Here is a 72,089-nt window from a genome sequence, read left to right on the forward strand (position 1 = left end):
ACACTATTACATTATAGTTAGTAAAACTGTGAAAATTTCAAGACCTCTCTCTCTCTCTCTCTCTATATATATATATATATATATACTTAAAATGCTAAAAAATAGTAAGAATTTATATTCCTAACTCTGTGCATTAAGCAGGAAAAAAATAGTAAATGCCATGCTATTGTTTTAACCTGAATGTCACCCAGAAAGTACATCCTCATTTTATATTATCATCACATTATTAATATTCCAATGTATTTAAAAAGTGAGGGGAGAGAATGAATTAAAAAACACATTTTCACTTGGACTCATTTTGATAAGCTGCTCCACTTAATATAGCACCTGAAATATATTTATTTAATTTCACTTCTGGATACAGATAGTAATTGTTTATGTACTAGGTAATGGCTCTTCATTAAAGAATGAGGGAGAATGGATATTTCTGAAAATGTACAGAGTGACTTTTTCCTTTCTAAGTGTTTTATATCTATTATTTCATTTATAGATCTATGGTTGTTTGTGGAAAACAACCCCCTGAAAAAGTTTGAGATAATTGATTTTTATGTTCCTGTTTTAAACAACAACCTAAAATATTGGTAGGATATAGGGTAAGTGGAATCTACATTAAAACTATAGTATCAAATAGCTAATCTGAAGATTAATATAGGCATAGTTTATGGTAATAAAGTAATACACTTGATGAATTATTTTTTATATGTGTCAAATCTGAATGGTAAATCTTATGTATGTGCAAGATTTTGAAGAGGTAAGCATACTTAGTTCATATGGGATATATTCTTGGATATTAGCTATTTACACATAAATGTCTTCTATGGACAGAAATATTTGAGATAAACCAGTATTTTAAAACCTTATGACAGCACTGCAGAATACAATCCTGTTTCTGGTTAATGGATTACATTGGAATAATAATGGAATAAATTAAATTTAACCAAAGAAAATGGTGGCAAATAGAACTATACCACAGTTCCTTTAGTATAATTGCTGTTGAGCTGGGCTTAATATGTGAAAAGAGAAAGGGAGAAATAATATGTTATTTTCTTTTTGTTCTAAAAGTAATATTTACATAAGGGGCATTTTAATGCACATAACCACTTTAAGCTAAGTTAAATGAGCTTAAGTAAAACATAAATGTGTAAATTTCAAAATTTCATTAAAAAGCCCATACTACTAAACTGATTTACAGATTTAATGCAATCCCTATCAAAACTCCAATGGCATTTATCACAGAAATTAAAAAAAGTCTATATTTGTATGGAATAACAAAAGTCCATCAATAGTCAAAGCATATTTGTGGAAAATGAATGAACCTAGAAACAAAACAGTATGCTATTACCATAAAAACAGACACATAGACCAATGGAGCAGAATAGGGAACCCAGAAATGAGTCCTTGAATTTACAATCAAATAATATTTGACAAAATAGTTTAGAATACTAAGTGGAGAAAAGAAAGAAGATGGCAGAGGAATGGTAGGACCCTGGACTCGTCCAATGAATTAGAGGACTATCAAATCATTCTAAATATCCCAGAAATCAACTTGAAGACTTATGGAAAAAACTCCACAACTAAAGGGAGAGAAGAAGCCACACTGAAGAAGATAGGAGGTGCAGAGATGTGGTTTAGGAAAGAAATGGATTGCAGGTGCTGTGTAGAGGATGGAGCCATGGTTGTAGAGAAAGGCGAGAGAGAGAGAGAGAGAGAGAGAGAGAGAGAGAGAGAGAGAGAGAGAGGAGCACACAGGGGAACGCACAAGAAGAATATTTCTCCAAAGCCATTGACTGGAAAAAGGAGAGGTGCTAATTTTCAAAAATTCTTTCAATCACCATGGCTTAAAGACTGGAGTTTTAAAGGTCAGAGGGCTTATCTGGGAAAGAGCTTTAAGAGCACTATTGTACTCCTGGACAAAAAGAAAAAGCAGGCAAATGAAACTGGGGCATGGAAACAGGGATTGGAAGAATACCTGGGGAACACAGGGGATAGATTATTCACTGTTTTCTGAGTGCTTCCATAAGAGGCAACATTCACAGAGACACCTTTCTGGGGACAAAGGAGGTGACTGGCAGAGTTTCCCTGGCCTGACCCTCAGCATAAACACAGAGTCACCTGTGGGGAAAAAACCCAGTCCATACCTGGATGCCTAAACTGCTTAAACCAAATCTCACACCCTTGTGCTCTGGCACAATTGCTGTTCTCAGTCAAGATTGCTTCAGTCCCACCACAGAGGGTCCTTTCCACAGAAGGTCAGCAGAAATCCATGCCCGCAACCACATTTCCCAACCAAAGAGTTCAGCAGAATTTCAGTTATAGTGGAAGTAGTATCAGACTAATTTAACAAGCAGACCAGAGGACACCTAGAAGACCCCATTCTGGTGAAGGACCTAACACTGCCCACAGTAGGCAAGGAGAGTCTCCGAAGCCAACTGGCTTGAGGATAGAGCAGCCAAAACAACAGCAGAGCAAACGCAACACACAACTGAGACACTTCCCGAAGTGCCAGGCCCTGGACATTATATGACCTCTTCTTCATAAAGCCATTACTCGCAGGAGCAGGAAACATAACAGGCTTTTCTAAAATGAAGAAGAAGGCATAGACTGAGACAAAATGCCAAGATGGAAGAATTAATCCCAAATAAAACAATAAGATAAGATCACTCCCAGATGTCTAGGTAAAACACATATAAGTAATATGCCTGATGGAGAATTTAAAGCAACAATTACAAGGATATTAGCTGGGCCTGAGGAAAGAATGGAAGACTTCAGAAAGACTCTTACCAATGAGACTAAAAGGGTTAAAACATCAATCAGAGATGATGAGTACAATAACTGAGATTGGATAAGGCTTAATGCAAGGAGCACACTGCTGGAAGAAGAAGAGGAATGAATTAACAATATATAAGACAAAATAATGGAAAATACTGATGCTGAAGAAAAAAGAGTAGGAAGAATTTTGGAACAAAAGAATAGACTTATGGAAGTCTGTAACTCCATCAAACGTAATACCATTCACATAACAGGAGTCTCAGAAGAAGAAAAAGAGAGAAAAGGGGGCAGACAAATAATTTCAAGAACTAATACCTGAAAATGTCCCTAATCTGGGGTAGGAAACTGACATCCAGATCCAAGAAGCACAGAGAACTCCTATAAAAATCACAAAAGCAGGCCGAAACCAAGTCATATTCTAATCAAACTTGGAAAATACCATGATAAAGAAAATCCTAAAAGCAGCAAGACATAAGAAGTTCTAAACTTACAAGGAAAGACCAATAATATTGGCAGCAGATCTTTCTACAGAAACTTGGCAAGCAAAAAGGGAGTGGCATGATATGTTCAACCTGCTGAATGGGACAAATCTGCAGCCAAGAACACTCTACCCAAGGGATATCATAGTAAGAGAGAGAGTTTCCCACACAAACAAAAACTAAGAAGTTCATGTCTGCTAAACCAGCCCTGCAAGAAATATTAAAGGGGACTCTTGAGTGGAAATGAAAGCATAAAAGTGACAAAAACAAGAAAGTAACAGAGAAAAACTCCAGAAATAATGACAAAACAAGTAATAAAATGGCACTAAATATATATGTATCAATAATTACTCTGAATTTCAATGCATTAAACACTTCATTCAAAAGACACAGGGTGTCAGAATGGATATAACAAACAAGACCATCAATATACTGCCTACAAGAGACTCATTTTATTTTTATTTTTTAAAAGTTTATTTATTTTGAGGGGTGCCTGGGTGGCTCAGTCAGTTAAGCGTACAACTTCGGCTCAGGTCATGATCTCATGGTCTGTGAGTTTGAGCCCCGCCATCGGGCTCTGTGCTGACAGCTCAGACCCTGGAGCCTGTTTCAGATTCTGTGTCTCCCTCTCTCTGTGACGCTCCCCCGTTCATGCTCTGTCTCTCTCTGTCTCAAAAATAAATAAACGTTAAAAAAATTATTAAAAAAAGTTTATTTATTTTGAGAGAAAGAGTATGGGTGAGGGAGGGGCAGAGCTAGAGGGAGAGAGAGAATCCCAAGCAGGCTCCACTCTGTCAGTGCAGAGTCCAATGTGGGGCTTGATCTCACCAACCTTGCTCAGGTGCCCCAAGATTCATTTTAGACCTAAAGACACCTGCATATTGAAAATGAGGGGATGGTGGGGCACCTGGATGGCTCAGTCAGTTAAGCATCCAACTTCGACTCAGGTCATAGTCTCATTGTTGGTGAGTTTGAGACCCACATCAGGCTCTGTGCAGACATCTTGGAGCCTGGAGTCTGCTTTGGATTCTCTCTCTCTCTCTCTCTCTCTCTCTCTCTCTCTTTCTCTCTCTCTCTCTTCCCCTCCCCCACTCATGTTCTGTCTCTCTGTCTCTCTCTCTCTGTCTCTCTTTCTCTGTCAAAAATAAATAGACATTTAAAAAAATAAAATAAAAGATCTAGCTTGGTTTGCATGTCCAGTTTTTAGCTGGGGAGAGCAGGTAACTGATTTACATATTTATCAAGACTATCCATGTTAGAGGAAAGTTAATTCTGCCATAGGATTTCTGAAAGGGAATGTTTGCTGGGCATCCCTACCCAATATATGTCCACTACAAATCTTCTTTCCTTACACAGTCTTGATATGCTTTCTAGACTTCTGTCTCCCTACTTTCATACATGCTCAATGCTTCAGTCAAACTTCTCTAGTTACATTTTCATGAACTGGTCATTTTTAGTATTTTTAATCTTTGTTCATACTATTCCTTCCCTTAGGAAAGTCTCAGTTTTTCCCCTTCTGTTGAAATCCTGTTTGTCCTTTAAGACTTAGATTAACCATCTGTAAAGCCTATCTGACTGAATTCAGAAAAAAATCATCTCTCACTTTGTGACCTTTGTTAGTACCATTTTAGGACAGTTATCTCATGCTGCTTGCATTATAATTATGTTTGTATAATAATTATGTTTATCTCCCTTACGAGAACATAATCTCAGTAAGGATAGAGAATCACAATGTTCGCCACAGTGCATTGCATATAGTAGGTGTTCAATAAATACTTTTGTAAAGAACAAATAAATGAATGAAAAAAACAAAGGTAAGTCTACAGTTTTGGGTTCCTGGAATCATATCAAAAAATCGTATTGTATTTAGAAATACAAAATTGTGCATATATCATAAGCATATTATAGATATTTTAAATTTGGCCAAATGATCAGTATGTTTTGTTAATAAGAACTAATGTATCTATTTGAAAGATTAGATTTTTTCTTTCTTTTTTTAAATTTTTTAAACACTTATTTGTTATTGAGAGACAGAGAGACACAGAGTGTGAGCAGGGGAGGGGTAGAGACAGGTGGAGACACAGAATCTGAAGCAGGCTCCAGGCTCTGAGCTGTCAGCACAGAGCTCAATGCGGGGCTTGAACTCAAACTGCAAGATCATGACCTGAACCGAAGTCTGTCGCCTAACCAACTGAGCCACCCAGGTGACCCGATTAGATTTTTTTCTTAATGAATCACCTTTCCTCCCCACTTCACCAGTTATTTCACTGTTATTTTTTAAAAACCTAAGAGCAAGTCTAAAGAATTTCACTGTATTTGATTCTGTTTATTGTTGTTATCTCTTTTTTATTTATTTGTTTTCTTATTTTAATTCCACATATGAGTGAAATCATATGATATTGTACTTCTCTGTCTGACTTATTTCACTTAGCCTTAAACCTTCTAGGTCCATCCATGTTGCAGCAAATGGCAAGATCTCATTCTCTTTTATGGACACAAACAAGCAAACAAACAAAACAGACTCTTAAATACAGATAACAAACTGTCAGTTGCCAAAGGGGAGGTAGGTGGAGGGATGGGTGAAGTAGATAAAGGGGATTAAGAGTTACAAACTTCCAATTATAAAGTAAATAAGTCGTGGAGATGAAAAGTACACGATAGGGATTATAGTCAATAAGATTGTAATAATATTGTTTGGTGACAGATGGTGACTACATTTATCATGGTAAGTACTGAGTGATGTATAGAATTGTTGAATCATTATGTTGTACACCTGAAACTAATATAACCTGTATGTTAATTATACTTCAATTAAACAAAAATAAGTTAAAAATATAAAAAAAAATTTTTAACGTTTATTTATTTTTGAGACAGAGAGAGAGACAGAGCATGAATGGGGGAGGGTCAGAGAGAGGGAGACACAGAATCTGAAACAGGCTCCAGGCTCTGAGCTGTCAGCACAGAGCCCGACGTGGGGCTCAAACTCACAGACCACGAGATCATGACCTGAGCCGAAGTCGGCTGCTTCACTGACTGAGCCACCCAGGCACCCCCCAAAAAATTTTTAAAAATTAATTTAAAGTATTTCAAAGCCATCCTTTGATTCAGTAAGAACCTGGAATCTCAAAGTTGTAGTGTCCCAAATAGTAAACACAGAAAACATAAAGATAACATCTCACTAAAACAGTTACAAACTTTTTTTGTAGTGGCAGGTGGGAATGGTGATATGAGTAGTCAGCAATACATATCAATGAAAGAAATTGTGACTTCTAAATATAAATATTTATTTCTGCCTACATAGCTCAGTCCAGAGCTGTGAATTTTAAACACCTAAACTGAGCAAGGCTAAATCAAGTCTTCAAATAAGACTTTACAAAAGTGTGTCCTGCCAGCCTCTATAAATGTTTTTTTTTTTTTTTTCTATACTCCCTGGTATATTTTTAGGGCTCTGTCATACTACAGACTGTTGGAAGTTTTGCAACAACTATGTTTCTGGATACATGTCCTGGTGTGAGTTACTGTGCTTATGAATGGATGTAAAGGTTTCATTTTTTTCTGAGATTTGGGTAGAACAAATATCCTACTGTATAAACATATTTTACAATGTTTGAATTCGATGTTTTGAAATTTTTCAGCCTTTATTTTTTCTTTTAATTGGTAATAATCTTTCCATCCCTTTATTCTAATGCCTAAAATGTTTCTCATTTTCCAGGATTAACAAACACAAGGGAGTGTGTAGATGAACTGCAATTGTCTATTACCAGTGTAAAATTTGAGAGAAACAGGGAGCTTGCCCTAATCATAGAAGGAATTATGTAGCAGCAGAAATAACACTGAAATAAACATTTTGTTACAAAGATCATTCTCTTAGAACCTCCCCAACCGGTTAGGGTTAGTTTCAGCTGAGGTGGAGCTGGCTCTGCAATTACATTGTTGTTATTACCAATAATTATTTTTATTGTGCCATGGAATATCTACATTGTATTTCATAGCTTCACACATAAAGACAAAGTTTCTTTCTTCCAGATCTTGAAGGACTAGTTGAGGAAAATATTAGGTGTGTGGACTTTTAAAAATTAATATTTTGTGTTAATTTTATACACATTGCCTTCCTGAACTCCACAGGTATTCACTGAACACTTTTAATGCTTAAAATAAAATATGTGACAAGACCTTCGAACATAAATCTCATAGCTGCACCTGACATACATCCTACTTGAGGAAACCAGTCTTTCTTCCTCTGCTCAGTTCATTCATTTATCCATTTATTTATTCATTTATTCACAAAGTTTAATTTGACTTCCCAGAAGAAAACATAAGGACTTATTTTGGAAGTTTCTAGATTGCAAATTTTTCATCCAATGGCAATCAGATTTTGAGCAATATTCACTTATACTAATAAGAGCTTTGGTCAGTTGCTTTTAGGTGGTACTTCATATGAGCGGACATTTGAGAGAAATATAGAATATTATAGTCATTTCTATGAAGCCATATATGATCTACAATGTTTTTTTGATATTTATGTAGACAAAAAAATTACTTAAGACCAAAGTATTCTCTCTTACTCAAGTTGAAAATAGAAATATCCCAAATAGAGAAAGTGAATCAGTGACAAAACACCTCCTTAAACTGACTCTAGAAATGTTACCAAAATTAAAAGGAAACCCCACACATGAAAACCATTGAAAATGGTTCACTCAAGATTGACGTTTTTGTGGATCAAAACAGCCTTTCATAATATTGAAGAATAAAGAAAGACTATAGCAATACATTTTCCATGTTAGGCTTATTAGAAGTGTCAAGATACTACTGTGTGTATATACATATCTATTATGTTAGGATACTACTGTGTGTATATAAGTATCTATTATGTTAGGAACAATCAAATTTAAAAGAATTATATTGCTTCAAGACTCACACAGTTTTCTCTATCCATAAACAGATGATGATGATTATGATGATGATGATGATAGATAGATAGGTAGATACATAGATAGATGATAGAGACATATATAATATCTATAATGCTATATAATGTATATAACATATAATTTGTTAGTAAGTTCATTTATTATTTCCTGAGTTTTCTCCACATATTTATCTCTAGGCATATAGATCATAAAAACAAATACAAATGACAAGGTTTTAGGAATCATTCTTTTAATCTCATTGATGAAGACATATAAATACTCTGAAAAGATTTCCATTTTTTAGTTGCTTTTTTTAATTTGGAGATTTTATTTAAATATTAGTTAGTAAAAATTACTTTGAGGAGTAGAATTTAGTGATTCATCACTCACATACAGCACTCAGCGCTCATGACAAGTGGTCTCATTAATACCCATCACCCATTTAACCCATTCACCACTCCACATCTTCTCCAGAAAACCTCAGATTTTTTTCTATATAGTTAAGTATCTGTTTCTCATTTAGTGATCATTTATTACTCAATTTATTATTCATTTATTAATGAGTTATTTTGATTACAATAATAAAATCTAGCTCCTTCCACATCATTGCAAATGACAAGGTTACATTATTTTTTATAATTGAGTAATATTCCATTATATATATGCATATATATATAGGTACATACATACCAAGTTTTCTTTATCCATTCATCAGTCAATGGACACTTGGGCTCTTTCCATACTATTGTTGTTAATGCTGCTATGAACACTGGGGGGCATGTGTCCCTTCAAATCTGTATTTTTGTATACGATGTGTAAATACCCACTAGCAAAATTGCTGGGTCATAGGATAGTTTTATTTTTAACTTTTTGAGGAACCTCCATACTTTTTTCCAGAGTGGCTGCTCCAGTTTGTATTCCCACTAACAGTGTAAGAGTGTTTCCCATTTTCTGCATCCTTGCCAACGTCTGTTGTTTTCTGTTATTTTTACACGTTCTGACAAGTATGAGATGATATCTCATTTTAGTTTTGATTTTTATTTCACTGATGATGAGTGATGTTGAGCGTCTTTTCATGTGTCTGTTAGCCATCTGTATGTCTTGTTTGGAAAAGTGTCTATTCATATCTTCTGCCCATTTCTTAACTGCATTATTTACTTTGGGGTGTTGAGTTTGATAGCTTCTTTATATATTTTGGGAGCTAACCCTTTATCAGGTATGTCATTTGCAAATATCTTCTCCCATTCCAAAGGTTGCCTTTTACTTTTGATAATTGCTCCCTTTTCTGTGCATAAGATTTTATCTTGATGAAGTCCCAATAGTTCATTGTTGCTTTAGTTTCCCTAGCCTCAAGAGATGTATCTAGCAAGAATCTGCTATTGCCAATGTCAAGAGGTTGCTGCCTGTGTTCTCCTATAATATTTTGATGGTTTACTGTGTCAGATTTAGGCTTTTCATCCATTTTGAATTTATTTGTGTGTATGGTGTAAGAAAGTGGTTCAGTTTCATTCTTCTGCATGTTGCTTTCCACTTATCCTGACACCATTGGTTTAAGAGACTGCCTTTTCTCCACTGGATATTTTTTCCTGCTTTGTTGAAGATTCGTTGACCATAGATTGTGGGTACATTAAGAGGTTTTATATTCTGTTCCATTGATCTATGCGCCTGTTTTTGTTTTTGTTTTTGTTTTTGTTTTTTGCCTGGTACCACACTGTCTTGATCACTATTATATTGTAATATTACTTAAAATATGGAATTGTCATACCTCCAGCTTGCTATTCTTTTTCAGGGTTCCTTAGCTATTTCTTTTGTTCTTCCATACATTTTTAGGACCATTTATTGTAGCTCTAAAAAATGTTGATGGTATTTTGACAGAGAATGCATTAAATGTATAGATTGCTGGGGCGCCTGGGTGGCTCAGTCAGTTGAGCATCTGACTTCACCTCAGGTCATGATCTCACAGCTCATGGGTTTGAGCTCTGCATAAGGCTCTATGCTGACAGCTCAAAGCCTGGATCCTGCTTCGGATTCTGTGTCTCCCTCTCCCTCTGCTCTCCCCTGCTCATGATCTACCTCTCTCTGTCTCTCAAAAATAAATAAACCTTAAAAAAATTAAAAATGTGTAGATTGCTTTGGGAGGTATAGACATAATAACAATATTTGTTCTTCCAAGAGCATTGAACGTTTTTTTTTTTTCCATTTCTTTGTGTCTTCAGTTTCTTTCATCAGTGTTCTATAGTATTTGGAGTACAGATCTTTGATCTCTTTGGTTAGGCATTCCTAGGGATCTTATGGTTTTTGGTGTGATTGTAAATGGGATTGATTCCTTGATTTCTCTTTCTGATGCTTCATTATTGATGTATAGAAATGCAACAGATTTCTGTACATTGATTTTGTAGTCTGTGACTTTATTTAATTCCTGTATCAGTTCTAGCAATTTTTTGGTGGGGTCTTTGGGTTTTCTACACAGAATATCATGCCATCTACAAATAATTAAAGTTTGACTTCATCCTTGCTGATTTGGATGTCCATTATTTCTTTTTCTTCTCTGATTACTGAGGCTAAGACTTCCAGTAGTATGTAAAACAACAATAGTGAGAGTGGACATCCGTGTCTTGATCCTGACCATAGAGGAAAAGCTCTCACTTTTTCACCATTGAGGATATCAGCTGTGGGTCTTTTGTGTAGGGCCTTTACGATGTTGAGATATGTTCACTGTATCCCTACTTTGTTGAGGGTTTTTATTAAGAATGGATGCTATACTTTGTCAAAAGCTTTCTATGCACCTATTGAAAGGATAATATGGTTCTTATCCTTACTTTTATTAATGTGGGGTATCACATTGATTGATTTTTGAATATTAAATCAGCCTTGCAGCTCAGGAATAAATCTCACTTGATTATGGTGAATATTCCTTTCAATGTACCCTTGAATTCGATTTGCTAGTGTCTTGTTGAGAATATTTGCATCCATGTTCATCAGAGATATTGGCCTGTAATTCCCCTTTTTAGTGGGGTCTTTGTCTCATTTTAAAATCAAGATAATGCTGGTTTTATAGAATGAGTTTGGAAGGTTTCCTTCCATTTCTATTTTTTTTTTTTTTTTGAACAGTTTAAGAAGAATAGATATTAACTCTTCTTTAAATGTCTGGTAGAATTCCCCTGGGAAGACTTCTGGCCCAGAACTCTTTGTTGGGAGATTTTTGATTACTGATTCAATTTCTTTGCCGGTTATGGGTCTGTTAAAATTTTCTATTTCTTATTTTAGTTTTGGTATTTTGTGTGTTTCTGGGAATTTGGCCAATTGTTACAGATTCCCAGTTTGTTGGAATATAATTTTTCATAATATTTTCTCATAATTGTATATCTGTGGTGTTGGTTGTGATCTCTTCTCTTTAATTTTGAGTCTATTTGGGTACTTTCTTTTTGATAAGTCTCACAAGGAGTTTATAAATTTTGTTTATTCTTTCAAAGAACCATATCTTAGTTGATTGATGCATTCTGCTTTTTTTGTTTCTATATGGTTTATTTCTGCTCTAATATTTACTATTTCCATTCATTTCATTAGCTTCCATGTATGTTTTTATTTTTCTTTAATTTCCTGGTTAACCTATTCATTCATTGGTAGGATGGTTTCCAATTTTTTCTTGGGGTTGACATCAAATTTCGTAGCATTGTGACCCAAAACTATGCATGGTATGATCTCAATCTTTTTGTACTTGTTGAGAGCTAATCTGTGACCCAATATGTGATCTATTTTGGAGAATGTTCCACTTGACCTCATAAAGAATGTGTATTCTGCTGCTTCAGGATGAAATGTTCTGAATATATCTCTTAAGTCCATTCACTCCAGGGGTCCATTCAAAGGTATTGTTTCCTTGTTGATTTTCTGCTTCATTGATCTGTCCATTGTGGTAAGTGTGGTATTAAAGGACCCTACCTTTATTGTATTATTATCAATGAGTTTCTTTATGTTTGTTATATATTGGTTTATTTATTTGGGTGTTTCAATGTTGGGGGCATAAATACTTACAATTGTCAGATCTTCTTGATGATAGACCCCTCAGTTATAATATAATGCCCCTCTTCATCTCTTGATACAGTCTTTGTTTTAAAATCTAGTGTCTGATGTAAGTATAAGCTACTCTGGCATTATTTTGACATGAATTAGTATGATATTAGTATGATAGATGGTTCTCCATCCCCTCATTTTTAAACTGTAGATGTCCCTAGGTCTGAAATAAGTCTCGTGTAGGCAACATATAAAAGGATTTTGGGTTTTTTGTCCATTCTGAAACCCTATGTCTTTTGTTTGGAGAGTTTAGTCCACTTACATTCAGAGTGATCATTAAAGATATGAATTTAGTTGTTCTCTGGTCCTTTCTAGTCTTTGTTGCTTTGGACTTTTTTTTCTGCACTCAAAGAGTTCCCCTTTAAATTTCTTGCAGGGATGGTTTAGTGGTCACAAACCCCTTTACTTTTGTCTGGGAAGCTCCTGATGTCTTCTTCTATTCTTTATGACAGCCTTGCTTGATAAGGAATTCTTGGCTGCATATTTTTCCCCATTCAGCACATTGAATATTTCCTACTACCCCCTTCTGGCCTGCCACGTTTCAGTGGACAGGTATTCTGCTAAACTTATGTGTCTAAACTTGTAAGTTAAGGACCTTTTGTCCTTATCTGCTTTCAGAATTCTCTCTTTATATTTGTATTTTGCCAATTACATTATGATATATCATGGTGTTGACGTCTTTGTTGATTTTGAAGGGAGTTATCTGTGCCTCTAGGACTTGAATGCCTGTTTCCTTACCCAGATTAGGGAAGTTCTCAGCTATAATTGGTTCGAATAAACCTTTTGCTCCTTTTCCCCACTCTTCTTCTGGGACTACTATGATACAGGTATTTTTTCACTTGATAGAATCACTGAGTTCCCTAAGACTCCCTTTGTGATACAATAATTTTCTTTCTCCCCTCTTTTCAGCTTTATTATTTTCCATAATTTTATCTTTTTTGGAAGTAAATATATTTTTATTTTATTATTATTTTTTAATTTATTCTCAAGTTACTTACTATACAGTGTAGTCTTGCCTTCAGGAGTAGATTTTAGTGTTTCATCAGTTATATATAACATCCAGTGCTCATTCAAACAAGTGCCCTCCTTAATTCCCATCACCTATTTTCCCCACTCCCATCAACCTTCAGTTTGTTCTCTGTATTTATGAGTCTCTTATAGTTTGCCTCTGTTTTTATCTTAAAATTTTTTTAAGTTTATTTATTTTTGAGAGAGAGAGAGACAGGGAGAGAGAGAGTGTATGAGTGGGTGAGAGGCAGAGAGAGAGAGAGAAACACAGATATGAAGCAGGCTACAGGTTCTGAGCTGTCAGCATAGAGCCCAATGTGGGGATCAAACTCAGGAATGGTGATATCAGACCTGAACCAAAGTATGACGCTTAACTGACTGTGCCACTGGCTCCCCATGCCCCTATGTTTTTATTTTATATAGTTTTGTACCCTTCCCCTATGATCATCTGTTAGGTTTCTTAAATTCCACACGTGAGTGAAATCATGTGATATCTTTCTCTGACTGACTTGTTTTGCTTAGCATTCTTTCTCATTGCCACGTAGCATTCCATTGTGTATATAAACCACAATTTCTTTCTCCACTAATCAGTGGATGGACATTTTTTCTCTTTCCATGATTTGGCTATTGTTGAAAGTGCTGCTATAACCATTGGGGTACAAGGGCCTCTATGTATCAGCACTCTTGTATCCCTTGGGTAAATTCCTAGCAGTGCTATTGCTGGGTCATAGGGTAGATCTATTTTAAATTTTTTGAGGAACATCCACACTGTTTTCCAGAGCAGCTGCACCAGTTTACATTCCCATCAACAGTGCAAGAGGGTTCCCGTTTCTACACATCCTCTCCAGCATCTAATGAACACCTGTTTTGTTCATTTTAGCCACTCTGACTGGCGTGAGGTGATATCTGAGTGTGGTTTTGATTTGTATTTCCCTGATGAGGAGCGACGTTGAGCATCTTTTCATGTGCCTGTTGGCCATCTGGATGTCTTCTTTAGAGAAGTGTCTCTTCATGTTTTCTGCTCATTTCTTCACTGGATTATCTGTTTTCTGGGTGTGAAGTTTGGTGAGCTCTTTATAGATTTTGGATACTAGCCCTTTGTCTGATATGTCATTTGCAAATATCTTTTCCCATTCCACTAGTTGCCTTTTAGTTTTGTTGATTGTTTCCTTGGCAGTTCAGAAGCTTTTTATCTTCAGGAGTTCGCAATAGTTCATTTTGCTTTGAATTCCCTTGCCTTTGGGGATGTGTCAAGTAAGGAATTGCTGCAAATGAGGTCAGAGAGGTTTTTTCCTGCTTTCTCCTTTAGGGTTTAGATGGTTTCCTGTCTCACATTCAGGTCCTTTATCCATTTTGAGTTTATTTTTGTGAATGGTGTAAGAAAGTGGTCTAGTTTCATCCTTCTGCATGTTTCTGTCCAGTTCTCCCAGCACCGTTTGTTAAAAAGACTGTCTTTTTTCCATTGGCTATTCTTTCATGCTTTGTCACAGATTAGTTGGCCATACTTTTGTGTGTCTAATTCTGGGGTTTCTATTCTATTCATTGGTCTATGTGTCTGTTTTTGTGCCAATACCATGCTGTCTTGATGATTACAGCTTTGTAGTAGAGGCTAAAGTCTGGGATTTTGATGCCTCCTACTTTCGTCTTCTTCTTCAAAATTACTTTGGCTAGTCAGGGCCTTTTGTGGTTCCATACAAATTTTAGGATTGCTTGTTCTAGCTTCGAGAAGAATGCTGGTGCAATTTTGATTGGGATTGCATTGAAAGTGTAGATAGCTTTGGGTAGTATTGACATTTTGACAATATTTATTCTTCCAATCCATGAGCACAGAGTGTTTTGCCATTTCTTTGTGTCTTTTTCAATTTCCTTCGTAAGCTTTCTATAGTTTTCAGCATACAGATTTTTTTACCTCTTTGGTTGGTTTATTCCTAGTTATTTTATGATTCTTGGTGCAATTGTGAATGAGATCAGTTTATTTATGTGTCTTTCTGTTGCTTCATTATGAGTGTATGAAAATGCAACTGATTTCTGTACATTGATTTTGTATCCTGCAACTTTGCTGAATTCATGTATCAGTTCTAGCAGACTTTTGGTGGAGTCTATCGGATTTTCCATGTATATTATCCTGTCATCTGCAAAAAGTGAAAGGTTGACTTCATCTTTGCCAATTTTGATGCCTTTGATTTCCTTTTGTTGTCTGATTCCTGATGCTAGAACTTCTAACACTATGTTAAACAACAGCGGTGAGAGTGGACATCCCTGTCGTGTTCCGGATCTCAGGGGGAAAGCTCTTAGTTTTCCCTATTGAGGATGATATTAGCTGTGTGCTTTTCATAAATGGCTTTGATGATGTTTAAGTATGTTCCTTCGATCCCGACTTTCTCGAGGGTTTTCATCAAGAAAGTATGCTGTATTTTATCAAATGCTCTTTCTGCATGTATTTACAGTACCATATGGTTATCTTTTCTTTTATTAATGTGATGTACCACATTGATTGATTTGTGAATGTTGAACCATCCCTGCAGCTCAGGAATGAACCCCACTTGATCATGGGGAATAATACTTTTTATATGCTGTTGAATTCAGCTTGCTAGTATCTTGTTGAGAATTTTTGCATTCATAATCATCAGGGATATTGCCTGTAGTTCTCTTTTTTTGCTGGGTCTCTGTCTGGTTTTGGAATCAAAGTAATGCTGGCCTCATAGAATGAGTCTGGAAGTTTTCCTTCCATTTCTCTTTTTTGGAACTGCTTGAGAAGGATACTTATAACTCTGCTTCACATGTCTGGTAGAATTCCCCGGGGAAGCCATCTGGCCCAGTACTCTTATTTTGTGGGAGATTTTTGATGACTGATTCAATTTCTTCCCTGGTTATGGGTCTGTTCAAGTTTTCTATTTCTTCCAGTTTGAGTTTTGGAAGTGTGTGGGGGTTTAGGAATTTGTCCATTTCTTCCAGGTTGTCCAGTTTGTTGGCATATAATTTTTCCTAGTATTCCCTGATAATTGCTTGTATTTCTGAGGGATTGCTTGTAATAATTCCATTTTCATTCATGATTTTATCTATTTGGGTCATCTCCCTTTTCTTTTTGAGAAGCCTGGCTAGAGGTTTATCGATTTTTTTTATTTTTTCAAAAAACAACTCTTGGTTTCATTGATCTGCTCTACAGTTTTTTTAGATTCTATATTGTTTATTTCTGCTCTGATCTTTATTATTTCTCTTCTTCTGCTGCATTTGGGGTGTCTTTGCTGTTCTGCTTCTCTTTCCTTTAGGTGTGCTGTTAGATTTTGTATTCAGGATTTTTCTTGTTTCTTGAGATAGGCCTGGATTGCAATGTATTTTCCTCTCAGGACTGCCTTCGCTTCATCTCAAAGAGTTTGGGTTGTTGTATTTTCATTTTCATTTATTTCCATGTATTTTTAAATTTCTTCTCTAATTGCCTGGTTCACCCATTCATTCTGTAGTAGGGTGTTCTTTAACCTCCATGCTTTTGGAGGTTTTGCAGACTTTTTCCTGTGGTGATTTCAAGCTTCATAGCATTGTGGTCTGAAAGTGTGCATGGTATGATCTCAATTCTTGTATACTTATGAAGGGCTGTTTTGTGACCCAGTATGTGATCTATCTTGGAGAATGTTCCATGTGCACTCGAGAAGAAAGTATATTCTGTTGCTTGTGGGATGCAGAGTTCTAAATATATCTGTCAAGTCCATCTGATCCAATGTATCATTCAGGGCCCTTGTTTCTTTATTGATCCTGTGTCTAGACGATCTCTCCATTGTTGTAAGTGGAGTAATAAAGTCCCCTGCAATTACCACATTCTTATTAATAAGGTTGTTTATGTTTGTGGTTGTTTTATATATTTGGGGGCTCCTGTATTTGGCGCATAGACATTTATAATTGTTAGCTCTTCCTGATGGATAGACCTTGTAATGATTATATAATGTCCTTCTTCATCTCTTGTTACAGCCTTTAATTTAAATCTGGTTTGTCTGATATAAGTATGGCTACTCCAGCTTTCTTTTTGCTTCCAGTAGCATGATAAATATTTCTCCATCCCCTCACTCTCATTCTGAAGGTGTCCTCAGGTCTAAAATGAGTCTCTTGTAGACAGCAAATAGATGGGTCTTGATTTTTTATCCATTCTTGTACCCAGTGTCTTTTGGTTGGAGCATTTAGTCCATTTACATTCAGTGTTATAGAAAGATATGGGTTTAGAGTCATTGTGATGTCTGTAGCTTTCATGCTTGTAGTGATGTCTCTGGTACTTTGTGATCCTTGAAGCATTTCACTCACAGAGTCCCCCTTAGGATCTTTTTTACAGCTGTTTTAGTGGTGATGAATTCCTTCAGTTTTTGTTTGTTTGGGAAGACCTTTATCTCTCCTATTTTGAATGACAGACTTGCTGGATAAAGGATTCTCGGCTGCGTACTTTTTCTGTTCATTACATTGAAGATTTCCTGCCATTCTTTTCTGGCCTGCCAAGTTTCAGTAGATAGTTCTGCCACTAGTCTTATGGGTCTCCCTTTATAGGTTAGAGCCTGTTTATCCCTAGCTTCTTTCAAAATTTTCTCATTATCCTTGTATTTTTCCAGTTTCACTATGATATGTCATGCAGAAGATCAATTCAAGTTACGTCTGAAGGCAGTTCTCTGTGCCTCTTGGATTTTAATGCCTGTTTCCTTTCCCAGATCAGGGAAGTTCTCAACTATGATTTGTTAAAGTACACCTTCAGCCCCTTTCTCTCTCTCTTCCCATTCTGGAATCCCTATTGTATGTTTATAATTGCACTTGATTGCATCATTTAGTTCTCTAGTTCTTCCCTCATACTCCTGGATTTTTTTATCTCTCTTTTTCTCAGCTTCCTCTTTTTCCATAATTTCATCTTCTAATTCACCTATTCTCTTCTCTGCCTCTTCAATCCAAGCTGCGGTCGCCACAATTTTAATTTTCACCTCATTTATAGCATTTTTTAGCTCCTCATGACTGTTCCTTAGTCCCTTGATCTCTGTAGTAATAGATTCTCTTCTTTCCTCTATACTTTTTTCAAGACCAGCCATTAATTTTATGACTATTATTCTAAATTCATGGTCCGTTATATTGCTTAAATCATTTTTGATCAATTCATCAGTTGTCGCTACTTTCTGGAGTTTCTTTTGAGGAGAATTCTTCTTTCATCATTTTGGGTAGTCCCTGAAGTGGTGAGGAACTGCGGGGCACTTCCCCTGTGCTGTCTGGATTAACTTGTGTTGGTAGGCAGGGCTGCAGTCAGACCTGATGTCTGCCCCAGCCCACCACTGGGGCCACAGTCAGACTGGTGTTTACCTTATCTTCCCCTCTCCCAGGGGCAGAACTCACTGTGGAGTGGTGTGGCCCCTGTCTGGGCTAGTTGCACACTGCCAGGCTTGTGGTGCTGCTTTGATGGTATCTGGCATATTAGCTGGGGTGGCTCCACAAGATACACAGTGGCGGGAGGGGTAGGATCAGCTCGCTTTGCCTTCAGTGGTCCCCTGCAAGAGGGGCCTTGCAGCACCAGGAGTGAGGCCAACCCATCAGAGGGATGGATCCACAGAAGCACAGCGTTGGGTGTGTGCATGGTGCAAGCAAGTTCGGTGATGGGAACTGGTTCCCTTTGGGATTTTGGCTGGGGATGGGAGAAGGAGATGGCGCTGGCCAGCGCCTTTGTTCCCCACCGAGCTGAGCTCTGTCTTCTGTGGCTCAACAACTCTCCCTCCTGGTGTCCTCTCACCCTCCCACTCTCTGGGCAGAGCTGCTGGCTTTTAACATTCCAGATGTTAAGTCCCGTTGGCTGTCAGAACTCACGCAGTCTGGCCCCTCCACTTTTGCTAGTCAGACTCGGGGGCTCTGCCTTGCTGGGCAGGCTGCCTCTCCAATGCCCTGGCTCCCCCCTCCAGTCTATGTAGTGCGCACTGCCTCTCTGCCCTTCCTACCCTCTTCTCTGGGCCTCTTGTCTACACTTGGCTCCAGAGAGTCCATTCTGCTAGTCTTCTGGCAGTTTTCTGGGTTATTTAGGCAGATGTGGGTGGAATCTAAGTGATCAGTAGGACGCGATGAGCTCAGCATCCTCCTATGCCACCATCTTCTCCTATATAGAATCTTCTTAATCCATTCATCAGGCGATGGACATTTGTGCTCCTACTATAATTTGGCTATTGTTGATAGTGCTGCTATAGTCATTGCGGTGGAAGCACCTCTTCAAATAAGTACTCTGGTATCCTTTGGATAAATTCCTAGTAGTGTAATTGCTGGGTCACAGGGTAACTCTATTTTTAATTTTTTGAGGAACCTCCACACTACTTTTCATAGTGGCTGCACCAGTTTGCATTCCCACCAACAGTGCAAGAGGATTTCCCTTTATCCACATCCTCGCCAACATCTGTTGTTTCCTGAGCTGTTAATTTTAGCCACTCTGACAGGTGTGAGGTGGTATCTCAAGGTGGTTTTGATTTGTATTTCCTTGATGATGAGCAATGTTGAGCATCTTTTCATGTGTCTATTAGCAATCTGGATGTCTTCTTTGGAAAAGTGTCTATTCATGTCTTCTGTCCATTTCTTTATTGGGTTATTTGTTTTTTGGGTATTGAGCTGTATAGTGAAAGAAAGTGCTCCAGTTTCATTCTTGTGCATGTTGTTCTGTTCTCCCAGCACCATTTGCTAAAGAGACTGTCATTTTTCCATTGGATACTCTTCCCTGATTTGTCAAAGATTAGTTGGTCCTACATTTGTGGGTCCATTTCTGTATTATATATTCTATTCCATTGGTCTATGTGTTTTTTTTTTTTTTTGTGTGTGCCAATACCATATTGTCCTGATTATTACAGCTTTGTAATACAAGCTAAAATCTGGGATTGTGATGCTTCCAGCTTTGGTTTTCTTTTTCTTTTCTTTTTTTTTAAATTAACGTTTATTTATTTTTGAGAGACAGAGAGAGACAGAGCATGATCAGGGGAGGGGCAGAGAGAGGGAGACACAGAATCTGAAGCAGGCTCCAGGCTCTGAGTTGTCAGCACAGAGCCCAATGCAGGCCTCAAACCCATTAACTGTGAGATCATGACCTGAGTTGAAGTCGGACGCTTTTACTGACTGATCCACCCAGGCACCCCTGATTTTCTTTTTCAACATTAATTCGGCTATTGGGTGTCTTTTGTGGTTCCACACAAACTTTAAGATTGTTCTAGTTCTGTGAAAAATGCTAGCCCTATTTTTATTGGGATTGCATTGACTGTTTAGATTGCTTTTTGTAGAATCGACATTTTAACAATATTTGTTCTTCCAATCCATGAGCATGGAATGTCTTTCCATTTCTTTGTGTCTTCGTCAATTTATTTACTAAGATTTCTATAGTTTACAGCATATAGATTTTTTACATCTTTGGTTATGTTTATCCCTGGGTATTTTATAGTTTTTGATGTAATTGTAAATGGGATCAAATCCCTGATACCACTTTCTGTTGGTTCATTATTGATGTATAGAAATGTGAGTGATTTCCGTACATTGATATATATCCTGCAACTTTGCTGAATTCCTGTATCAACTCTAGCAGTTTTTTGGTGGAATCTTTTGGGTTTTCCATGTAGAGTATCATGTAATCTGCAAAGAGTAATGTTTGACTTCTTCTTTGCCAAATTGGAGGCCTTTTATTTTGTTTTGTTGTCTTATTGCCAAGGCTAGGACTTCCAACTCTATGTTAAACAACAGTGGTGAGAGTGGGCATTCCTTTCCTTTTCCTCATCTCAGGGGGAAAGTTCTCAGTTTTTCCGCATTGAGAATAATAATACCTGTGGGTCTTTCATGTATGGCTTTTTTGATGTTTAGGTAAGTTCCTTCTATCCCTACTTTCTTAAGGGTTTTTATTAAGAAACGATGCTGTATTTTGTCAGATGTTTTTTAGGCATCTACTGACAGGATCATATGGTTCTAATCCTTTCTCTTATTAATGTGGTGTATCACATTGATTTGATTTGTCAATATTGAACCAGTCCTGCAGCCCAGAAATGAATCCCACTTGATCATGGTCGGTAATTATTTTAATGTAATGTTGAATTTGCTTTGCTAGTATATTGTTGAGAATTTTTGCATCCATGTTCATCAGGGATATTGGCCTGTAATTCTCCTTTTTAGTGGAATCTTTGTCTGGTTTGTGAATCAAGGTAATGCTGCCTTCATAGGATGAGTCTGGAAGCTTTCCTTCCGTTTCTGTTTTTTGGAACATTTTAAGGACAATAGGTATTAACTCTGTTTTAAATGTTTGGTAGAGTTCCTTTGGGAAGCCATATGGCCCTGGACTCTTATCTGCTGGGGGATTTTTGATTATTGATTCAATTTCTTTGCTGGTTTTGGGTCTGTTCAAATTTTCTATTTCTTCCTGTTTGAGTTTTGGTAGTGTGTGAGTGTCTAGGAATTTGTCCATTTCTTCCAGATTGTCTACTTTATTGGAATGTAATTTTTCATACTTTTCACTAATAATTGTATTTCTATGGTGTCAGTTGTGATCTCTCCTCTTTCATTCATGATTTTATCTGTTTGTATCCTCTCTCTTTTCTTTTTGAGAAGTCTGGCTAAGGGTTTGTGAATTTTGTTTATTCTTTTGAAAACCAGCTCTTAAATTCATTGATCTCTTATACTGTTTTTTTTTTTTTTTCTATATCGTTTATTTCTGCTCTAATATTTACTTCTATTCTTCTGGTTGTTTTGGGTATTTTTTGCTGCTGCCTTTCTAGCTCATATAGGTGTAAGTTTAGGAAGTATTTGGGACATTATTTGTTTCTTGAGACAGGCCTGAATTGCAATGTATTTTCCTCTTAGGACTGTTCTTGTGCATCCCAAAGGTTTTGGACCATCATGTTTTCATTTTCATTTGCTTCCATATATTTTTATAATGTGTCTTTAGTTTCCTTGTGGACCCATTCATTTTTTAGTAGGATGTTCTCTAACCTCCATATGTTTGGGGCTTTCCAGATTTTTTTCTTGTGGTTGCTTTCAAGTTTCATAGCGTTGTGATCTGAAAATATGCATGGTATGATCTCAATCTTTTTATAGTTGTTGAGGGCTGTTTGTGGCCTAGTAGGTGATCTATTTTGGAGAATGTTCCATGTGCACTTGAGAAGAATGTGTATTCTGGTGCTTTAAGATGAAAAGTTCTGAACATATCTGTTAAGTCCATCTGGTCCAATGTGTCATTTAGAGCCATTTTTTACTCATTGATTTTCTGACTAGATGATCTGTTCATTGTTGTAAGTGGAGTATTAGATCCCCTACAATTATGGTATTATTATCTATACATTTGTTTATCTTTGTGATTAATTGACTTATATATTTGGGTTCTCCCACATTGGGCAAATAAACATTTACAATTGTTAGCTCTTCTTGATGATAGACCCTTTAATTATTATATAATGCCCTTCTTCATCTCTTGTTACTGTCTTTAGTTTAAAATCTAGTTTGTCTGATATAAGTATGGCTACTCTGGCTTTCTTTTGACTTCAAGTAGAATTATAGATGGTCCTCCATCCCTTTACTTTCAATCTGCAGGTGTCCTCAGGTATAAAATGATTATATTGTAGTCAGCATAGAGATGGAACTTGTTTGTTTTTTTTTATCCATTCTGATACCCTATGTCTTTTGATTGAGGTATTTAGTCCATTTACATTCATAGTGTTGTTGAAAGATATGGGTTTAGTGCCATTGTGCTATCTGTAGTTTTCATGCTTGTGGTTATGTCTCTGTTCCTTTGTAATCTTTGCTGCTTTCCACTCAGAGTCCCCCTTAGGGTTTCCTACATGGCTGGTTTAGTGGTTATGAACTCCTGTAGTTTATGTTTTTCTTGGAAAGCCTCTATCTGTCCTTCTAATCTGAATGACAGCCTTGCTGGATAAAGGATTCTTGGCTGAATATATTTCCTGTTCAGCACATTGAATATTTCCTACCACTCTCTTCTGGCCTACCATGTTTCCGTGGACAGGTCTGCTACTACCCTTATGTGTGTACCCTTGCAGGTAAAGGACCCATTGTCCTTAGCTGCTTTCAGAATTGTCTCCTCCCCTATTTATTTTGCCAGTTTAACCACAATATGTCATAGTGTTGACATATTATTATTGATTTTGAAGGGAGTTCTCTGTGCCTCTTGGACATGGATGCCTGTTTCCTTCCCCAGATTAGGGAAGTTCTCAGCTGTAATTTTTTCAAATAAACCTTTTCCCCCTTTCTCTTGCTCTTTTGCTTCTGGAACTCCTATGATACAGATATTGTTTCATTTTATGGAATCATTTAGCTCTCTAATTTTTGCCTCATGATCTATGAATTGCCTTACCTTATTTTTTTCAGCTTCATCATTTTCCATAATTTTATCTTCTATTTCACCTGTTGTCTACTTTGCTTCTTCTATCTTCACCGTTACTGTATCTAGTTTATTTTTCATCTCATTTATAGCATTTCTTAATTCATTGTGACTATTTCTTAGGACTTTGATCTTTGCAGCAATAGATTCTCTGCTGTCATCTATGCTTTTTCAAGCTCAGCTATTAGTCTTATGACTGTTATTCTAAATTCTTGTTCAGAATATTGCTTATATCTGCTTTGAGCAATTCTCTGACTGTAATTTATTCCTGGATATTCTTTTGAGGAGAATTCCATTTCTTCACTTTTGCTAGGTTCTTGTCTTTGACATGTTTTAATGACTTTCTATATGTCTTGAACTTGCAAGTACTACTATATTAAAAATGGGTCATACACTGCCCAAGGCCTGACACTTCAGCAAGTGTTTTTGGAATGCGTTGCATGCATCTGTTGTTACATTTTGGATGCTCTATCTCTCTGGTTAGTCCTCTGCAAAGCTCCTCCTTGCTCATAGTGGTAGAATGTTTGTACCTTCCATAAGGTGTGCTTTAATTTGTTCATTGAAGTAGCTCTGGAAAAAAGGAAAGGATGGGAAGGCCAGATCATGCACAAAGAGAAAAATGAAAAGGGTGAAAAACATACCAAGCAGAGAATCAAAAATAGAAAGAAAGAAAGAAGAAAGAAAGAAAGAAAGAATGAAAAAATAAAAACAAAAACAAACTATAAGGCTTAATCCAGAGAGAGAGAAAGGAAAATAAAGAAGGAGATATAGAAAAGGTGTAAAAAGAATAGAGGAAAAATGCCTGATTAAACAAACGAAACAGAAATTATATATATATGTATATACATATACATATATATATATATATATATATATATATATATGAATTAACCAAAAGAAATCAGAAACTATAAGCCCGATTCCAAAAGAAAAGAGGGTAGAAAGAAAAAGAAAAGAAAAGAGAAAAGAAGAACGAACAGACAGACAAACAGACTAAGACAAAAACTCAAAATAGTTGTCTGTTGGTGCCTGGGACTGGTGGTTGTGCTGGTCTGGAGGAGAGACTGGTTCATTCAGTGTAACTCTTCCTCCAGTACATAAGCAGTTGCCAGGCATGGAGGTGTGGGGTTTGGTGTAACCTGATACTGCCTCCACTGGAGGCCATTATACTGCTCCCTGAAGTCCCACCATGTTGGTGTTGGGGAGAAAAATTGCAACACCCCAATCTCTCCTCCCCTGACCAGGTGTCTGAAACCACACTGTTCAGGCAGCCCTCACAGAGTACTGCAGCATTTGGTCGGCTTGCCCTGATCCACAGTTCTCCCATGCCTCCTAGGTGTTGGTTGGTATTCAAAACCCAATGTCTTAAAGGCCCCTTACACCATGCAGAACCTATTCTGGTGTATAGCCAATCAGCCTTGCCAATAAAAGGTCTTTTTCTGGCACCTGTGGGGTCTTTTGTCCTTGGGGAGGCAATAAACCCTCTTTCCACAATACTCAAGGAAAGGGACTGTTCTCTCCCAGTGTGCCCCTGAGATCATTACTGCACCACAGAACTGAATCCCCCCAGTTGCTTTTATCTTTGGTCTGGAGAAAGTCATGCACTTTGGAAAACTCAAATCTTTAGCTACTAAGGTTGTTTGTAAAATAGAAACTGTCACTCTCCGTATTTCTTGTTCCTCAGTCTGTGGTCTGGAGAGGTCTTCCTCTTGTATTAACTCAATACCACAATTACACAGCCTCTATTTCTTTCTCTCTTTTTTTGTTTTTCCACAGAAGAGGTTCCCTCCTCTCCGTGCCTACATCATTTATCTCCCCCAATTCACATACATGCACCTCAGTCTCTCCAAGCTGTCTCTATCCACCTGTGGAGATCTTTCTGCCACTCCACAGATTGATTTCCTGGGTGTTCCAAGTGATCTGACTTCAATACAGCTGTGTTTGAAGAATGAGAGAAATCCCAGTTCCCCTACTCCTCTGCCATCTTAACTCTTCTCTGATAATGTTATCTTTTATATCACCTATTCTCTCCTCTGCTTCTTCAACCTTTGTTGTAACTATATACAGTTTTGCATCTTAGTTATAGCATTTTTTATTTCAGCCTGGCTAGTTTTTAGGTCATTGATCTCTGCAACAGGGGTTTCTCTGGGTTTTCAAGCCCAGCTACTCCTCTTATGTCTGTTGTTCTAAATTCTTGTTGAGGTATTTTGCTTATATCTGTTTTGACTAAGTTCCTGGTTGTGACTTTTTCTTGACCTTTCTTTTGGGGAGAATTCCTCCTTATTGTCATTTTGGCTAAGTTTCTGTCTTTTGTATGTTTTGAAAGTTTGTTACATTTCTTGCACCTGAAAGTAATGCAATATTAAAAAGTGGTCATACACTGTCCAAAGCCTGGCACTTCAGGAAGTCTTTCTGGCGCATGCCGTGTGCACTCTGCTATTGCATTTTGGCTGCTCTTTACCACTGGTCTGTCCTCTGTAAACCTCATCCTTGCTTGCAATGGGGAGTGTTAGGACTTTTAACCAGGTGTGCTTTGATTTGTTTGTTGAAATAAGCCTCACACCTGCCACACTATCTCCTTCAACCATGGATATACTTCTTCCAGTCTTCAGACAGATTTCTTGGGTGTCCCAAGTGATCTTACCTCAATATAGTTGTATTTGATAGATGAGGGAAGCCCAGGGTCCCCCTAGTTCTCCCCCATCTTAACTTCCCCCCTCATAATATTCTCTTATAACTGTATTTTTGTGGTGTTCGTTGTGATCTCTCTTTTATCATTCATGATTTTATTTATATGGATCCTTTATCTTTTCTCTTTGATAAGTTGGTTAGGGGTTTATCAATTTTATTATTTTTTTCAAAGAAACAGCTGCTGGTTTCATTAATATGTCTTTATTGTTTGTTTCTACATCATTTATTTCTGCTCTCATCTTTATTATTCCACTTCCTTTTCTGGCTTTGGCTTCGTTTGCTGTTCTTTTTCTAGCTCCTTTAGGTTTAAAGTTAGGTTGTGTAGTAGAGATTATTCATGCTTATTGAAGTAGGCCTGTATTGCTCTATACTACCCTCTTAGGACTGCTTTTGATGCATTTCAAAGATTTTGGATTGTAATGTTTTCATTTTCACTTGTTCCCATGTATTTTTAGATTTCTTCTTTAATTTCCTGTTTGTCCCACTCATTTTTTAGAAACATCTATTTTAACCTGCATGTATTTTGGCCTTTCCAATTTTTTTTCTTGTGTTTACTTCAAATTTCATAGCATTGTGGTAAGAAAATATGCATGGAATGATCTTAATCCTTTTGTACTTGTTGAGGCCTGATTTGTGGCCTAGTATGTAATCTGTTCTGGAGAATGTTCTATGTGCACTTGAAAAGAATGTGTATTCTGCTACTTTAGAATCAAATGTTATTAATATATCTGTTTAGTCCATCCAGCACAGTGTGTTTCCCTTTTGATTTTCTGCTTACATGATCTGCCCATTGTTGTAAGTGGGGTGTCCAAGTCTCATGCTATTGTTGTATTTTTAACAATGAGTTCCTTTATTTTTGTATTAATTGTTTATATATTTGGGTTCTCTCATGTTGGGGACATAAATATTTATAATTGTTAGATCTTCTTGGTGGATACATCCCTTTTTATCATATAATGTCCTTCTTTATCTACTGTTACTGTAGTCTTTGTTTTAAAATCTAATTTTTCTCATACAAGTATGGCTATCCCAGCTTTCTTTTGATGTCCATTAATATTATAGATTTTTCTCCATCCCCGAACTTTTAATATGCAGGTATATTTAGGTCTAAAATAAATATCTTGTAGGCAACATATGGATAATTTTGTTTTGTTTTGTTTTAATCTATTCTGATACCCTATGTCTTTGAATGGGAGCACTTAGTCCATTTACACTCAGAGTTATTATTGATAGATATGAATTTAGTGTTATTCTATTACTTGTTAAGTCATTGTTTCTGGAGATTTTCTCTGTTCCTTTCTAGTGTTTGTCACTTTTGTTATTTCCTTCCCACCCAAAGAGTCCCCTTTAATATTTCTTACTGGGCTAGTTAAATGGTCATGAACCTCTTTAGTTTTTGTTTGTCTGGGAAATTTATCTTTCCTTCTATTCTGAATGGTAGCCTTGCTGGATATTCTTGGCTGCAGATTTTTCCCATTCATCACATTGTGTATATTATGCCACTCCCTTCTGGCCTGCCAAGTTTCTGTGAAGAGATCTTCTGGTGACCTTATTTGTCTTCCCTTGTAAATTAGGTATTTGTTCTCTTGATGCTTTTAGGATTTTTTCTTTATATTTATATTTTGTAAATGTAAGTATTGTATGTCTTGTTGTTGGCCTGTTTTTGGTCATTTTGATTGGAGTTCTCTGTGCCTCCTAGATTTGGATGTATGTTTCCTCCCCCAGATTAGGGAATTTTTCAGCTATAATTCCTCAAGTAAGACTTCTAACCCCTTTTCCCTCTCTTCTTCTGGGACTTCTATGATATGAATGTTTTTATGCTTTATGGAGTCGCTGAGTTCCCTACATCTACATTTGTGATCTAATATTTTTCTTCCCCTATTCTTTTCTGCTTTATTATTTTCCACAATTCTATCTTCTATATCACTTATTTATTCCTCTGCTTCTTCCATTTTTGTGGTCATTACATCCAGTTCCCCATTTCAGGTATAGCTTTTTAAATTTCAGGCTAATTGGCTTTTAGCTCTTTTATCTTGGTGATAAGGGACTCCCTGATGCCCTTTATGCTTTTCTTAAACCCACCTAGTATCCTTATAGCTGTTGTTTTAAAATATGGATCAGGCGGGGCGCCTGGGTGGCTCGGTCAGTTAAGCGTCTGACTTCGGCTCAGGTCATGATCTCACGGTCCGTGAGTTCAAGCCCCACGTCACGCTCTGTGCTGACAGCTCAGAGCCTGGAGCCTGTTTCAGATTCTCTGTCTCCCTCTCTCTCTGCCCCTCCCCTGTTCATGCTCTGTTTCTCTCTGTCTCAAAAATAAACGTTAAAAAAATTAAAAAAAATATGGATCAGGCATATTACTTATATCTGTTTTGATTACATCCTGAACCCAATCTTTTCTTGCTCTTCCTTTTGAGATTAATTCCTCCATCTTGGCACTCTGCCAAGGCTCTGTCTTCTCTGTATTAGGATAGCTTGTTATGTTTAGTGCTCCAGAGTGTAATGGCTTTATAAAGAAGAGGTCTTATACTGTCCAGGGTCTTGTGCCTCAGGAAGTATCTCTGATGTAGGCTGTGTGAACTCTGGTGCTGTGTTTTGGCTGCTGTTTCCCTCAGGTCATTCCTCTGCATAGTTTCTCTTTCCCTTCCTCACGGAGTGTTTGGACTTTGGCCAGAGTGTGGCAAGTTTTAAGTAGGTGTGCTCTGGTCTGTTAAAAAAAGATCTGATGTTATTTCTACTAGACCTGAAGTTTTGCAGAACTCTGTGGTCACTAGACATGTAGTGTAGGGGGGTAGTTTGCACTGGTCTTCTGTGGGGAGGGGCCTGCTCTTCGGTTATCAGGCAAGCTTGCCATAGAAATGCAGCATCTGCAGAGCACAGGGTGGTGGGGCTTGGTGTAAGTGGTTTCAGCTGCCACTCTTGGTGCCATACCGCTTAAAGAATTTAGTTTTTGCTAAGGGACAGGAGAGAGAAATTGCACCAGCCAACTCCCTTGTTCCAAAGAGTGGAGTTCATGCCTGCTTCTGCCTGGAAAGTCTTCACAAAAGAGTAAACAATTTTCCCCCATTTGTCACAGGTTTTCCTCAGATTTCTGCCTTCATAATGACTGTATCAAGTTCATCTGCCTATTTGGCAGCACAGTGCACCTGTTTTTTCTTTTTTCTTTTTATACTAGTTAGGCCAGCTAAGTTTTAAAACTCCAAACTTTAGGGACCTGTTATGGCAGGGACCCACACTAGTCCTCTGGGGAGGCTCTTGCCACACTAGTACTGATTCAGATTTATTCCAGAAGAGCAGTGACACCAAAGCTCATGGGGGGGGGGGGGTGGATTTTGGAGTAAAATCCAGCATAGAGTCAGTGTCTAAGTTAGCTGTCCTCAGCAAGCATCTTTACACTTATGTTGAGGGACGGGATTGTAATGGAACCCACCAGCTCTTTTTTCCCTGGAGAGGCAGTGCTACCTCTTCCAGATGCACTCCAAGAAGGAAGAACCACCTTTCCCCGTGCATCCCAGGGGATCCTCAATTTGCAGCTTCTGCTACCAGGTTATCTACCCTCGTCTACAGAAGCACTGCAGCACCTGCCAGGCTCCACACCAGCCATGCCATGGTCTTCTAAAACTCCAGTCTTTGTGCCCTACTTGTAAAAACTCACAAAAATCAGCCCCTCTCATTTTCCCAGTCAATGTTTTGGGGAAGTATTTTCCTTGTGTGACACCTTGTATACTTTCTCTCTCTTCCACCTCTGTCAGTGACCAGGGTTCCCTCCCCTCCACAAAATCTGCAATACTTTTCTGCCCCAAATCATATCTCTGCACCTCCTACATTTCACAATGTTGCCTCTTCTCTCCTAGTTGTGAATTTTCTGATATTAGTCCTCAGATTGATTTTTTTGTGTATTCAAAATGGTTTGACGTTTACCTAGCCTTGTTTGAGGGCTGAGGCAAATCTAGGGTCCTCTCACTACTCTGCTATCTTGCCTTCTCTCCAGGATATATATTATTTCCAGGATTTACATTTTTAAAGCAACTTAATGGCTCTAATTAATCTTATAGGAGAATTATATACTATACCAATATTATAGACTACAAATATTATTTATTAAAAGTTTATTCTTATTATGCACTTTATTCCTATGATGTATTGCACATAGATGTATGTGGAATCACAGATTCCTATGATGTATTTATAAATTAGTATTTTTAATGTGTGCCATGTTGTTCAGGGGTTAAAAAACAAATTTTAGGTCAATGATTTGATTTATAATGCTCTATGACCAAATTGTACTCTGGCGTTCTGATTTAGCAATGTCATAAATAGAAAATCATGAATTCTATAAAATATTACAGCTGACTTTGCATACTGTTTTTTGATTAGATGATGAGGTAAATGTTGAATTTCTATGAATTTTTGGATATTTCATAAGAAGTCACATCCATAGGTTTCTTCTTATATTAGATTGAAATTTAAATTATTATTGGTAAAAGAAGAAGATTTTTATTTATAATGAAGATTCTTTACAAAAACCTAATTCCTCAGTTTCCTGGCTAGCTCAGCTGGTGGAGCATGCTACTCTTGATTTTGGGGTCATGAATTCAAGCCCCACATAGAGCCTACTTAAAAAAAAGAAGAAGAAGCAAAAAAAAAAAAAAACCCTAATTCCTACTACAAGTACCTATCACAAGGTATTTGGACTAAGGATTTTAATTTTATTGCTCCACAGTTGAGTAAAACTAAGTTTTCATTAATTTCAGACACACCTAACTAAACGAGTTTTAAATTTGTACACACTTACGATCCTCCTATTGACAAGTCACAGCTATAGTACATTTGAGAGTAATTAAAATTTTTTGATAAACTCTTCTAGTAACCCACCTTATCAACAGTGATGACAATTTGAAAAGAAATGTAACTGATTCATTCAGAAATAAGATCACTTAAAATTACATTTCATTTATGTCATCAGTTACACTACTTTAAGTATTCTGGTCTGTAAGAAAGAAAATGATTTTCACCTCCAAAAGTGCCTCATGGTTTTACCATTAAGTGGAATAATTGATTTCAACAGTAGATTTAGATGTCACCATTAGTCTCTACAAAAACAAAAAAGCTTTCATTACATAGTTAAACTAAGCAACCATTTTTGAAACTCAAATCCTCTAAACCACTGAATTTGGGTTAATTCTACAAGGTTTGGTGAATACAGGACAACTACGAAGATGCAGGGAAGATAATTTGAAAAATTGTTAAGACTTCACAAGTTTTTATTCACCTGTTTTATAAGTGAAAATGGACTGAAGCATATTACTGAAATGATTAGGCATTGATTTTTTTTTTTACTGAGAAAATATATAGGAAAAGATAATGGGATTATAGGATAACCCTTCTCAAAAGTCTGGGCACACTTTATTCATTTATTCACCTGTTCATTCATTTATAAATTTATGCAGCCAATATATTGTGTTCTCCATCTCTGTGTGGTTTCCTGTAATATATTTTTAATTTTTATTTTTGAGAGAGAGACAGAGCATGAGCAAGGGAAAGGCAGAGAGAAAAGGAGACACAGAATCCGAAGCAGGCTCCAGCCTCTGAGCTGTCAGCACAGAGTCTGACACAGGGCTCAAACTCACGAACTGTGAGATCATGACCTGAGCTGAAGTTGGACGCTTAACTGAGCCACCCAGGGGCCCCAGTTCTAGTTTATTATTTTTAATTGAATACTTGGCATACAATATTGTATTGGTTTCAGTTGTGCAGCAGAGTGATTTGATATTTATATATTTATTGTGGTAACAACATTACAAAGTTGTCACTGAAATAAATCTATTAACCATCTGTCACATACAAATTTAGTTACAATGTTATTGACTATATTCCCTATGTTGTACATTGTATCCCCTGTGTCTTATTTACTTTAGAACTGGAAGATTGTAACATTTCATTCCTTTCTGCTATTTTGTCCATCCTCCCAATCCCCCACCCCACTGGCAACCATCAGTTTGTTCTCTATGAGTCTGTTTCTGCTTTGTTTTGTTTATTCGTTTTTTAGATTCAACATATAAATGAAATCATATATTGCAGTATTTGTCTTTCTGTGTCTGACTTATTTCACTTAGCATAATACCCTCCAGGTCAATCTATGTTGTTGTAAATGGCAAGATTTCAGTATGCCATATCTTTAGACACTTATCTACCAATGGGTATTTAGATTGCTTCCATATCTTAGCTATTGTAAATAATGCTGTGATAAACATAAGGGTGTATATATCTCTTTGAATTCATGTTTTCATTTTCTTTGGAAAAATACCAGGAAATGAAATTGCTGGATCATATGGTAGTTTTACTTTTAATTTTCTGAGGAACCTCCATACTGTTTTTCATAGTGGCTGCCCCTGCTTATATTTCCACCAACAGTGCACAAAAATTCCTTTTACCCACATCCTTACAAACATTTGGTATTTCTTGATAAGGTCCGGTATACTTGTCTTATTATCGATCTTAGAAGAAACACTTTAAACTTTTCACCATTCAATGTTAGTTGTGCATTTGTCATATATGACCTTTATTATGTTGAAGTATTTTCTCTTTATATCCACTTTGTTGAGAGTCATTGTCATTAATGGATGTGGAATTTTGCCAGATGCTTTTTCTACATCTATTGAGAAAATCATGTGGTTTGTTATTCTTTCTTTTGTTGATGTGGTGTATCACATTGATTAATTTGTGGATGTTGAACCATCCTTGCATCTCTCTAAAATAAGTCTTACTTGATTATATGTATTACCCTTTTAAATAATCGTTAAATTGAGTTTCTTAATATTTTCTTGAGGACTTTTGCATCTGTGTTCATCAGGGATAGTGGCTTATAACTTTCTTTTATAGTGTCTTTGTCTGGCTTAGATATCAGGGTAGTGGCTTATAAATTTCTTTTTTTTTATAGTGTCATGTCTGGCTCAGCTATCAGGGTAATGCTGGCCTCATAGAATGAACCTGAAATCATTTCTTCCTCTTCAATTTTTTGGAACAGCTTGAAAACAATAAGTACTAATTCTTTAAATGCTTGATCGAATTCACCTCTGAAGCTCTCTGGTCTCTCTGGACTTTTGTTTATTGGGATTTGATTTAATTTCATTTACTAGTAATCCGTATGTTATGATATTCTATTTCTTCCTGATTAAGATTTGGAATATCATGTGTTTTTAGGGATTTATCCAATTTTTCTTGACTGTCCAATTTGTTGATATATGGTTATTCATAACAATTTTTTTTATCATACTTTTTAGTTCTGTGACATCAGAAATGTACTTTCTCCTCTTCTATTTCTGATTTTATTTTTTTGAGCCCTCTCTTTTTTATTCTTCATTGGTATTGATAAAGGTGTGTCAATTTTGTTTATCTTTTCAAAGAACTACCTTTTAGTTTCATTAATATTTTCCATTGTTTTTTACTCTCTGTTTCATTACTTCCACTCTGATCTCTATTATTTCTGTTCATCTACTGACTTTGGGGTTTGTTGTTCTTCTTTTTCTAGATCTTCCATAGGAAAGATTAATATATTTATTGTATTACTGTGCATTTTTCCTTTATGTCTGTTAGTATTGCTTTATATATCTAAGTGCTATAATCCTGGGTGCATATGTATTTACAAGTGTTATATATTCCTGTTGGATTAATCTCTATATTATTATGTAATGCAATTTATTGTCTATTGTCACAGACTTTGTATTAAAGTCTATTTTGTATAAAGAAGTCCATAACTTAAAAGGGAAGACCAATAAAGCTAACTGCAGATCTCTCCAGAAAAAAATTGGCAGGCCAGAGGGGAGAAGCATGACATAGTCAATGGGATGAATGAGAAAAAAAAAACACAGCCAAGAATACTTTATCTAGCAAGGCTGTAATTCAGAATAGAAGGAGAGATAAAGAGATCCCAAGACAAAAAAAAAACAAACAAAAAACAAAAAACAAACAAAACAAAAACAAAAATCGAAAGGAGCTCATGACCACTAAACCACCCCTGAAAGAAATATTAAGGGGGACTCTGAGAGGTAAAGAAAGAACAAAGGCAACACAGACAAGAAATGAATAGAGAAAATCTCCAGAACACCAACAATACAAGTAATACAATGACACTAAATTTGTATCTGTCAATAACAAATCTAAACGTAACTGGACTAAATTCTTCAATCAAAAGACATAGGGTACCAGAGTGTGTAAAAAAACGAGACACACCTATCTGCAGCTTACAAGATACTGGCTTTAGATGTAAAGATATCTGAAGATTGAAACATGGAAGAGAAGTGGGGGGGGGGCAAAGTTCTTTTAGTCCTCAAACACAGCAGTATTGAGGACAGAAGACTTTGAATTCGGGGGAAGGAGCCAAGATGGTGGAACAGCATGCAAGTTTTTGTCTGTCTTGCGTCCATGAAATACAGCCAGACCAACACTAAACCATCCTACACACCTAGAAAATTGTATGGAGGATTAACCCAACAATCTGCACAACCTGCACCACAGAATTCAGCAGGTATGTGGTGCAGAGAGGTGAACTTGGGGAGAGAGAAGCCAGCAGTGGGCAGGAAGCCACCTTTTCAGGCAGAGAGAGGAAAGAGACTGGGATGAGGGAGAATACGGGAAAAGCACCCCTCCCCAAAAGCAGCTGGAGAGAAAGTGGAAAATTGGAAACAGCCACAGGGACTAAACTAAAAAGCGAGAAAGGAGAAATGAGAGGGTTTAAATTCCATTAACACTGTAAACAAGGGAAGCTTCAAGTCTGCAGCTCCACAGCTTGATAACTGGCAGTGCTCTGGTGGGATGGGCAAATCCCCAAGAACAGAGTGGGGTCCAGGAGGTTCTTGGGCCACACGAGGAAAAGTGGGTCCCCTGCTGGAAGGACATTGGGTGGAGACTGTTGAAGCCACCTGGTCCCAGCAGACCCCAGAAAACAGCCACATTCGCTGGTGCTGGAACAAGGTCGTTAAGGGTGAAGCCTGGTGCCAGATGTGTGTTGTGATTTTCCATAATCCCTGAAAAGCTGCTGCTACACTATCTTGTAAACTTTTCCTCTCAATAGATGCAGAGAAAGCATTTGACAAAATACAGCATTCTTTCTTGATAAAAACCCTCAAGAAACTAGGGATAGAAGAAGCATACTTCGAGTTCATAAAAGCCATATATGAGCGACCCAATGCTAATATCATCTCAATGGGGAAAAACAGAGCTTTCCCCATAAGGTCAGGAACAAGACAGGGATGTCCACCCTCACCGCTGTTATTTAACATAGTATTGGAAGTCTTGGCCTCTGCAATCAGACAACACAAAGAAATAAAAGGCATCCAAATCAGCCAGGAGGAGGTCAAACTTTCACTCTTCGCAGATGACATGATACTCTATATGGAAAACCCAAAAGATTCCACCAAAAAACTGCTAGAATTGATTCATGAATTCAGCAAAGTTGCAGGATATAAAATCAATGCACAGAAATTGGTTGCATTCCTAGACATGAACAATGCAGCGACAGAAACAGAAATCAAGGAATCGATCCCATTTACAGTTGCACAAAAAACCATAAAATACCTAGGAATAAATCTAACCAAAGAGATGAAAAATCTATACACTGAAAACTATAGAAAGCTTATGAAAGAAATTGAAGAAGACACAAAAAAATGGAAAAAGATTCCATGCTTCTGGATAGAAAGAACAAATATTGTTAAAATGTCAATACTACCCAAAGCAATCTACATATTCAATGCAATCCCTATCAAAATAACACGAGCATTCTTCACAGAGCTGGAACAAATAATCCTAAAATTTGTATGGAACCAGAAGAGACCCTGAATAGCCAAAGCGATCTTGAAAAAGAAAACGAAAACAGGAGGCATCATAATTCCAGACGTTAAGCTATACTCCAAAGCTGTTATCATCCAGACAGTATGGTATTGGCACAAAAACAGACACTCAGATCAATGGAACACAAAAGAGAACCCAGAAATGGACCCACAAACGTATGGCCAACAAATCTTCGACAAAGCAGGAAAGAATATCCAATGGAATAAAGATAGTTTCTTCAGCAACTGGGGCTGGGAAAACTGGACAAACACATGCAGGAGAATGAACCTGGACCACTTTCTTACACCATACACAAAAATAAACTCAAAATGGATGAAAGACCTAAATGTAAGACAGGAAACCATCAAAATCCTCGAGCAGAAAGCCGGCAAAAACCTCTTTGATCTTGCCCGCAGCAACTTCTTACTGAATATGTCTCCAGAGGCAAGGGAAACAAAAGAAAAAATGAACTACTGGGACCTCATCAAAATAAAAGGGTCTGCACAGCCAAGGAAACAATCAGCAAAACTGAAAGGCAACCGACAGAATAGGAGAAGATATTTGTATATGGCATATCAGATAAAGGGTTAGTATCCAAAATCTATAAAGAACTTATGAAACCCAACACCCAAAAAACAAATAATCCAGTGAAGAAATGGGCAAAAGACATGAATAGACACTTCTCCAAAGAAGACATCCAGATGGCCAACCAACACATAAATAAATGTTCAACATCACTCATCATCAGGGAAATACAAATCAAAACCACAATAAGATACCACCTGACACCTGTCAGAATGGCTAGCATTAACAACTCAGGCAACAATATGTATTGGCAAGGATGAGGAGGAAGAGGATCTCTTTTGCATTGGTGGGAATGTAAGCTGGTGCAGCCACTTTCTAAAATTGTATGGAGGTTACTCAAAAAAAATAAAAATAGAACTACCCTATGACCCAGAAATTGCACTACTAGGTATTTATCCAAGGGATACAGGTGTGCTGTTTTGAAGGGACACATGCACCCCATGTTTATAGCAGCACTATCAACAATAGCCAAAGTATGGAAAGACCCCAAATGTCCATTGATGGATGAATGGATAATGATTTGGTATATATATATATATACACACACACACACACACACACACACACACACACACATACACACAATGGAGTATTACTCAGCAATCAAAAAGAATGAAATCTTGCCATTTGCAACTATGTGGATGGAACTGGAGGGTATTATGCTAAGTGAAATTAGTCAGAGAAACATAAAAATCATATGACTTCTCTCATATGAGGAATTTAAGAGACAAAAAGTGATGAACAGAAGTGAAGGGAAACAAAAATAATATAAAAACAGAGAGGGGGAGAAAACATAAGAGACTCATAAATATGGAGAACAAACTGAGGGTTACTGGAGGGGTTGTTGGGGGGGGCTAAATGTGTAAGGAGTACTAAGGAATCTACTCCTGAAATCATTGTTGCACTATATGCTAACCAATTTGGATGTAAATTAAAAATAAATAGATAAATAAGTAAAACATATTATAATAAAAAAATTTTTTTAAAAGAAGACTTTGAATTCCAGGATCCAGGCTACAAAGTGACAGAAACATCTCCAGCGGCCTGCAGAAACAGCTTGGCAGAACAGAGGTGCATACTTGCAATTTGGGAGTGATAAAACAGGCAGCATAGGCATGGAGTGGGGTAACCCCTCTGGTGGAGAGACAAAAGGAAGAGAAAGAGATGCTGTGGAAGTTTGGAATTGTATTCGGGTAAGAGAAAAACGTCTCCAGGCCACAGACTGGGGAATGGATAAAATGGAGAGAGGCAGTGTCCAACTTGCAAACAGCCTTAGGAGTGACAGTCGAGGGTTGGCATGACTTTTTCAGAACTGGAGCCACTCTGGGGGGAAGGGAGAGTCAGCCCTGAGCTCAGTAGCAAGCTCAGAGTGAGATTGACACTGACTGAACCAGAGGGCACCCCCTCCAGACCAGCACACCCACCAGTTCCAAGGCACCATCAGACAATAATCCAGCATTTTTGCATTTGCTGATTTCATTTTTGGTCAATTCCTACTATCTATATCTATATCTATATCTATATCTATATCTATCTAGATATAGATATCTAGATAACTATATCTAGGTATCTAGATGTCTAACTATATCTATATCTCTATATCTATATCTGTATCTATATATATTTTCTTCTTTTCTCTTCTATTCTCTATGCTGCTTATTGGTTTAATTAAGCAGACATTTTTAATCTATTCTTTTTACACCTCTTCTGCATCTCCTTTATTTCCCTCTCTCTCTCACTCTCTCTCTCTCTGTCTCTGGGTTAAGCCGTATAGTTTCTCTGATCCTTTGGTCAATTTTTCCCCCACCCCTGTCATTTCTCTCTTTGTATGGGATAAGACTTCTTCCACCACCACACCCCTTTGTTACTTCAAAGAACAAATCACAGCACACCTGGCAGAAGGTCCAAACCACCACTAAGGGTAGAGAGATAAACCAACCAGAGTCACAACAACAGAGAGCAGAGAACACACTCCAAAAACACCTCATGAAGGGCAAGGCCCTGGACAGTCTATGACCCCTTTTTGATATAGTAGTACTCGTAGGTGCATGACACAAAACAAGCTACTAAAACACGTAAAAGACTGAAAACTAGCCAAAATAATGAAACAGAAATATTCTCAAAAGAAATTCCAAGAAGAAATGACAGCCAGAGAATTGCTCAAAACAGATAGAAACAATACACCTGAACAAGAATAGAGATTAATAGTCATAAACTGATAGACGGGCTTCAAAAAAAGCATAGAAAACAACAGAGAATCTATCATTGTAGAGATCAAAAACGTGAGGAATAATCATGACAAATTAAGAAATGTTGTAAATGAAATGCAAAATAATATAGATGGAGTGACAGCAAGGATGGAGGAAGCAGAGGAGAGAATATGTGAAAAGAAAGATAAAATTATGGAAAATGATGAAGCTGAAAAAAAGTGAGATAGGAAAATACTAGACCATGAGGGGAGAATTGCAGACCTAGGTGATTCAATGAAATGTAGTAACGTCTGTATCATAGGAGTTCCAGAAGAAGAAGAGAGAAAAAAAGAGGTGAAAGGTTTATTTGAACAAATTATAGCTGAGAACTTTCCTAATCTGGGGAAGGAAGCAGACATCCAAGTTCAGTAAGTACAGAGAACTCCCTTCAGAATCAACAGAAAAGGTCAACTCTATGGCATATATACTGAAACAGGAAAAATACAAAGATAGAGAGGATTCTGAAAGCAGCTAGGGACAAACAGCCCTTAACCCACAAGAGTAGACACGTAAGGATAGTAGCAGACCTGTCCACTGAAACTTGGTAGGCCAGCAAGGAGTGGCAGAAAATATTCAATGTGCTGATAGGAAAATACAACCAAGAATCGTTTATCCAGTAAGGCTTTCATTCAGAATAGAAGGAGAGGGGAATCCTGGGAAGATGGTGGTGTAGGAGGATGCTAGGCTCACCGTACGTCCTGCTGATCACTTAGATTCCACCTACACCTGGCTAAATAACCCAGAAAACCACCAGAAGACTAGCAGAATGGAGTCTCTGGAGCCAAGCGCAGACAAGAGGCCCACAGAAGAGGGTAGGAAGGGCGGCGAGGTGGTGCGCGCTCCATGGACTGGCGGGAGGGAGCCAGGGCAGAGGGGCGGCCCACTGGCCAAGCACAGCCCACGAGTCTGGCTTGCAAAAGCAGAGGGGCCAGACAGAGTGTGTTCGGACAGCAAGAGGGACCTGATATCTGGAAGGTTATAAGCTAACAACTCTGCTTGGAGAACGGGAGGGCGGGAGGACAACGGGAGGGAGAGTTGTTGAGCCCCGCATGATAGACCTCAGCTTGGCGGGGAACAAAGGCGCTCGCCAGTGCCATCACCCTCGCCCATCCCCCAGCCAAAATCCCAAAGGGAACCGGTTCCTGCCAGGGAAATTGCTTGCACCTCTCAAACACCCAATGCTGTGCTTCTGCAGATCCATCCTTCCGGCTGGTCAGGGCCCCTCCCTAAGAGGATCTCCAAAGGAAAAGCGAGCTGAGCCTGCCCCTCCCGCCCCTGTGAACCTTGCCAATCCATCCCAGCTAATACATCAGATCCCCAGCACCACAAGCCTGGCAGTGTGCAAGCCCAGACAGGCCACGCCACCCCACAGTGAATCCCACCCCTAGGAGAGGGGAAGAGAAGGCACATACCAGTCTGACTATGGCCCCAGTGGTGGGCTGGGGGCAGACATCAGATCTGGCTGCGGCCCCGCCCACAAAAGCAAGTTATTCAAGACAGGACAGGGGAAGTGCCCCGAAGTCCTGCACCACTGCAGGGACTATCCAAAATAATGAAACGGAAGAAGTCCCCTCAGAAAAACGTCCAGGAAATAACAACAGCTAACGAACTGATCAAAAAGGATTTAACAATATAAGAGAAAGTGAATTTAGAATAATAGCCATAAAATTAATCACTGGGCTTGAAAACAGTACAAAGGACAGCAGAGAATCTCTTGCTACAGAGATCAAGGGACTAAGGCACAGCCAGGAGGAGATAAAAACTGCTATCAACCAGTTGCAAAATAAAATGGAGACACCTACGGCTCAGATTGAAGAGGCAGAGGAGAGAATAGGTGAACTAGAAGATAAAATTATGGAAAAAGAGGAAGCTGAGAAAAAGAGAGATAAAAAAAATCCAGGAGTATGAGGGGAAATTTAGAGAACTAAGTGATGCACTAAAAAGAAATAATCTACGCATAATTGGTATTCCAGAGGAGGAAGAGAGAGGGAAAGGTGCTGAAGGGGTACTTGAAGAAATAATAGCTGAGAACTTCCCTGAACTGGGGAAGGAAAAAGGCATTGAAACCCAAGAGGCACAGAGAACTCCCTTCAGACGTAACTTGAATCGATCTACTGCATGACATATCATAGAGAAACTGGCAAAATACAAGGATAAAGAGAAAATTCTGAAAGCAGCTAGAGATAAACATGCTCTAACATATAAAGGGAGACCTATAAGACTCGTGACTGATCTCTCTACTGCAACTTGGCAGGCCAGAAAGGAATGGCAGGAAATCTTCAATGTAATGAACAGAAAAAAATATGCAGCCGAGAATCCTTTATCGAGCAGGTCTGTCATTTAGAATATAAGGAGAGATAAAGGTCTTCCCAAACAAACAAAAACTGAAGGAATTTGTCACCACTAAATCAGCCCTACAAGAGATCTTAAGGGGTTCCTGTGAGACAAAGTACCAGAGACATCGCTACAAGCATGAAACCTATGCACATCACAATGACTCTAAACCCATATCTTTCTATAATAACACTGAATGTAAATGGACTAAATGTTCCAACCAAAAGACATAGGGTATCAGAATGGATAACAAAAACAAGACCCATCTATTTGCTGTCTACAAGAGACTCATTTTAGACCTGAGGACTCCAGATTGAGAGTGAGGGGATGGAGAACTATTTATCATGCCACTGGAATTCAAAAGAAAGCTGGAGTAGCCATATTTATATCAAACAAACTAGACTTTAAATTAAAGGCCATAACAAGAGATGAAGAAGGGCATTATATAATAATCACAGGATCTATCCATCAGGAAGAGCTAACAATTATAAATGTCTATGCACCGAATACAGGAGCCCCCAAATATATAAAACAATTACTCACAAAAATAAGCAACCTTATTGATAAGAATGTGTAATTGCAGGGGACTTTAACACTCCACTTACAGAAATGGATAGATCATCTAGACACACGGTCAATAAAGAAACAAGGGCCCTGAATGATACATTTGATCAGATGGACTTGATAGATATATTTAGAACTCTGCATCCCACAAGCAACAGAATATACTTTCTTCTCGAGTGCACAGGGAACATTCTCCAAGATAGATCATATACTGGGTCACAAAACAGCCCTTCATAAGTATACAAGAATTGAAATTATACCATGCATACTTTCAGACCACAATGCTATGAAGCTTGAAATCAACCACAGGAAAAAGTCTGGAAAATCTCCAAAAGCATGGAGATTAAAGAACACCCTACTGAAGAATGAGTGGGTCAACCAGGTAATTAGAGAAGAAATTTAAAAATATATGGAAACAAATGAAGATGAAAATACAACAATCCAAATGCTTTGGGATGCAACGAAGGCAGTCCTGAGAGGAAAATACATTGCAATCCAGGCCTATCTCAAGAAACAAGAAAAATCCCAAATACAAAATCCAACAGCACACCTAAAGGAACTAGAAGCAAACAGCAAAGACAGCCTAAATTCAGCAGAAGAATAGAAATAATAAAGCTCAGATCAGAAATAAACAATATAGAATCTAAAAAAACTGTAGAGCAGATCAACGGAACCAAGAGTTGGTTTTTTGAAAAAATAAACAAAATTGAGAAACCTCTAGCCAGGCTTCTCAAAAAGAAAAGGGAGATGACCCAAATAGATAAAATCATGAATGAAAATGGAATTATTACCACCAAACCCTCAGAGATACAAACAATTATCAGGGAATACTATGAAAAATTATATGACAACAAACTGGACAACCTGGAAGAAATGGACAAATTCCTAAACACCCACACGCTTCCAAAACTCAATCAGGAGGAAATAGAAAGCTTGAACAGACCCATAACCAGTGAAGAAATTGAATCAGTCATCAAAAATCTCCCATAAAATAAGAGTCCAGGATCAGATGTCTTCCCAGGAGAGTTCTACCAGACGTTTAAAGCAGAGATAATACCTATCCTTCTCAAGCTATTCCAAGAAATAGAAAGAGAAGGAAAACTTCCAGACTCATTCTATGAAGCCAGTATTACTTTGATTCCTAAACCAGACAGAGACCAGGTAAAAAAAAGAGAACTACAGACCAATATCCCTGATGAATATGGATGCAAAAATTCTCAATAAGATACTAGCAAATCGAATTCAACAGCATATAAAAAGAATTATTCACCATGATCAAGTGGGATTCATTCCTGGGATGCAGGGCTGGTTCAACATTCACAAATCAATCAATGTGGTACATCACATTAATAAAAGAAAAGATAAGAACCATATGATCCTTTCAATCGATGCAGAAAAGGCCTTTGACAAAATTCAGCCACTTTTCTTAATAAAAACCCTTGAGAAAGTCGGGATAGAAGGAACATACTTAAATATCATAAATGCCATTTACGAAAGCCCACAGCTAACATCATCCTCAATGGGGAAAAACTGAAAGCTTTTTCCCTGAGATCAGGAACACGACAGGGATGTCCACTCTCACCGTTGTTGTTTAACATAGTGTTGGAAGTTCTAGCATCAGCAATCAGACAACAAAAGGAAATCAAAGGCATCAAAATTGGCAAAGATGAAATTAAGCTTTCTCTTTATGTAGATGACGTGATATTATACATGGAAAATCCGACAGACTTCACCAAAAGTCTGCTAGAACTGATAGATGAATTTTGCAAAGTTGCAGGATAAAAAATCAATGTCCAGAAATCAGTTGCATTCTTATATACTAATAATGAAGCAACAGAAAGACAAATACAGAAAATGATCCTATTCACAATTGCACCAAGAAGCATAAAATGCCTTGTAATAAACCTAACCAAAGATGTAAAAGATCTTTATGCTGAAAACTATAGAAAGCTTCTGAAGGAAATTGAAGAAGATATAAGGAAATGGAAAGACATTCCCTGCTCATGGACAGAGGAATAAATATTGTCAAAATGTCAATACTACCCAAAGCTATCTACACATTGAATGCAATCCCAATCAAAATTGCACCAGCATTCTTCTCGAAACTAGAACAAGCAATCTTAAAATTTGTATGGAACCACAAAAGACCCTGAATAGCCAAAGTAATTTTGAAGAAGACCAAAGCAGGAGGCATCACAATCCCAGACTTTAGCCTCTACTACAAAGCTGTAATCATCAAGACAGCATGGTATTGGCACAAAAACAGACACATAGACCAATGCAATAGAATAGAAACCCCAGAATTAGACCCACAAACGTATGGCCAACTAATCTTTGACAAAGCAGGAAAGAACATCCAATGGAAAAAAGACTGTCTCTTTAGCAAATGGTGCTGGGAGAACAGGACAGCAACATGCAGAAGGTTGAAACTAGACCACTTTCTCACACCATTCACAAAAATAAACTCAAAATGGATAAAGGACCTGAATGTGAGACAGGAAACCATCAAAACCTTAGAGGAGAAAGCAGGAAAAGACCTCTCTGACCTCAGCCGTAGCAATCTCTTACTTGACACATCCCCAAAGGCAAGGGAATTAAAAGTAAAAGTGAACTACTGAAACCTTATGAAGATAAAAAGCTTCTGCACAGCAAAGGAAACAACCAATAAAACTAAAAGGCAACCAACAGAATGGGAAAAGATATTTGCAAATGACATATGGGACAAAGGACTAGTATCCAAAATCTATAAAGAGCTCACCAAACTCCACACCAGAAAACAAATAATCCAGTGAAGAAATGGGCAGAAAACATGAATAGACACTTATGTAAAGAAGACATCCGGATGGCCAACAGGCACATGAAAAGTTGCTCAACGTCGCTCCTCATCAGGGAAATACAAATCAAAACCACACTCAGATATCACCTCACGCCAGTCAGAGTGGCCAAAATGAACACATCAGGAGACTATAGATGCTGGCGAGGATGTGGAGAAACGGGAACCCTCTTGCACTGTTGGTGGGAATGCAAATTGGTGCAGCCACTCTGGAAAACAGTGTGGAGGTTCCTCAGAAAATTAAAAATAGACCTAGCCTATGACTCAGCAATAGCACTCCTAGGAATTTACCCAAGGGATACAGGAGTACTGATGCATAGGGGCAGTTGTATCCCAATGGTTATAGCAGCACTCTCAACAATAGCCAAATTATGGAAAGAGCCTAAATGTCCATCAACTGATGAATGGATAAAGAAATTATTGTTTATATACACAATGGAGTACTACGTGGCAATGAGAAAGAATGAAATATGGCCCTTTTTAGCAACATGGATGGAACTGGAGAGTGTGATGCTAAGTGAAATAAGCCATACAGAGAAAGACAGATACCGTATGGTTTCACTCTTATGTGGATCCTGAGAAACTTAACAGAAACCCATGGGGGAGGGGAAGGAAAAAAAAAGAGGTTAGAGTGGAAGAGAGCCAAAGCATAAGAGACTCTTAAAAACTGAGAACAAACTGAGGGTTGATGGGGGGTGGGAGGGAGGGGAGGGTGGGTGATGGGTATTGAGGAGTGCACCTTTTGGGTTGAGCGCTGGGTGTTGTATGGAAACCAATTTGACAGTAAACTTCATATATTGGGAAAAAAATGGGTGGGAAAAGAGCAATTCTGTGCTCTAGGGAAGTGGTTAAATTATTTGTGTATGGTTAATGACAATTAGAGCGATTGTGTGGTGGACTCAAACAATATTGTTTTGAAACAGTTTCTAGTTTTGTGATCTTATATTACCCGAAACGTCCGTGTCCCAACTTTGTTAATTTCAAAAGTTAAATAAGAATATCCCCCTGAAAAGTTAAAAAAAAAAACAGAATAGGAGAGATAAAGACTTTTCCAGAAAAACAGAAACTAAAGTATTTCATGACCATTAATACAGTCCTGCAAGATATCCTAAGGGAGACTCTGTGAGTTTAATGCTGCAAAGGCTACAAAGGACCAGAGACATCACCATAAGCACAAAACCTACAGATAACACAATGATACGAAATCCACATCTTTCAATAATCTTTCTAAATGTAGATAGACTAAATGCCTCAATAAAAAGACATAGGATATGAGAATAAATATAAAAACAAGATCCATCTATATGTTGACTGCAATAGACTTGTTTTAGACCTTAGGTCACCTCAGATTGAAAGTGAGGGGATGGAGAACCATCTATAATGCTACCACAAGTCAAAAGAAAGCCAGAGTAACCATACTTGTATCAGACAAACTAGACTTTAAACTAAAGACTGAAATAAGAGATGAAGAAGGGAATTATATCTTAATTAAGGTGTTTATCCATCAAGAAGAGCTAACAATTATAAATGTTTATGCCTATATATATACATACATATATATATCCACACACACAAATATATATATATATAAATTAATCACAAACATAAGCAATTTTATTCATAATAATACAGTAATTGTAGGTGACTTTTATACTCCAATTATAGCAATGGACAGATCATCCAGGCAGAAAAATCAATAAAGAAGTAATGGCCTTGAATGATACACTGGACCTGATGGACTTGACAGACATATTCAGAACTTTTCATCCAAAAGCAGTACAATACACATTCTTCTTGAGTGCACATGGAACATACTCCAAGATAGATAACATACTGGGTCACAAAACAGCCCTCAATAAATATAAAAGGATTGAAATCATACCATGCATATTTTCAGATAAGAATGGTATGAAACTTGAAATAAACCACGAGAAAAAATTTGGGAAGCCTCTAAATACATGGAAGTTAGAGATCATCTTACTTAAGAATTAATTGGTCAAATAAGCAATTAAAGAAGAAATTAAACAATATATGAAAGCAAATGAAAATGAAAACATGAAAGTCCAAACCCTTTGGGATGAAGCAAAGTCAGTCTTAAGAGAAAAAAATATATTACAATTGAGGCCTGTCTGGAGAAACAAGAAAAATCCCACATAACGAACCTAACCTCCCAACTAAAGGAACTAGAAGCAGAGCAGTAAAGAAACCCCAAATCCAGTGGCAGAAGAGAAATAATAAAGATTAGAGCAGAAAGAAATAATATAGAATAAAAAAAACAGTGTAACAGATCAATGAATCTAAGAACTGTTTTTTTGTAAGAATAAACAAAATTGATAAACCCCTAGCCACACTTCACAAAAAGAAAATACAGAGAAACCAAATGGATAAAATCACAAATGAAAGAGGAGAGATCAAGACCAACACCACAGAAATAAAATAATTATTAGAGAATACTATGAAAAATTGTATGCCAACAAACTGGAGGAAATGGACTAATTCCTAGACACACACACACACTAGCAAAACTCAAATGGGAAGAAATAGAAAATTTGAACAGACCCATAACCAGGGAAGAAATTGAATCAGTTATCAAAAATCTCCCAACAAATAAGAGTCCTGGCCCAGAAGTCTTCCCAGTGGAATTCTACCACATATTTAAAGCAGAGCTAATGCCTATTCTTCTCACGCTGTTTCAAAAAAATAGAAATGGAAAGAAAGATTCCACACTCATTCTATAAGCCAGAATTACCTTGATTCCCAAACCAGACAGAGATCCCACAAAAAATAATTATAGGCCAATATCACTGATGATCTTGTGATATCATATCACTGATGAACATGGATGCAGGAATTCTCAACAAGATGCTAGCAAATTGAATTCAACAGTATATTAAAATAATTATTCACCATGATCAAGTGGGATTCATTCCTGGGCTGCAGGGCTGGTTCAATGTCCACAAATAAATCAATGTAATACATAACATTAATAGAAGAAAGGATAAGAACCATATGATCCTTTCAGTAGATGGAGAAAAAGCATTTGAAAAATACAGCATCCTTTCTTAAAAAAAAAAATCAAGAGAGTTGAGACAGAAGGAACATACCTTAACATCATAAAAGCCATATATGAAAGGCCTACTGCTAATATCATCCTCAATGGGGAAAAACTGAGTGCTTTCCCCCTGAGATGAGGAAAATGATAGGGATGACCAGTCTCACCACTGTTGTTTAACATCGTGTTGGAAGTCCTAGCCTCAGCAATCAGACAACAAAATGAAATAAAAGGCATCAGAATTGACAAAGAAGAAGTCAAAATTTCACTTTTCACAGATGACATGATACTCTACATGGAAAACCTGGAAAACTCCACCAAAAACATCTAGAACTGATCCATGACTTCAGAAATGTTTCAGGATATAAAATCAATGTACAGAAATTGGTTCCATTTCTAAACACCAATAATGAAGCAAGAGAAAGAGAAATCAAGAAATTGATCCCATTTACAATTGTACCAAAAGCCATAAAATACCTAGCAATAAACTTAACCAAAGATGTAAAAGATCTGTATGCTGAAAACTATAGAAAATTTATGAAGGAAATCAAAGAAGACACAAAGAAATGGATAAAAATTCCATGCTCATGGATTAGAAGAATAAATATTGTTAAAATGTCAATACTACATTAATTGCAATCTACACATTAATTGCAATCCCAATCAAAATTGCACCAGAATTTTTATCAAAGCTAGAACAAACAATCTTAAAATTTGTATGGAACCACAAAAGACCCTGAATAGCCAAAGTAATGTTGAAAAAGAAAACTAAATCAGGAAGCCTCACAATCCTAGACCTTAGCCTCTACTACAAAGCTGTAATCATCAAGAGAGTATGGTATTGGCACAAAACAGACACATAGCCCAATGGAATAGAATAGAGAACCTAGAATTGGACCCACGAATGTATGGCTAACTAATCTTTGACAAAGCAGGAAAGACTACCCAATGGAAAAAAAGAGAACCTCTTTAGCAAATGGTGCTGGGAGAACTGGACAGCAACATGCAGAAGAATAAACCTGGATGACTTTCTTACACCATACACAAAAATAAACTCAAAATGGATGAAACACCTAAATGTGAGACAGGAAACCATAAAAACCCTAGGGCAGAAAGTAGGCAACAACCTCTTTGACCTCAGGTGCAGCAACATCTTACTTGACACATTCCAAAGGCAAGGGAAATAAAGGCAAAAATGAACGATTGGGACCTTATCAAGATAAAAAGTTGCTGCACAGCAAAGGAAACAATCAACAAAACTAAAAGACAACCGATGAGAGAAGATATTTAAAAGGACATATTAGATAAAGGGCTAGTATCTAAAATCTATAAAGAACTCACCAAACTCCACATCCAAAAGACAATCCAGTGTTAATTTATTCTTCAGCCGTGATTGATACTTTATTATATTTTCTCTCTTTTTTGAAGTTCTCACTGTGTTCATTCATTCTCTTTTGAGTTCAGTAAGCATATTTATGACTATTTGAATTCTTCATTGGGTAGATTGTTATCTCTGTTTCATTTGGTTCTTTTTCTGAGATTTTTCTTGTTCTTTCATTTGAAATATATTATTCTGTTTCCTCATTTTGCTGAAATTTCTGTGTTTGTTTCTATGTTTTAGGTAATTCAGCTACATCTCCTGTTCTTGAAAAATAGCCTCATATAAGACATGTCATGTGGAGCCCAGAAGCACAATCCCCCCTGGTCACAAAACCAGGTGATCCAGGGGTGCCCCCTGTACTGGTTGTGTGTACCCTCCTGTTGTAGTGGGGCCACAATTGATGTGGACACTCTTATGGGCACTGGTGGTCCCACAGCCCATCTAACTATGAGGCTCAGTCATAATTGTTGTGGGCTCACTGATGGATAGGGGTGGTCCCTTGTCATGCTGGCTCCAAGGCTCAGCTGGGCTGCAATGTTGTGTGAACTTCTCAGTGGGGTGCATTCTCTGGTGTTATCAGCCTAGAAGGAGGATTTCAAAATGGCCCCTGTTAGCATTGGGGTCAGCATGGCAGAAGCTACCAAAACCGGCTGCTGCCAAGTGTCTTAGTCCCCATCGAGAGGCCCAGTTTCTTCTTACCTCTATGACAAGCACTCCAAGATTACTTAGTGGGTCTTCTTCACCTATGGTCTATACACTTTTTGATCTGGTGCTTTTTTTTCTAATCATGTGAGTTTGTTATAAGCCTTTTAAGAAGAGGATTCCCTTTCCCTACAATACTATAGTTTTCCTGGTGTATTCCTCGTTAGTTTTCAAAAACAAGTGTTTTGGGGCTTGTCTCTCCCAAGCAAGATCTGACGGTTGGGGTGTCTGATGTGAATCTCAAAACTCTTGCTCCTCAGGGGAAAATTATATAATTTTGAGATGCCTCTCAACCATGGCATGCTGTGCCTGGGTTTTTTTTGTTTTGTTTTGTTTTGTTTTGTTTTTGTTTTTGTTTTTGTTTTTTTACTTAACAAGACCATGTCTCTGACTGTATCCATATCAGTGCTGTCCCTTATTGTGAAGACTCTGTTCATCCATTTTCTAGGTACTCTTCAGTGGTAGTTTTTCCAAATGTAATTGAAAATTGTGTGCATTGCAAAAAATGAATTTGTGATCTTTATAGGCTTCCACTGTGAACCTTTCTCATCCCTGCTCTAGGTATTTTTTTTTCAATATATGAAATTTATTGTCAAATTGGTTTCCATACAACACCCAGTGCTCATCCCAAAAGGTGCCCTCCTCAATACCCATCACCCACCCTCCCCTCCCTCCCACCCCCCATCAACCCTCAGTTTGTTCTCAGTTTTTAAGAGTCTCTTATGCTTTGGCTCTCTCCCACTCTAACCTCTTTTTTTTTTTCTTCCCCTCCCCCATGGGTTTCTGTTAAGTTTCTCAGGATCCACAAAAGAGTGAAACCATATGGTATCTGTCTTTCTCTGTATGGCTTATTTCACTTAGCATCACACTCTCCAGTTCCATCCACTTTGCTACAAAGGGCCATATTTCGTTCCTTCTCATTGCCCTGTAGTACTCCATTGTGTATATAAACCACAATTTCTTTATCCATTCATCAGTTGATGGACATTTAGGCTATTTCCACAATTTGGCTATTGTTGAGAGTGCTGCTATAACCATTGGGATACAACTGCCCCTATGCATCAGTACTCCTGTATCCCTTGGGTAAATTCCTAGGAGTGCTATTGCTGAGTCATAGGCTAGGTCTATTTTTAATTTTCTGAGGAACCTCCACACTGTTTTCCAGAGTGGCTGCACCAGTTTGCATTCCCACCAACAGTGCAAGAGGGTTCCCATTTCTCCACATCCTCGCCAGCATCTATAGTCTCCTGATGTGTTCATTTTGGCCACTCTGACTGGCGTGAGGTGATATCTGAGTGTGGTTTTGATTTGTATTTCCCTGATGAGGAGCGATGTTGAGCATCTTTTCATGTGCCTGTTGGCCATCCGGATGTCTTCTTTACATAAGTGTCTATTCATGTTTTCTGCCCATTTCTTCACTGGATTATTTGTTTTTCTGGTGTGGAGTTTGGTGAGCTCTTTATAGATTTTGGATACTAGCCCTTTGTCCGATATGTCATTTGCAAATATCTTTTCCCATTCCGTTGGTTGCCTTTTAGTTTTGTTGGTTGTTTCCTTTGCTGTGCAGAAGCTTTTTATCTTCATAAGGTCCCAGTAGTTCATTTTTGCTTTTAATTCCCTTGCCTTTGGGGATGTGTTGAGTAGGAGATTACTACGGCTGAGGTCAGAGAGGTCTTTTCCTGCTTTCTCCTCTAGGGTTTTGATGGTTTCCTGTCTCACATTCAGGTTCTTTATCCATTTTGAGTTTATTTTTGTGAATGGTGTGAGAAAGTGGTCTAGTTTCAACTTTCTGCATGTTGCTGTCCTGTTCTCCCAGCACCATTTGTTAAAGAGACAGTCTTTTTTCCATTGGATGTTCTTTCCTGCTTTGTCAAAGATTAGTTGGCCATACGTTTGTGGGTCTAGTTCTGGGGTTTTTATTCTATTGCATTGGTCTATGTGTCTGCTTTTGTGCCAATACCATGCTGTCTTGATGATTATAGATTTGTAGTAGAGGCTAAAGTCTGGGGTTGTGATGCCTCCTGCTTTGGTCTTCTTCAAAATTACTTTGGCTATTCGAGGCCTTTTGTGGTTCCATATGAATTTTAGAATTGCTTGTTCTAGTTTTGAGAAGAATGCTGGTGCAATTTTGATTGGGATTGCATTGAATGTGTAGATAGCTTTGGGTAGTATTGACATTTTGACAATATTTATTCTTCCAATCCATGAGCAGGGAATGTCTTTCCATTTCTTTATAGCTTCTTCAATTTCCTTCAGAGGCTTTCTATAGTTTTCAGCATAAAGATCTTTTACATCTTTGGTTAGGTTTATTCCTAGGTATTTTACGCTTCTTGGTGCAATTGTGAATGGGATCAGTTTCTTTATTTGTCTTTGTGTTGCTTCATTGTTAGTGTATAAGAATGCAACTGATTTCTGTACATTGATTTTGTATCCTGAAATTTTGCTGAATTCATGTATCAGTTCTAGCAGACTTTTGGTGGAGTCTATCGGATTTTCCATGTATAATATCATGTCATCTGCAAAAAGCGAAAGCTTGACTTCATCTCTGCCAATTTTGATGCCTTTGATTCCCTTTTGTTGTCTGATTGCTGATGCTAGAACTTCCAACAGTATGTTAAACAACATCGGTGAGAGTGGACATCCCTGTCGTGTTCCTGATCTCAGGGAAAAATCTCTCAGTTTTTCCCCATTGAGGATGATGTTAGCTGTGGGCTTTTCATAAATGGCTTTTATGATGTTTAAGTATGTTCCTTCTATCCCGACTTTCTCAAGAGTTTTGATTAAGAAAGGGCACTGGCTTTTGTCAAAGGCCTTTTCTGCATCGATTGACAGGATCATATGGTTCTTATTTTTTCTTTTATTAATGTGATGTACCACATTGATTGATTTGTGAATGTTGAACCAGCCCTGCATCCCAGGAATGAATCCCACTTGATCATGGTGAATAATTCTTTTTATATGCTGTTGAATTCGATTTGCTAGTATCTTATTGAGAATTTTTGCATCCGTATTCATCAGGGATATTGGTCTGTAGTTCTCTTTTTTTTACCTGGTCTCTGTCTGGTTTAGGAATCAAAGTAATACTGGCTTCATAGAGTGAGTCTGGAAGTTTTCCTTCCCTTTCTATTTCTTGGAATAGCTTGAGAAGGATAGGTATTATCTCTGCTTTAAACGTCTGGTAGAACTCCCCTGGGAAGCCATCTGGTCCTGGACTCTTATTTGTTGGGAGATTTTTGATAACCGATTCAATTTCTTCGCTGGTTATGGGTCTTTTCAAGCTTTCTATTTCCTCCTGATTGAGTTTTGGAAGGGTGTGGGTGTTTAGGAATTTGTCCATTTCTTCCAGGTTGTCCAATTTGTTGGCATATAATTTTTCATAGTATTCCCTGATAATTGTTTGTATCTCTGAGGGATTGGTTGTGATAATTCCATTTTCATTCGTGATTTTATGTATTTGGGTCATCTCCCTTTTCTTTTTGAGAAGCCTGGCTAGAGGTTTGTCAATTTTGTTTATTTTTTCAAAAAACCAACTCTTGGTTTCGTTGATCTGCTCTACAGTTTTTTTAGATTCTATATTGTTTATTTCTGCTCTGATCTTTATTATTTCTCTTCTTCTGCTGGGTTTAGGCTGCCTTTGCTGTTCTGCTTCTATTTCCTTTAGGTGTGCTGTTAGATTTTGTATTTGGGATTTTTCTTGTTTCTTGAGATAGGCCTGGATTGCAATGTATTTTCCTCTCAGGACTGCCTTTGCTGGGTCCCAAAGCGTTTGGATTGTTGTCTTTTCATTTTTGTTTGTTTCCATATATTTTTTAATTTCTTCTCTAATTGCCTGGTTGACCCAGTCATTCTTTAGTAGGGTGTTCTTTAACCTCCATGCTTTTGGAGGTTTTCCAGACATTTTCCTGTGGTTGATTTCAAGCTTCATTGCATCGTGGTCTGAAAGGATGCATGGTATAATTTCAATTCTTGTATACTTATGAAGGGCTGTTTTGTGACCCAGTATATGATCTATCTTGGAGAATGTTCCCTGTGCACTCGAGAAGAAAATATATTCTGTTGCTTTGGGATGCAGAGTTCTAAATATATCTGTCAAGTCCATCTGATCCAATGTATCATTCAGGGCCCTTGTTTCTTTATTGACCGTGTGTCTAGATGATCTATCCATTTCTGTAAGTGGAGTGTTAAAGTCCCCTGCAATGACCACATTCTTATCAACAAGGTTGCTTATGTTTATGACTAATTGTTTTATATATTTGGGGGCTCCGGTATTCAGCGCATAGACATTTATAATTGTTAGCTCTTCCTGATGGATAGACCCTGTAATTATTATTCAGTGCCCTTCTTCATCTCTTGTTACAGCCTTCAATTTAAAGTCTAGTTTGTCTGATATAAGTATGGCTCCTCCAGCTTTTCTTTGGCTTCCAGTAGCATGATAAATAGTTCTCCATCCCCTCACTCTCAATCTGAAGGTGTCCTCAGATCTAAAATGAGTCTCTTGTAGACAGCAAATAGATGGGTCTTGTTTTTTTATCCATTCTGATACCCTATGTCTTTTGGTTGGCACATTTAATCCATTTACATTCAGTGTTATTATAGAAAGATATGGGTTTAGAGTCATTGTGATGTCTGTATGTTTTATGCTTGTAGCGATGTCTCTGGTACTTTGTCTCACAGGATCCCCCTTAGGATCTCTTGTAAGTCACTTTCTGTTATATTATTTAAATCCTTTTTGATCAGTTCATTAGCTGTTGTTATTTCCTGGAGATTCTTCTGAGGGGAATTCTTCCGTTTTGTCATTTTGGATAGTCCCTGGAGTGGTGCGGGACTGTGGGGCACTTCTCCTGTGCTGTCTTGAATAACTTGTGTTGGTGGGCGGGGCTGCAGTCAGACCTGATGTCTGCCCCCAGCCCACCGCTGGGGCCACAGTCAGACTGGTGTGTGCCTTCTCTTTCCCTCTCCTAGGTGTGGGATTCACTGTGGGGTGGCGTGGCCCATCTGGGCCACTTGCACACTGCCAGGCTTGTGGTGCTGGTGATCTGGCTGATTAGCTGGGGTGGGTAGGCAAGGTGCTCGGGGGTAGGAGGGGCAGGCTTAGCTCGCTTCTCCTTAGGTGATCCACTTCAGGAGGGGCCCTGTGGCATCGGGAGGGAGTCAGACCCGCTGCCGGAGGTTTGGGTCCCCAGAAGCACAGCGTTGGGTTTTTGCCCGGAGCAAGCAAGATCCCTGGCAGGAACTGGTTCCCTTTGGGATTTTGGCTGGGGATGGGTGAAGGAGATGGCACTGTTGAGCACCTTTGTTCCCCGCCAAACTGAGCTCTGTCGTCCGGGGGCTCAGCAACTCTCCCTCCCTTTGTCCTCCAGCCTTCCCGCTTTCTGAGCAGAGCTGTTAACTTATGACCTCCCAGATGTCAAGTCCTGCTTGCTGTCGGAACACACTCCATCAGGCCCCTCCGCTTTTGCAAGCCAGATTCAGGGGCTCTGCTTGGCTGACAGGCTGCCCCTCCACCCAGGCTCCCTCCTGCCAGTCCGTGCAGCGCGCACCGCCTCTCCGCCCTTCCTACCCTCTTCCGTGGGCCTCTCGTCTGCGCTTGGCTCCAGAGACTCTGTTCTGCTAGTCTTCTGGTGGTTTTCTGGGTTAGTTAGGCAGGTGTAGGTGGAATCTAAGTGATCAGCAGGAAGCGCGGTGAGCCCAGTGTCCTCCTACGCCGCCATCTTCCTTTGGTCTCCCCTGCTCTAGGTATTGAGAACATCATTGTAAGAAAAATTTAAGAGAGTTAAAATGAAGTGTAATAAATGTTATGATGAATTTAAGTATGGGGTGCTGTTGAAGCATGCAGGAGGAGAGCTTACTCTAGTCATGAGAAGTCAGGAAAGGCATTTTAAAGGAAGCAACATCTAAGCTTCATCAGATGAAGTGATTTGGGTGTTTCAGATGGAGGAAGCAAGCAATGTGTACAAAGCAGTGTAAGAAATAATTTTGAAACCCAGAATTCATTATTCTCTGCATATATGGAGTCTAATCATGCAAAAACCGTCCTCCTCTTCTTTTCTTGTGGCAGAGCTCAGTTGAATAATTGTATTTGTGTACACCTTACAATGAAAATGCAACTGCAACAAAATGCCTATCAATACAGAATACAGAGAAAGTGTTTCAAGAGAAGGAACCAGCATTCATGGAATGAGTATTCTTTCACAAGGTCCTCCAAACAATTAACTATGTGGAATACACAGGAGCCTCAGTGTGAAAAAACAAGTTAAATCAGAGGTCACTTATTAGATCTGATATTAACCAGATCATTTTTACTGGTCTTGATTCCATTGTTTAGTATACCTTTAAACAAATTTCAAGTGACTGATAACAATAGTTTTTCTCTCTTGTCTAAGTCATTTAAGCATATTCAGTTTTAGTCATGTTCGCTGTTGAATAGCTTTAGAGAAGAGGCTGAGAAGAGACAGCACAGTGAAAGAATCTGACACAAGTGCATTCAATCTTTAAAGTTGAGTCATTCCATAGGGTGTCTATTGGAAATCTATTGGATGTTTTTATTGGAAATAAAACATTTTTCCATTAACTGTCTCCCTGATTAAAAAAGCATGTGCTATATTTTTATATGGATGATACTCATTAAATGTCAACATTATCTTGAGGCCCAGTCTCGGTCTGCATGATTTCACCCATAAATCTTCAATCTTCCTGCCACATAGTTTCTGTAACTATGTGCCTGAAGTGAAAGCCACATCAGTGGATATATTGTCAGGAGGTATTCCTTTAGCCTCCAAGCATCTTCTCACAGAAACCCCTCCTTGTTAAGTAATAAAAACCAACTACTTCATTTTCTTACCATTAGAGGAAAGCAGATGTTATAAATAGAATTCCTTTTGTCACAAAGTGGGACCATCTAGGTAGGGCCTGTGGTTATTGTGAGGATACTTTAGGAGATTTGGGTTTTATGTAAGTTATTTTACATTTTGGTTTCTAATTTTGTATTTATATTATGGGTGAGTGTGGTTCATTTGGTCTTAACATTACACAAGAAGTTTTAAGACAGTGCTGAATGCTAAGGCAAGTTTGGAAAAGAAAAAAGATACAGCTCCTGTTTTGGAAGGATTATTTGGAGGGGTTGTTTAGAATAGGATGGATTTAGTTGGAATCATTCTTATTTATAAATCAGACAAATACATTTTTTTTCTTTATGAGAACTATGATGCAGGTTTTAATAACATAAACAAGCAATCAAGTTTCTTCTCCATGGTTATAACACCTTCTACCACAGTTATAAGAGATATTTCCTTAGGCACTCAAACTATACTAAAATTATCTAATTTAAACTTGATAAGTCCATTGACACAGTGAACATGTAGGATTTAATAGTCAAAATAATCCTTTGTACAGTTTTCATAAAGATTGCCGCAGAAAGGGAAGTTGAGAAGAAAATCCAGGAAAAATAAATTTTGGGAGAAACTTTAAACCTCAAAATTGAATAGATATGAGACAGAAAATTGTAATCAGCTGGATGAATTTGGGCAACTCAATTTCTATTGGTCTCTGTCTGGCTATACAATGACAAAGTTAGAAGACATTATTTCTAGAGTCCCTTCTAGAGTTTTTGAATTATTTTTTTTCCACATCAAAGTAAATTTAATTAGGGGCACCTGGTGGCTCTGTTGGTTAAGCGTCCAACTTCAGCTCAGGTCATGATCTCACGGTTCATGAGTTTGAACCCTGCATCGGGCACTGTGCTGGTAGCTCAGAACCTGGAGCCTGATTCAGATTCTGTGTCTCCCTCTCTCTCTGACCCTCCCCTGTTCATGCTCTGTCTCTCTCTGTTTCAAAAATAAATAAACATTAGAAAAATTAAAAAAAAGTAAATTTAATTAAAAAGTAACAGTTTTTCAAAGAAAATGCAGATACAGGATATTAATGAATTTTACCTTTGATTGGCTACCTTGAAGATCAGGGGCCAGTGGTCCAATATGGGAGGGCAAAAGAATTGAAGAATTGCTTCCAACTAATGGATTTGACAATTATTTACTGGGTATATTTGTTTATCTTATTGGCTTCAATTTAAAATCATCAAAGGGTTATTGAGCTCCAGATAGAATGTATGTTGAAAATTGGGATAGACCACACCTTTTCATGCACAAGGAACTAACTCTTCCCTCATAGAACTTAGAATATACTTTTATTTAGCTATTGCATCAAATTTAGAGTGTTTAACCTACTCTAATTCTTCTTGAAATGTCAATGAATAAAGTTTTACTCACTACCACATTTTATAAAGCCTTAAAAGGTGTTTTTGCTCTGAGAATGGGTGGTGAGAAAAAGAATAGTTTGAGGGACATTGTTTTAATCAATTTATATGAAATATAGTGTTACAATATAATTCTATGTAAGTAAAATTTCCACACACTTTTAACTTATTGAAAAACTTTGGTTTTTAGGTATGAATATGAGAGAATTAGTAGTGAAGGTAAACTTATTGCTAGTTTGTTAAATATATACCACCACTAACCCCTTCCTCCAGCAATCACTAGGGAAAGGCTGGTGTTACCCCAGATTTATGCCCTATTAACACACACACACACACACACACACACACACACACTACTGGCACACATATTTGAAAGATAAAGGCTTATCTTTCTTCCATCTATCATCTCTCTTTCCTTTCTCTCCTTCTATACCATCTTTCAAGTACACATTAGGTTGGCTGAGGGTAGAGTAAAGAACGTCCAGAGGCAGTTAACTGATGAAGCAACAGGGGAGCAGTACCCTCAGATTAGTCATTCAGCTATCTGATTTGAGGGTGACATTAGCCAAGAATAGAACTTGACGGTAGAACTCTCTGCAGAAGTAAAAAATTCAGTCTTTGGGAACAACTGGTAAATGACAGAAAACAGAATGAAATATACATCGTTCTTCAAAATAAGGAAAAAATAGTACAAGTTAAAAAGGATCAGTTATTATCCTCATTAGAAAATATCCAAAGAATAACAGCACAGTCTCAAAAAAATAATCTAATCTGATAGGATTTGGGAAATTTTTCTCTTTATTAAGTCTGAACTTGTGTTAAATTCCTGGTGGGGTGGGGGACAGGTAGAGTTCTTTATTAAATCTCAGAACCTGATTCCCACTTTTGTAAGTAAAATATTGACAGGAAATCTTGAAAAAATATACCTATAGCAGCCAGACCAATGGCTTGCTTGCAGTAGGCTCTCTAATACATGTTAGTCAATCGAGTAATTAAATTTAAGAAGTTTAAAAGTTGAAATAATAATTAAAGAGCTTGGTCTAGTTGAATTTTTCTCATCTTATAAATGGAGAATTGGGGTCCAGAATAACAAAGTGAATTGCCAAGGTTCATGTAGCTATGAATAAGTTCATGCATTGAATTTTTTATGTGAAAGATATCAAAGGCAGCATTCTATCAGTATTACTTCTAAAAGATGACTATCTAATTAATAGGTACATATTATAATTATGAGAAGTTATGAAGAGACTTTCTACCAAAGAACCCACAAATTATATAGTTACCGGGATAAGTGCCTTCTAGTGAGAGCTTCTTAGGAAGAGAGAGAGAGAGAATGAATGTACTTTTGATCAGCAATCACTCTTCTGAACAAAATCTTTTTGGTAAACTGTAAATGGAAATAATAAAATTAAGCTGTATAATTAGAGATTTCTTTTCATTAACTGCTATGAAAACTTTGATTACTTCAATTATAAATCAATAACCAAAGTTTTGATCTCCAAGAAAAGGTGGGGAGAAAAGGAGTTAAAAATATTTAGCAGTCACTTGAACTTTGGCTGTGAGGCCTTCAAAGTTTGTCACAAATTAGCTTAATTTAGGGGTTTTGGGTGGCTCAGGCATTTGAGAAACTGACTGTTGATTTTGGCTCAGGTCATAATCCCAGGGTCATGGGGTTGAGCCCCATGTTGGGTTCCATGCTGAGGGTAGAGCCTGCTTAAGATTCTCTCTCTCCCTCTCTCCCTCTACCCTTATCCACCACTCATGGCTCTCTCTCTCTCTTTCTCTGTCTCTCTCTCTCAAAAAAAAATAACTAATTAGCTTCCACTGTTTATCCACCATCACAATGTGCATCTGTCCACTTGAGTAAAATGATCACACTTAACATTTATCAAGTGTTTCTTGTATGTTAGGTACTATTCCATATCTTTACATTAAAAACTTGGTTAATTCCTAATCAGTTTTATGAGATTAGGTACTATTACTGTCCGTCAGTGTGTTGTTATCATATAAGGAAATCGAGGCACCCAGAGAATAATTTGTCTAAAGTTACACAGCTGATAACTAGTTGCTTTCAGAACTAAACCTAAATAGTCTGTCTTCAGCACTAACATGTTTACTCATTTATGTGAATGAAGATGAGTAAAAACTAGCTTTTATTTTCTGATCATTTTCTAATGTGCTGGGCTTTCATTATAAATTTATTTTCCAATATTTATTTATTTATTTATTTATTTATTTAGAGAGTGTGAGCGGGGGTGGGGGGAGCAGAGAGAGAGAGAGAGAATCCCAAGCAGGTTGCATGCTCAGCATGGAGCCTGATGTGGGGTTCAATCTCACAACCGTGAGATCATGACCTGAGCCAAAATCAACAGATTCTTAACCATCCAAGCCACCTATCATAAATTTTAAAATTAAAAAAAATTATATATATTTTTTATGCTGTAAATTGTGAAGAGAGTAAATAATTATGATCAAAGATTCTATCTTCCTTCCAGTGACATTTTATCATGACAAGAGTAAAATTGTCCATTTTAAAAAGCAAAATATTAGTTTATTTATCTCTTATAAATCTCAAAGTGTTAAAGCAGAAAAACATTTTCATATCAGAAATGATTTATTCATATGTGTGGGAAAAATAAGGTAGAATAATAATTACATATTTGGTTTTATTTATTGAACTAAGCTAAATCAAAGCATTAGACACATGACGAAATTTCACAAGAAATATAAAGAGAAAACCTCAAGCCCAACAGATACAGAATCTATCATATTTTACACTGGCCTTTAGTATAAGAGAAAAATATACTGAGAAAATTAACAAAATTTCTCCCATTGTAGTATTAATTATTCCAATTAAGAGCACAAAATATTGAAGCACATTAAAAACACTCATTTACATATAAAATATTTGTATTGATGATAAAATATTCTCATTTATTCTTTCAATTAAGTTAAATGTATAGTGTGTGATAAAGCACATTACAATATACAAATACTTTATTAAATATAAGATTTTAAAAATAAAATTGGGGACTAGAGAACATCTTCCTAATAATTTTGTGGATCAATCTATCTATTTGCATACCTGAGATTAGAAGTTATGGTAAAGGTTTCCCTATCCTTCACTACATCCAGGGGGCAGGGGAAATATATATGTGTTCTTTTCCTTCCTGCCATATTTCTTTTGGCATTGTGAAGCACTTTAATCCTAAGGCTTTTATCTGTCCACTCAAAAACTTTTTTTTTCTGTTTCCTCCACCTGAAGTGTTTGCAAGTGAATTAATATGATTAAATATCTATTAACAAGGAATAAGATACTTTCTGAATGCTACCTCATTTTAGAGAATTTCCATTTTAAAGAGAATAAATCTTAAACTAAAGAAATAACACTCTATGAGTGACATTTTCAACACCATATAGTATGGACTCTTGCAGTAGATATAAGGAAGTATAGGTGGATCAGAAATCATATCACATTGGAACTACCTACTGTTGCTGAGATTAATTTTTCAGGGAAATGGCTATAAATATCCCCACCCTCACAGTAGCAGAAAGAACCTTCCATTTTCACGTATTGAGTTGAGTAAAAATTATGAGATGAAGGTGACCAGATTGGTTGCTTAATAGTTAATGTTGAGGTATACCTGAGGCAAGACTGCTATCTTTTAGGAACACATATTTCAAGGGCCTTGGTTCCTCAAACTCAATAACCTTCAATTTAGCTATAATCTCAAAATAATATTCACAGTTCTCATACTCGACTAGGAAGGAAGTTGCAACACAGTTAAGCCACAAGCAACAGTAAAGTTGTCTCCTATAACTTCTTTATGGAGTCTATCTCTGTACTCACACACTTTGGTCTCCAAACTGCCCCATCTTCAAACGTCAAACTTCTTGTTGATACTCTAGAGAAATAGCTTTTGCATGTTGTGATGTAATCTGGTGACTCGTGACTCGATTCATCTGTTATAAAATCATTTGTATGGAGGAGAGGGAGCTAAGATGACAGTGAAGTGGGAGGACCTTAGGCTTGCTTTGTCCAGTGAACACAGCTAGATAACTATCAAATCATTCTGAACACTCGAGAAATTGACTAGAGAACTGAGACAACTGCACAACTACAGGGAGATAAGAGGCCACTTTGAAGAAGGGAGGATGTATGAAGACATGGTTTGAGGGAGAAATGTTTCATGGGTGCTACAGAGGGGAAGGAGCCCTGGTTGCACAGAAAGGTGAGAGTGGAACACACAGCAATACACACAAGAAAACACTTCCCCAAAGCCTTTGGCTAGGAAAATGAGAATGAATTTTTTGAGTTATTATAAGCAGCCAGGCTCAAAGACTGGAGTTTTAGAGGTCTATGGGCTTGGCTGGGATAGAGACCTTAGGACATGCTCTACTCTTGGACAGAACACAGGGAACCAACCCAGGGCAGACTTTGCAATCTGAGGATTGCCTAAGGGGCTGAAGGAGAGATTGTTCATACTTTTTGGAGGGCATCTGTGAGAAGTGTCATTGCCTCTGGGGACAAAAGAAACAGCAAAGGTCATTTCTCTCCATCACCCCTCAGCATAGGTGCAGAGACACCTGCTGAGAGCAACTAATCAGGACCCTGGCTTTTTAACCTGCTTGTTCCAAATTCCATGCCCCTGCACTCTTGTGAAACTGTCCTTCTGTGTCAAACCTGCATTCGTCCCAGTATGGTCAAATCATTACCCAGAGAATGAGTGCGGTTCCCTGCCACACCAGGTCCCTGAAGTTTAGAATTTTAAAAATCAGCAGGAGTGGCTAGGGTACAGCCCAAGGTGCACTGCACTGAGTCAGGTAGGCAAGTGACCCAGAGATAGACACTATGAAATCAGTAATCTGAAAAACGCCTGTGATGCAACAGGGGAAATTATTTTCTCCTCTGAAAGTGCTTCCCTGAGAATCAGGGACCTACCTCTGATCAAGGACCTTCCTTCCTCTGACCTTCCTCTATCGAGGACCTACTTCTTTTGGGAGGAAGGAGAGGGCTGGGGACAACATCCCCCCTGCCCAAACCCTCATCATAAACCAATGTCAGTAAACAGCACAGCGTCAACACTGGCTGCCTAACCTGCTTACACCAAGTCAAACCCCCATTCACTGCTTCTCATGGTACTGCTTTACTTAGGCAAGTATGCCTAAAAACTCATGCAACAGACCCCTACCCAGAAGAACAGCACAAACTTTTCAAGCACTACATCTACTGTCTATAGAGTTCTGTGAAGCTTTAATTCTAGTGGAAATAACATCAGGTGTCTTTTAACAAGCACACCATAACACACCTACTTAAAACTTGCTACATGCTGGTGAAAGTGCAAGGAGAAACTCTGCAGGCAATTTCAGGGATAGAGCAGCCAAACACCACAGCACAGTGCACACAGCACACACCAGACACACTTACTGAAGCACCAGGCCTGGATAGTGTATGACTTCTTCATAAAGCCATTGTTCTCATAAGCAGGAAACATAACAGGCTTTCCTAACACACACAAAAGACAGAGACCTAGAAAAAAATACCAAGACAGAGGAATGCATTGCAAAAAAAAAAAAAAAAAGAAAGAAAGAAAGAACAAGAAAAGAACAAGAAAAGGTCACAGCCAGAGATCTAATTGATACAGATATAGTAATATTCCTTATGGAGAATTTAGGGCAACAATCAAAATGATATTAGCTGGGCTTGAGAAAAGCATAGAAGACATCAGGGAGATGCTTACCACAGATATAAAAGAGCTAAAAAACAATCAGTCCAAAATGAAAAATTCAGTAACTGAGATTCAAAACTGACTAGATGTAATGACCACAATGATGGAAGGATAAGAGTAACATATAAGTGATATAGAAGATAGAATTATGGAAACTAAAGAAACTGAACAAAAGAGAGAAAGAAAAAATTGGGGTCATGAGAGTAGATTTAAATAACTCATTGACTCCACCAAACTTATTAACATTATTATCATAGGAAGCCCAGAATAAGAAGGAGAAAAGGGGGCCAGAAGGTATATTTGAGGATTTTATAGCTGAAAACTTCCCTAATCTTGAAAAGGAAACAGATATCAAAGTCCAGGAGGCACAGAGAACTCCCATCAAAATCAAAAAAAGCAGGCCAACATCAAGATATATCATAGTTAAATTTGCAAAATATAGTGATAAAGAAAAATTTATAAAAGCAGCAAGACACAAGAAGTTCCTAACTTATAAGGGAAGACCAATCAATTAGTAGCATATCTGTCCACAGAAACTTGTCAAGCCAGATGGGAATGGCATGATATATTCAACACGATGATTGGGGAAAACCTGTAGCCAAAAACACACTAGGCGGCAAGATTATCATTCAGAATAGGAGAGATAAAGAGTTCCCCAGACAAACAAAACTAAAGGAGTTTGTGACCACTAACCAACCCTGCAAGAAATATTAAGGGGACTCTTTGAGTGGGAACAAAAGAGCAAAAGCACCAAAGACTAGAAAGAAACAGAGAAAATCTCCAGAAACAATGACAACACAAGTAATAAAATGACACTAAATACTTATCTATCACTAACTACTCTGAGTGTAAATGTACTAAATGCTCCAATCTAAATACATCTGATGTCAAAATAGATTAAAAAATACCCATATATATGCAGCCTACAAGACACTTAGTTTAGACCTAAAAACATCTCCGTATTGAAAGTGAGGGAATGGGTAAACATTTATCATCAAAGAAAGCCAGAGTAGCCATACTTATATCAGACAAATAGATTTTAAACCATATACTATAGCAAGACATACAAAAGGGCGCTATATTATAATAAAGTGGAGTATCCATCAAGAAGATCTAACAACTGTATTTATGCAACCAACATGGGAACCCCCAAATATATAAAACAATTAATAACAAACATAAAGAAACTCGTTGATAATACTACAATAATAGTAGGGTACTTTAACACCCTACTTACATCAATAGACAGAACACCTAAGCACAAAATCAACAAGGAAACAATGGCTTTGAATGATACACTGAACAAGATAGACTGAACTGATATATTCAGAACATTTCATCCTAAAGCAGCAGAATACACATTAGTTTCAAGGGCACAAGGGACAATCTCCAGAATATTTCACATACTGGATCATAAGTTTGGTCTCAAGAAATACAGAAAGATTGAGATTATACCATGCATATTTTCTGACCACAATGGTATGAAACTTTAAGTCAATCACAAGAAATAAATTGAAAAGACCACAAAAACACGCAGGTTAAAGAGCATACTACTAAAAAATGAATGCGCCTACTAGGAAATTAAGGAAAAAATGAAAATGAAAACACAATCACCCAAAACCATTGGGATGCAGCAAAAGCACTCCTAAGAGGAGTATATATAGCAATACATGCCTACCTCAAGAAGCAGGAAAAATCTTAAATACAGAACCTAATCTTATACATAAAGGAGCTAGAAAAAGAACAACAGATGAAACCTAAAGCCAGCAGAAGAAGGGAGATAATAAAGATTAGAGCAGACATAATTGATTTTTAAAAAACAGTAAAATATATCAATGAAACCAGGAATTGGTTTTTGAAAAAAAAATAATAAAATTGGTAAACCCCTAATCAGACTTTTCAAAAAGAAATGAGAAAGCACCCAAATAAAATCACAATAAACACCACAGAAATATGAACAATTAGAAGAGAATTTTATGAAACATAAAATGCCAACAAAATGGACAATCTGGAAGAAATGGATGAATTCCTATAAAAATATAAACCGCCAAAGCTGAAACAAGAATAAATAGAAATTTGAACATGTCAATAAACAGCAAAGAAATTGAAGCAGTAATCAAACATCTCCCAACAAACAGAAGTCCAGGGCCAGATGGCTTCCTAGGGGAATTCTACCAAATATTTAAAGAATAGTTAATACCTATTCTTCTCAAACTTTTCTAAAAAAATGAAAGAAAAACTTCCAAAATCATGTATGAGGCCAGCACTATCTTGATTACAAAATCAGACAAAGACTCCACTAAAAAAGAGAATTATGGGCCAATATACCTGATGAACATGGATGCAAAAATTCTCAACAAAATACTAGCAAATAGAATTCAACAGTACATTAAACCACAATCAAGTGGGATTTATTCCTGAGCTGCAAGTGTGGTTAAATATTTGCAATCAATCAACGTGGACACCACATTTATGAGAAAAAGGATAAAAACCATATGATCCTCTCAATAGATGCAGAAAAAGCATTTGATAAAGCACAATATCCATTCTTGATAACAGCCATCAGCAAAGTAGGCTTAGAGGGAACATACATAAACATAATAAAGGCTATTATGAAAAACCCACAGCTAATATCATCATCAATGAGGAAAACTGAGAGCTTATCCTCTAAGGTCAGGAAGAAAACAGGGATAGCCACTCTCACAACTTTTATTCAACATAGTACTGGAAGTCTTAGTCTCAGCAATATGACCACACAAAGAAATAAAAGGCATCCAAATTGGCAAGGAAGAAGTCAAACTTTCACTATTTGCAGATGACATGATACTGTATATAGAAAACCCAGTATACCCCAGCAAAAAAAATTGCTAGAACTTAAACACAAACACAGTAACATACAGGATATAAAATCAACATACAGAAATCTGTTACATTTCTATACATCAATAATGAAGCAGCAGAAAAATATATCAAGGAGTCAATCCCATTTACAGTAACAACAAAAGCCATAAGGTAGCTAGGAATAAACCTAATGAAAGAGGTAAAAACTGTACTCTGAAAACCATAGATCACAGATGAAAGATATTAAAAAATGACATAAAAATGGACAGACATCTCATGCTCATGGATTGGAAGAACAGATATTGCTAAAATGTCTATAGTAACCAAAGAAATTGCATTCAATGCCATCCCTATCAAAATACCACCAGCGTTTTTCACAGAGCTAGAACAAATAATCCTAAAATTTGTATAGAACTGCAAAAGACCCCAAATAGCCAAAGCATCTTGAAAAGCAAAGGTGGAGGCATCACACGTTGTATTACTTCAAGTTGTATTACAAAGCTGTTGTGATCAAGATGGTATGGTGCTGGCACAAAAATAGACAATAGATCAATGGAATAGAAAACCCTGAAATTAACCCAAAGCTACATGACCAATTCACCTTTGACAAAGCAGGAAAAATTGCCTAATGGAAAAAAGGCAGTCTCTTCTATAAATAGTGTTTCAAAAAGTGGACAGCCACATGCAAAGGAATGAAACTGGACAAGCTCTTACATAATACACAAAAGCAAATTCAAAATGGATGAAAGACCTAAATGTGAGAGAGGAAGGAAACCATCAAAATTATAAATGAGAACACAGGCAGTAACCTCTTTTACATCAGTTACATCAATAACCTCTTTTACAACTTCTTATTAGATATGTTTCCTGTGGCAAGGGAACCAAAAGCAAAAATAAACTATTGGGACTTAAGATGAAGAGCTTATGCACAGCAAAAGAAACAACCAATAAAACTAAAAGGCAACCTCCAGGATGGGAGAAGATATTTGCATGGGAGATATCTGATAAAGGGTTGATACATAAAATCTATAAAGAACTTATCAAACTCAACACAAAAACAAATAATGCGGTGAAGAAATGGTCAGAATACATGAATAGACATTTTCCCAAAGAAGACATAGAAATGGATAATAGACACATGAGAAGATGGTCAGCATTACTCATCATCAGGGAAATACAAATGAAAACTACAATGCAATATCACCTCACACCTGTCAGAATGGCTAAAATTAACAACACAGGAAAACGCAGGTGTTGCCAAGGATCTGGTGTTGGTGGGAATGCAAACTGGTACAGTCACTCTGGAAAACAGTATGGAGGCTCCTCAAAATGTTAAAAATAGAACTACGCCACAATCCAGCAATTGCAGTACTATGTACTTACTTAAAGAATACAAAAATACTAATTCAAAGGGATACATGCACCCTGATGTTTATAGCAGCATTATCAACAATAGCCAAATTATAGATAAAGCCCAAATGTCCATTGAATGATGAATGGATAAAGAAAATGTGGTATAGGGGTACCTGGGTAGCTTAGTTGGTTTAGAGTCCCACTTCAGCTTAGATCATGATCTCATGGTTTGTGGGTTCGAGCCCCATGTCAGGCTCTGTGCTGACAGATCAGAGCCTGAAGCCTGCTTCGGATTCTGTGTCTCCTCTTTCTGCCCCTCCCCCACTCATTCTCTGTTTCTCTCTCCGTATCTCAAAAATAAATATTTTTTTAAAAAAGAAAGTGTGATACACACACACACACACACACACACACACACACAATGGAATATTACTCAACCATAAAAAAGAATGAAATTTTGCCATTTTCAATGACATGGATGGAGCTTGAGTGTACTATGCTAAGTGAAATAAGTCAGTCAGAAAAAGACAAATTCCATATTATTTCACCCACATGTGGAATTTGAGAAACAAAACAGATGAACATGGGGATGGCGAAGAGAGCCAAAACAGACTTTTAACCATAGAGAACAACTGAGGGTTACTGGACAGCAGATCAGCGGGCAGATGGGTTTAATAGGTGATGGCTATTAAGAAGGGCACTTGTCATGAGCACTGTCTGTTGTGTGTAAGTGATGAATCACTAAATTGTACACCTAAAACTAATATTACAGTGTATGTTAACTAACTAGAATTTAAATAAAAACCTGAAAAACAACAAACAAAATGTTTAAACAATCACTCATATTTTTGTGCATGTCAGGCTGTAAACATCTGAGGAATCGTTTTAAATAATTGAGCCCTTATTTCCCACTTTAAGTACTTCCAATATGCACATTCACCAAAAAGTCATTAGATTTCATATCAACATATTAAAAACCTTTGAACAGTGGAGTGTAATATCTTGGAAAACTTGATGTGCTTGTTTTGAGACTTACTAAAACAAAGTGTCTAAAGTTCATATTGCCTAATAATAACTATGGATATATTGTTTTAAATTCACTTTTATAAAAAGCAAGAAGATAGGTGATATATGCTATTAGTTATTAGCAATGATTACCAATATAATATCATTCGTGTCATGTTATTATCACTGCCAAAGAAACTGCTTGATGTTGCTTCTACCCTAAATTATTTAGTAGTAGATATACCCACAATACTGGGTTTCAGAGAATTCTATTTACAACTATATTTGAGTCTAAAGTCCATTTAATTTAATGACAATTATGTACCAGAAATAGTACCCAAAACACCCAAGAAGAAAAACAATTCTTATTATGAGAAAAACATCACTGAGTCTTCTTGAATTCAGAGACATACACAAAAAGGCAGAGAAAACAATGGAATATAAATATTTTTCATTCACTGAAACAATGTACACATCATGACATTCATTCAGTCTTCTTCATTTTGAATAGTGGTTTGGGTTATTGTTATCTAATTTTGAGTAAATTGATGTGTGTTTTATTTGATTCCAGCATCAGAATCATCAGAATAATATAGCCAGTTGTTGTCATAAAAAGGATAGAAATAATTCATGGAGTGCTCAGCTAGAAGTCAGGTTCTAATAATGGTATTATTATTTCCATTTTATAGCACATTTCAATGAAAAAGAAAAAAAAATATGTGCATTATCTTTTTTTATTCTCAGCATAATTCTCTAAGGTTTGTCTTATCATTTTCCTTCTATAGGTAAAAAAATAAAACAGGCTTAGCGACTAGAGGACTAGCTTGAGAGCTATGCTTTGAGCTCAGTTATCCTAAAACCAAGTCTAAGACATTGTCCTTTATCCCACACCTCTGCCTTCCTGTTCCAGTACAGATGCTGATCTCCTAAAATCACTTAGCCTCTTTGAATGTAATTTTTCTACCTGAAAAACTGGCCATGGGGTATGGAAAGTAAGGGCTGAAACTCAGTTGTTTGATCCTGTGAACCAAGAATTATTTGGCATAAGAGTGACAGAGGGCCCAAAAATATTGCAGGGAGTACATGAAATTATATATCTATTGAGCATAAATAACATATATTGCACATATGTGTATATAAATTCTGCTGAGATTAATAAAATGCACATTCACTAAAAACCAATATTGAATTAATTGTAGCTTTTTGTTATTATGTATTTCCTCACTTAATAGCTACTAAAAGTGCCATCATTTTCTTGGGAGAACCACTACATTTTGCAGTATTAAAAATGGTCTCTATACTCAAACTTGTTGGGAATCTCTAAACTACATCATCTCCAAAACACCTTTGAGCTTGAAAATTTTATGAAATTGTTATTCAAACCAGGCCTTACTCAGTCATTAGAACAGAATAAGACTGATTAACTGGGATTCGATTGACTCTGTATTGATTGAACCATAGTAAAATTGATCTAATTAATCATGTAAAACAAGTTTGAGTATTTTCATGTAAGAAACGAATTAAGGGAGGGTGGGTCTCAAAAAATAAGTAAACATTAATTTTTTTTTAAGAAGGGGTGCCTAGGTGGCTCAGTCGGTTAAGTGTATGACTTCGACTCAGGTCATGATCTCACAGTTCATGAGTTTCAGCTCCTCGTCGGGCTCTGTGCTGACAGCTCCGAGCCTGGAGCTGCTTCCGATTCTGTGTCTCCCTTTTTCTGTCCCTCCCCTGCTCGACTCTGTCTATCTCTCTCTAAAAAAATAAGCATTAATTAAGGGAGGGTGGGATATTTGATAGAACAGTGGTTTCAAAAAAGAAATAATCATAATTCTCATATACATTTATTCTTTTATGATTCTGAGTTGTGGGTGAGATAAGGCTAGTTAATTATATCAGTAATAGCCTTCAAGGGGCTTATAAATATCTTTATTATTTTACTGCCCCATCTCATTTGAAATATGTCTAGGATATGACCAATTCTCATCACCTCCTCTGTTATAAACTGACATAATCTCTTGCTAGTAATATTACAACACCTTCCAAAGTGATGTCCTTTTTCATGCCATTATCTCCACTGATAGAGGAGATGTATTATGTATTCTCAATACATAAGCCAGACTGATAGTTTAAAAACAGAATCAGATCATGTCACTCCTCTTTTCAAAATTCTCCAATGATGTCTTACATCATTCAAAGTAAAACTTGAAGTCTTTCAAATGGTCAAATGCCCTACATGATTTTCCTCTTATATTTTACCTCTGTTTTGTATTACTCTCTCCCTCTACTTGGCCTTTACATTTTGTCTGTGCCTATCTCCATTTCTGGAACCAAAGTTTCCAGTGAGTAATTATTATTTTGTGCTACTAGTTCCCTAAGGCTTCCCTGAAATAAGTTATACTGGTCTGAACAAGTGGAGGCACTTCCTAAGTACAGCAGCTCAAACGTCAGGAAAGGGCATTAACACTTTGATAAGAAAGGTCTATTTGCTATGGCTAGACTAAAAGTGAATCTGACTTCTCTGGTAGGCAAATATTGGTAAAATTAAATAACAAGTCTTGCCTGTTTGTTTTATCTAGTATTTCCCAGGCACCATGACTTTATGTTTTATGATCACTTTTATTGTTTTATGATTTGAGGGTCGCAACTAGTCTTAAAATCAGGGAAATTTGACAGACATAATGAATAACAAAGGTCTTAATTTTATGATTGTATATTTCACATTGTCCAAACCGGTATGCATAATAAGAACAAGTTATAACATGCACTTAATTATGTGCCATGCAAACACATTACCAGGGCAGTTTCTGTAGGTGCGGCTCCAAATGTGAATTCATGTTAAATCGTATTTACTACAACATGTGAAATGTAAGAAAGAAACTCCTAAACAAAGAGTTTTTACATTAATATTTTTGCTACCATTTTGTGCATAAATAAAATAGCTTCATCATTCTCTTAAGTTCATAACTCTTATCTCAGAGAAGAACTGTCAAGTATTCAAATATATGAGATATACCTCTCCAATAATGTATTACACAGAGCATCTTCTAAAACCAATCAACAAAATACAATTTAACACGAAATGAGGAATTGAGAGGGAGTGGTTAGA

Source organism: Panthera onca, chromosome X, assembly GCF_046562875.1.
Source record: "Panthera onca isolate mPanOnc1 chromosome X, mPanOnc1 haplotype 2, whole genome shotgun sequence".
Taxonomy (NCBI): domain Eukaryota; kingdom Metazoa; phylum Chordata; class Mammalia; order Carnivora; family Felidae; genus Panthera; species Panthera onca.